General features: G+C 39.9%; 2 protein-coding genes across 2 annotated transcripts; one reads left to right on the forward strand and one right to left on the reverse strand.

The window, feature by feature from the left end:
• Positions 1 to 3,619: 3,619 nt before the first annotated feature.
• Positions 3,620 to 51,448, forward strand: LOC124268991. Its single transcript, XM_046704025.1, is given in 31 exon segments — positions 3,620 to 3,783; positions 18,184 to 18,296; positions 19,588 to 19,653; positions 20,612 to 20,839; positions 21,067 to 21,181; positions 21,654 to 21,801; positions 22,389 to 22,509; positions 23,029 to 23,221; positions 23,389 to 23,533; positions 23,675 to 23,808; positions 23,811 to 23,899; positions 24,520 to 24,681; positions 25,943 to 26,085; positions 28,203 to 28,319; positions 29,290 to 29,359; positions 29,812 to 29,867; positions 30,004 to 30,153; positions 33,968 to 34,076; positions 36,053 to 36,106; positions 37,525 to 38,072; positions 38,624 to 38,801; positions 39,147 to 39,287; positions 39,576 to 40,504; positions 40,857 to 41,075; positions 41,408 to 41,487; positions 43,458 to 43,563; positions 44,155 to 44,308; positions 46,229 to 46,444; positions 47,022 to 47,169; positions 47,915 to 48,115; positions 48,562 to 51,448. Coding segments are annotated over 31 exon segments (7,032 nt in total). The 5' UTR covers positions 3,620 to 3,746; the 3' UTR covers positions 50,424 to 51,448.
• A 1,899-nt stretch (positions 51,449 to 53,347) lies between these two features.
• Positions 53,348 to 54,970, reverse strand: LOC124269005. The gene is made up of 2 exons (XM_046704035.1): positions 54,827 to 54,970; positions 53,348 to 53,736 (listed from the first exon to the last, which is right to left on the reverse strand). Exons 1-2 carry the CDS (start codon positions 54,878 to 54,880, stop codon positions 53,425 to 53,427), a joined length of 366 nt encoding a protein of 121 aa, XP_046559991.1. The 5' UTR covers positions 54,881 to 54,970; the 3' UTR covers positions 53,348 to 53,424.
• Between the last annotated feature and the right edge of the window lie 17,119 nt (positions 54,971 to 72,089).

A 72,089-nucleotide genomic window follows, 5' to 3' on the forward strand; every position in this document is an offset into this window, starting at 1 on the left:
TTAATAATTGCTGTAGCTAGCTATTGGTTTGTATACAAGTGAAAGGAAATCATGTATTTTCTGGAAAATCATTTATGGACCTTTTTTATCACGTTTAACTGAACGACACAATTTGGTAATAATAATTGATTTATAGAGCGCCTATTTCCAAAAGATATTGCTCAATGGCGCTATGAAGATAAAAGATTGTAGACAATGTCTATGGAAAAGAGAGTTTGAACAGATGAGTTTTGAGGGCAGTTTTGAAAGCATCAGCAGATTCTACTTCTTTTAGGGTGAGTGGTAGAATGTTCCAGAGATAGAGGGTTGCAGCAGAGAACGCTCTTGATCCCATGGCTGTTTTGACGTGAGGCAGTGTAAGCAGTAGGGAGTTTGACGAGCGGAGCAATCGGCTTGGAACATGGAGATGAATGAGGCTTTTAAGATATTGAGAAAACATGTTTTCATAGATGCAGCTGTGTGTAAGAAGAAGTTTGTATTGAATTCTGTTTATTACAGGAAGCCAGTGAAGAGTTTGGAGGATAGGTGTCACAGTTTGGTAGCGTGGTGCACGGGCAACAACACGGGCGGCTGAATTCTGAATCCGTTGGAGTTGTGAAAGGAGCTGTTGAGGAATGTTGTAATAGAGGGAGTTGCAGTGCTCCCCATACTACTATGATAGATGTGATGTACAGTCGGACACAAGTGTCTTGGCAGCTAGCTGTCTCTGAGTGAGTTGGGTTTTACGCCGCTTTTAGCAAACTTCCAGGAATATCAAGGCGGGGGAACACCAGAAATGGGCTTTACATATTGTACCAATGTGGGGGATTGAAGAGAAGGATCTGTTTAGTGATCATTAGTAATAAAGATAGAAGTGCGATTGGTAATCGTGTTAGTATTGTCGAAATCATGTAAATGGCGCGGTTTTGAGATTTTACTCTGTCTATTAACCGAGAGGTACCACTACCAACGTAGACCACCAACCACACAACACAAGACCTGAGTAAGTAAAACAGCAAACAAACGAGACTCTCACAATGACGGCATGTACAGTGTAAGTGAGCGACACTTCTTGGACCTCACAAAACGTGTTGATCTGAACCCTGATCATAAAGCCGCTCCAAGCTACTGTGGGGCGGTGGGGTAGCCTAGTGGTTCGCTCGTCACACTGACGACCCGGGTTCGATTCCCCACATGGGGACTATGTGTGAAGCCCATTTCTGGTGTCCCCCGCCGTGATATTGCTGGAATATTGCTAAAAAAAAGCGGCGTAAAACTAAACTCACTCACTCACTCCAAGCTACTGTGGCAACAATGTGTCATTTGCCGTTACACCAATATAATTCTTTGCCAGGAAACTGTGCTGTACGGCGAGTGAATATGGTAATATGGTGTTAGTAATGTTCCAGTAATATCGCGGCGGAGGACTCCAGGTCATTTACACATCGTACTCTGTTGGGAATCGAACTCGGGTCTTCAGCGTGACGAGCAAACGCTTTAACCACTAGGCTACCCTACCACCCCATCAGTACATAGACGTTCAATTAGTATCATATGTGACACTGAGACGTCTACGGACTAACGGGATCAGGTGGTCAGGCTCGCTGACTTGGTTGACACGTCATCGTATCCCAATTGCGTAGATCGATGCTCATGATGTTGATCACTGGACTGTCTGGTCCAGACTCGATTATTTTACAGACCGCCACCATATGGCTGGAATACTGCTAGGCGCGGCGTTAAACAGCAACGAACCATCCAAAACTCGAAGAAGATAAAATGTCAATGTGAGTCTCATAATTATCCGACGTGGCAGACTCCGCGACGTAAACAGCAAAACATAAGTTTAAACTGAAAAGTAATTCAATAGATATTGAAACTCGGGGACGACACCGGGTGTTCGAGGAGAGGGTGAGTTTATCCTGTTGAACCGGTAGCACAGGGCAGAATGCCACTTCTATAACCACATCTACGTTCATAGAGCACGGACACCCAGCCCCATTACATTCATGTAAACTGACGAACAAAAGAAAGTACACGTCTGGTTTGGGCGGATTATTTTCCAGAAAAAAACCGAAATAAATATTTTGAAAAGTGTTAGATACTGACTAACAAATCACAAATATTGTGTATTTGTTGCCCCAAAACAACAGACGTTGTCAGCGTGTCACGTTCCTGTTTACGTTGTTTTTTGGAAAATAATCTGATATCACTGATACATTGTGTGAATTTAGTTTAACGCCGCTTTTAGCAATATTAAAGCAATATCACGGCGGGGCACACCAGAAATGGGCTTCACACATTGTACCAATGTGGGGAATCGAACCTGAGTCTTCGGCGTGGCAAGGCTACTTCACCGTCCCACTGATACAATGACTGTCAGACGTTGAATTTGCTCTATGGGATTAAGATCTGGACTCCTGGTGGGCGGCCAGTGTTGAGTTGCTACTGCCTCTTGACGTAAGGAATCACCAACGACACGTGCACGATGTAGCTTAGCATTACCGTCTTTGTGCCAAGATGATGATCATCTAAATGTACTGCAACACCCTTGTATGGGATGTCAGTCATGTACCGTTGTCCATTCAGATTTTATCTGATCATTAAAAGTTCCTGTTAACAACCATATGACAGGCAGTCCCAACTCAACCAATGAACCCAACGGTACTTGCTCCAAGATATTCATTTGTGCATATGCGGTGTTTCTGCGGGGCAAAACACGAGCTAGGCCATCAGTCATGAACAAAAGAAGCCCTTTCCCATGACCTCAAATTCCAGTGACGTCTAACAACGTACATCTGGCATGTCATCTGGCTCTATACCCGGTCGAAGCGATTTCGGACCGTCCTGTTGGACAAACAACGATGTGAAAGTTACTCTGTTTTTAGTACACCACTTCACATGAACGGATGAAGTTTTGTTATTCTGAGAAGGGCTGTATCCTCCCTAGGAGTTGTCACTCATGGTCCACCTGAAAACTAACGATCCTTAACGTTATCAGTTTGCTGATGATTTCTGATAGTCGATGGCTGAAAACCATCATATCTTGCAATAGCCCCCAATGACATGCCAGCATTCCGAAAAGCATTAACGTGACACCTTTGAACAGTTGTCATTTGATGAGGCCTCAATTTGCTTATCAACAACAAAGTCAATTGATTTTTCAAGTTAACATGCTTTTCTGAAACAGTCTACTGAAATTTGTTATTGCACGTGACGCTCGCCTTTAATCGTAGCACGTACATATCTAAATCCATGTATGGTGCCACCGGAGTGTCAAAACGTCATGCGAAGGAACATAATTATAATATGAATGTAAATGGACATATGAGGGTTAAAACTCAAGGGTGTTGGGGTATTTTCCAATATGTGTTTTGGCCGTCCCAACTCGGACCTATTAGAACTTGTAAGCTGTAAAGTCAATTCCACCAAACTTCAAAAGCGTTTAACACTAAGTAGAATTAACGCTATTTAAAAAACACCCCATCCGTCCCATCTGACCTACATTGTAACTTAGGCGGTGTTAAGGCCTCCTAATTATGATATGTGACATGTCTCGGATTATGTGTGTATCTGTCAAGGGAGTTGGTGACATATCGTGACGTGGTGTGCTCCCAGCTTACCTCTGTCGTAGGTAGGACTGTGAGCAGAGGTGGGGAGAGGTTAGCCAGGCCATCATTTCGAGAAACAATCCTGATCTTCAACAAAGGATTATTTTATTTACTCAGCCTGATGCCACTTTTAAAGGTTACCATGGCAATTCTTTTATGCCATATGGTAGAGAAACGCTTCTGACCACAAAAGGTGAGAGTTTGATTGGCAATCCTTTTACATGTGTCTATCAATTGTTTTTACTGTGCAGTATTTCTTTTTAAAACCTTTTGTTGTGATCTTCCTTGCAGAGTCACATGAAGTTTTTACCCTTGTGAGATGACAATATTTCAAGGGATGACATGTCGAATACATTCATAAGACAATTTGGAACACGAATTACCCACTTTAAAGGAAAGCTTTAGAACAAATATATATACTTAAACAATGCGATTACAGCGTTAATTCCATTGCAAATAAAAAAGATTTTCTGATTTTCAGTGGTGCAGTCATATTCTGTTCGTCGTTACTGTATTTTTTAATATTAATGGAATGTGTTACTGTGGACTACCGAATGAAGTTATTCTTTGGCGCTGACGTATATTTATGAACTCCCAACTCATTTTCATATGAAGGCTACCATCCGCCTTGCTGACGACAGTACAGTGAAATGAGTAAAATATGGGACATGCCACCTACCGTCTCCCCACACCTGTGCTATACAGCACGTTAAAACTCACGAAGAAGCTACATTCTTTTCATAATCGCGCGGAAAATGAACTGTGGCATATTATATATACATACATTGTTATAAAATACAATCATGGGTATCAAAGACATTTCACCTTAGCTTTGAGTTTCGGAGACAGTATTAAAAATTTCATTTTTAGCAATGTCATAGAACATAAATATTTTTAAAGATATTAAGTATATATATTTTGAATCCTTTGATACTTAATAGTATTACCATCTTCTATATCTGTTGAAAGATTTTGTGTATTAAATTTCACTGTTAATTTTCTTTCAAAACGGGTTGATATTGCAAGTATGTACGGTAATGACAGCTCCGTGGCACTGACATGTGCGGCCGACTACGAAAACTAGTCATGATAGGCTGGCATACCCTGGAGGACATTACGTAGCTCACACTCTGGAACCATGTCTGTACTTCAGTATTTGCAACTTAATCTTTACGATAGGCACAATACAGCTACTAATCTTGTGACTAATTGTGACTGTTTTTAAAATCTCAAAAACATTCCTCTTGTTTTTATCGTCGTCATTCAGAAGAATTACAAAACATGACAGTTCTAAAGGAATATGGTGCGCGATGTTATGCTACGCTATGGCGTTATTGTAAGCTTTCCCGCCACATTTTCAGGCTTACTTAATATATAATCTGTTTCGATAGATAATCGAGAGTGAGTTCTTATAACTATAAACCGCTTCTGTTAGAACATAGCGTACCTAGCGTCTAAAAAGCTTTATGCTGTTTATTAGACATTCTGGAACGTTAGTGAGTCAGTAATGAAGATTTGTAACGACTTCTTGTTTATTGCATAAATCGACGTTCGGTGCAGATTCTAAAATCGTTATCAAGCGTTCCGGTGTAGATTCTTACGTCGTTATCAAGCTAAAAACTTAATCTTAATAAAGGGCTTTTCGGCCTAAGAATCTATGTCGAAATGCCTCAGAACGAAGTTGTCCATACACTTGTAATCTTCGTTATTATTCATGCAACTAAATATGCATTGCTCCTGTTAGAATATATCCCTCCTTACGTCTTAGAAGCTCGGTTGACCTACCATTCATTCAACCTGTCATAGATTACGACGGTTATAATATCTTGTACTTCAGGTCTAAAAGCTACTTTGATCTAACGTTATTGTAACTTAACACGCGTTTCCTGTTTTAGAGTATTGCTAATCGGGTTTCCTAAGCAATGTCTTTGTGTCTGAAAACCATTATTTTCACATCCTAATGTTTAAACACAATCTATCCCTCATAAAGGTCTCATCACTGATCCACTGAGCGTTTGTCACGGGGTGACCAAATGTATAGTCACATCTATATCTTCACCGGTTCATCAAAACATATATTAAATGTCACCAGATGTTTACTGATGAAACAATATCCAAATTTAAATTTTCTCCTTTATAAAATATGGGGATTAGACATTTAAGCACAAAGTGAGCATCAGATGTTTCAGATTTTTTCAGATTGGCAATATCAATACAACGGGATTTGGCCAACTTAAGATTCTGGCTAGCTATTCTAGAAACGTTCGTAGCCCTACGAACTTCTTAAGCCCATTCTTAACACATTGGCTACGATCAAAGTTAAGAATTCTAAGGGCAGCGAACGTTTCGAGAATAATTATATATCTTATTATATCTTACAATTAAGTTTATAAAGTTTATTTCGTTCCCCCGATTTACTCAGCAAAACAAGAATTACAAACAGACCACCGAAGCAGACTCTTCTGTTTCATATTTGTAACAAAATGACAAAAAAGGTCCCCCAGGACAGCATGGTGACTTCAGCTTTTCCAATCATCACCTTTCCCTCTGTGTTGCTCAGAGTTCCCTAAGTTCACAACATCTGAGGTTCAGTGGAACATACGAAGCGTCACGGGACTCTTGGTTAAAAGTAAAACTGGTTACAACATTCAAGGCATCGGTAAAGTTTTCACTGACATTTAGGATAGACGTGTCGTGGGCATTTCCATATTTGACGCATCACTGACACAATCATGTCCGATGTATTTCCCTATGTGACTTGAAGATTATGTTCTCGTATTTTGTTTCAAATGAACAACTTGCTTGCCTTTGCATGTATTTGTGATAGGTACTACCGGTGGAACAGGATACGTCCGCCCTTTTCTGAACACTTGATATGATCACTACCTGATATGTATATCATATTAACAAAAGTATACACAGTATCAACTACATCTGATAGAAACTTTACAATTATCAAAAGTTTACCATATTTAATACTGTCTCCGAAACTCAAAGCTAAGGTAAAATGCCTTTGATACCCATGATTGTATTTTATAACAATGTTCTTTCAATATCGTATATAGCTGGGCAAAGTAGTGTGCCTTTTAGCTAACGGTTTAAAAGCTAACCCTTGTTAGAAGAGTCTATATGCGGTTAAATAAACGTATAGCACTGTATTAGAATATCATTATGAACTTTTCATAAGCTGTATTTTAAATTCACCGAACCATAGAAGTTGGGGGAAGAAATCACAAATTAGCGTTGATTGCTTCATCACTGATAACTGATAACAATCAATCACTTCTATTGTGTCCGTGACTGTATCACTAAACCATCTTATCGATTGGAGGTGACACCAGATCAACACCCCGAACTTTACTGCCCCCGTCACTTCCTCCTTAAAACACCCCCTTGAGTAATGAATGCATCACTATTAATGTTTTGACAGATCAACGGCCTTCTCGTTTACACCTTCCCGTTCATCAACGACTGGACACACTTAAGTTTTAGTCGATGCGTGACACAGATCCACAATCACTGCCCCACTATAGCCAACTGCCTTAGTGCCTGGAGGCTTGTCATAAACAAAGATGTGACGTTAGTAGTGCGGTGTTAGCTTTATACTTCTGGACGATAAAATATACACCAACTTTCCACACCTGCTTTGACCTTATATCTGGATAGGTTTACGGTTTTACAACGTTGAACGTAGTTATTTACAAGTGCTATTATCCACCCATGCTCTTCACACGCTCAACTCTATATATTTTAGTAATTACAAAAACAACAACACCTAAATGAAAAATATTAATATATGTTTATGAACGAACGTTTTCTGAATATATTCTTGATCTGGGTTACAACATCCAAGGCATTATATAAACTGTTCAGAGTTATTGAAGTTATCTAGAAGATATGTATGTAGAGACATTAACTATTGACGCAAGTTGTTGGTTTTTTAAGATAATAACGTCATAAAAAGAATCGTAAACGTGTAAAACATTGTCAACTAGATGCACATGTAGATGCACAAATTCAAACTTATACATTTGTAACTTTCGTTGGATGTTTGTCAAATTCCGTCTTACAATGAGATCTTACCTATTCGTAATAATAATCAATGGATTGACAGCGGTCAGACGCCCATAAACCACCTCCGAGGGATTAATTAGAACACAAAATATAACAGATTCACCCGTGCGTGTCGCTCGCATTTGTCTTTACCCGAATTATTAATAGCTGCTCTTCAGGTTCATGTGAGGTAAATTCCGCCAGAGGCATCGTTACATAGTTAAAGTCCTCGCCTGCGTTAAATGACTGACAGACACGGATAGGGCAGCCAGGGTAACGTCCAATAGCTGCACCTATGTACATGATTACATACAAAAGGATACACAAGCGTGAAGGCGGGCAGGATTACTAAGGTATGTTCTGTTTACATTTTCATCTATAAGGAGTCTTGTCAGAGGTGTTTGTTCTTACAGAAAGAGCACCATGTCCTGATTTTCCGCAGCACGTACATGACATGTCCGTAGAGGTTGTTGCGTTGTATATTTATATCAATAATAACCAACACTTTTAGCTTCATTCTGGTGGTGTCCTTATTCTAAATGAGTTGTGAACGTTGGCCGGTTTGTCTGGATTACATTGGCACTAAACTATTCATTATATTATTACTGTACCAGTACCAGTGCTTCTAACGTGTATAATATTTTGACACATTTGGAAGAGGACACCAAAATATTGTAACATTTGAAACACAAACCACATACTATATCCTTTTAGCATGTTTAATTGATCGCTGTCGATTTGGTGCGAAAGTGACAACCACAATTCATGTACCACTACACCATGGTGACCTGAATGACTGAACAATCTGTAATATATTCTGAAAAAATAGGACATGTTCCCATCACCCGTATCTGGTGGTATCAAATATAACGCGTCTTTCTATAACGAAACAAAACGATTACAATAAAACAGTCAAGTGTTCCTATTCATCATACATGCCATTCAATGCGTACTGCACACTGTTCGTCAGTCAGACTCCAGAAAATACAGTAAAAATGTCAAGAACGATTTGGACAAGTCTCAGAGAAATCAAGCATTGTTAAGTCCATTTGGATTTTTGCCTTTTCAACTGTTGAAGATGGCTGAATTGTAATGGAAAGCTATATTTCTTGGACTAAACGTTAGTCTATGAACACAGCATGTATCCAACCTCCACGATAGTGTTTACAGATGTACTGACCGAACACCATCTGAATCATGTCGGCTTGAAATGGACGGGTTAATAAGACTAAATGATGCTTAAAAGTATCGTTAAACCAAATTCGTCTTCTCACTCATTTGTATGCGATTCAAACACGCGATATTAAATAACACGTGTAATAGTTACGCGAGCAATTGAAATAGTTGTTGAGAGAAACAACAGCCCTGGCGAACACCATGTTAAGAAATGCTATAAACTCATCAGATGCTGGCTGATCCGAACCATCCTGCTATTGTTGTGTCATCGCTAATGGTCATTCTGTAACACAGGGCCAACAAGTGCAGGCTGTGTTTATTGCAAATCGGACCAACACAAGGCATCAATAAATGTACAATAAAGTTTAATATTTCTTGCTGACGGGGAAACGATCTGCAATTCACACTAGTTCGTAAACATGCACACCTCTGTGCCTTTTGTGGTGTCATCACAGCATGCAGTGTTTCGGGGATGTATCTATCATATCCCATTTACGAGGGACATAAACATGTAACAAAACACATTGTACCCACGTGGGAAACCAAACTCATTCTGCACAATAAACGGACCACTGGCCACCCCACCGTCGCGTTACAAGATCGCGGTAACATCATGGAGTATGTTATAAGGGATTGACTCCCTTAGTATCGGGCTCTTCGGTTTCAGATGTGATCTCTATCTCGAGCTGAAGCTTACCAAGGCATTACATTTGTACATGTATCTCGATCTTCGCAATTCACATTCACACGATGTGTCGAACCTAGAATGTGGACACTAAAATACTATGGAGTTTGAATTCTTATCTCAAAACTCAATTAAAATATATGAAATGATTGACACACGTATTAATTTTCTCAGTTCTTCAATGAATTGTAGTAACAACAACTGAAATCCCATTTAAAATTATATATGCAATCTTTGCTTAGCAATATGCATGTGTGTTTATGTGTGTTAGTGTGTGTGTGTGTGTGTGTGTGTTGTGTGTGTGTGTGTGTGTGTATGTGCACAATTGCCAATCGTAATAAATAATAATCTGAGAAGAAATCATATATAACTTTCTATGAAGCGCTATTCAGTTCTTCCACAAATAAACAGTAACCATATAAAAACAAAAACAACTTCTCAAGTGAAATTTTACTGACAACTACTGCCCCACTCTCAATATCTTGATACCAATCGATATCAATACAGGGTATTCGTAATTCATTGTTAGGCATGACGTCATATTCAACCCTGACACTAATATATATCAATCGCATGAGCGGTATCTTTCATCTAAGGCTAGGATAATCGATTGCACGATGTTACCTAATATACCGGTACCCATGTGTCATCAGTATCACACTGATTTATTACAAATCAGGATGGCTCTTCGAACATTTGATAGCAGATTTGTTATTCCGTGATGAGTTTCTATTGTACTACACGTATTGCCGATGTGTTAGCTAAGCATTACAGGTTCAACGATGTACAGGTATTATAAAGAATACGACTGTTTTGATAACAACTTCTCTTTCATTGCATAGAGCGACCTTTCGATGTAGATTCTTACACCGTCATCAAGCTAAAAGGACGAATGGGGTTGAGTAAAACAGGAGAAAATTCTTTTAGAATTTTAATTGAACATCAAAGCTTTCGATGTTGTTTAAATGCCATCCAGAATATCTCCATTCTGTGATATGTTTTTAGTTGTGTAAGATCTCTGGTATATTCGCCGTAGGGTAAATACATAATCAGAACAATCGATCAGTTCGCATAGAAAACCGTCGCTAATATATACAGTGATTTGGCTGTTTGTGAAAGCACACAACGAGCAGAGGAAAATGTTCGCAATAACACAATACCCAATGCAATAACATTTCGGATTACATAAACACTAAGTTTTGTCTCCTTTCTAACATCCATGAATTTACCTTTTGACTTAATCGCCCAATCGTATCATTGTAAAAACAGCAATATGATGGTATTATGCACATACTGAAATAAATGAACCTCAGGATGCAATTCGTCTGCAACACAGCTATTGTACACAACGGCCTGAGGCCAAAATCACTGAAATACACACTTGAAACTTTTCGAAAAACCGCAAAAGGTCTGACAGAGTACAATTTGGAATACAACAGAACCGAGAATATGTTGAAATGCCGGATGTCGAGTTGGTGAAGAAGAGAAATTTGGATTTCTGTGATTACTGTGTTTTCTGTGTAGATTACGTTGCTTGGACAGTCAATGGCAAATTGAACCTACAATGTAAATCTTGAACTTAGGATATAGATCGGGGGAAAGCCCAGGATTCCAAGATATGGGTTATACCAGAAATCTGAAATACAGGATTTCTATCATTTTTGCTGTCCAAAATGTATTGTTACAATATCACTAACTTTGTCTTTATAAACTACAATTTAACCACGTCAATATTTCCAATTTGCCAACCTGCAGTGATTGAAAACTATCTTCTTTAAACGCTACTGTCAGAAGTGGTTATTGTTATTTGGAATTCTTATAAGAATCGACGATTTTCAAAATAATTTGAAAAATGTTTCGGACAAACCGTATTTGAATTTGAATTGGGTCCTTCATCATACAACTCAATGTAAACACGTCATAATATTAGTCAAAATGGGTGCAAGAATGCACCAGTGCTTCACCACCAAGACTGCTTCTCTACATTTATGATGCATGACTATTTTTCCTTCATTGACTGTTTAAGAATCACAAAGGATAATAGTATTATGTACAGAACAATAGGGCAAACGTACAAACACCGATTACTTTAAATCAATGCAAAACAGAAAGAGCTTTAGTGAAAATATTCCATGCAAATAATTGCATTGGAATCTGAGCTCATCCCTTGGTTGAACCGGGCATTTGACTTCCTGAAGTTTGTCACGGGGCAAGTTTGTCATTTTCGTGAGAAAATAGATAATTACAGATAAAAAAATTTAAGATCTGCTGTTAAGAAGCATAACACACCATCTTCTACTTGCCCTACGGGACAAACGAAACGTATCAGTGTATAGTGGGTTCAGGAGGAGATCATTAGATAAAGGTACGAATCTTTTCAGTTTCAGGGCGTGTTAGAGACTAGGCCAGATTGGATTTTCTTACATTTTTAAACTGAAGACGGAATGATAAATATATAACCGTAGTATCAAGACAGAAGTTGTTTATGTAAACTTTATTGTTCGCACTGTGCACTTACCTTTCCTATTCTTTATGTCCTTCTTTTCTGTTCATATAAAGTCAAATTATCATAAATGTGAAAATACCTGGCAGAATGTTTTCTAGGTAGGAAAACATGTACCCAATTCACTGACGTGAATAAAATATATTTATAATATCGCTGGATTAATCCCCTGCGTATACATCACATACACAACAACGTACATATCATTTACATTTCGTCATGATAAAGAAACCTTGGATTTCTTTAATTATACACGCGTAGTATGTGAAATAGAAACAGATGTTGAAAAACAACAACATACTATTTGTGTCACCTATAATCACCTACTATTTTGTAAATTATTTTAAAATAAACTTTACGTTTTTATGATATTTGTTCATATGTTATTACATATTAATTTTCTCACATACCATAGCAATGGAATCCCACAAGTTGATATCATTGCAGTCCTCGTCCGTTCTCTTCTGTGATGTGATTGGGTATCTCAGTCTTTCATTAATACACTGTTTACATCTTGTCAACTGTCATTTGTCTCTACAGACAATCATCTATGGACATGGCCTTTGAACCCGTGTACCAAGAAACTATTAGGGATCAACAACACGATGAGTATGTGTTCACATGCATCACTGTCAATTTCAGGTCATCGAGTTTCCCAGCCTGGGAATATGTCGGACCGATGCTGGTCATCTGGTTAATGAGTTTAAACCGGACACAACTTTCCGGTACAAGATCAATGAGTGGGGGGATGTAAATGATAATAATTGGCATTAGTAGAATAGAAAATACAATGAATTAAGTTAAAATACATTTTAAAAAAATGAAGTCTAATTGACCTGATTAATAAATTACAGATCCTAATAAACCCCCATTCAAGGCATCAGTAACGCTTTCAAAAGAATCATGGTAGACTAGTGGAGGACATTTTCAAATTTTACGCGTCAGTGAAAACACTTACTTCCAATGCTATTCCTGAATCTTGTGGAGGTTTATATTCCTACAATAGCTTGTTAGACACACACAACAGTAACTCTCTAATAATGACTACTTAGAGGATAGTTGTATTTGATGTAATCTGTATATATTTATATGTACTTAAAAATATATTTATGCAATAGTCAGTATCGATGACGTCACATCCTCCATTTCATTTTGTGTTTTATGTTGCACGGGAGCGGTGTTCACATAAGCAGTAATGCTTGTTCACCAATCCCAATTCATTTTCATAAATAATAATAAAATATGTTTCAATCAAAATGACTTTCCTCCTGTGGGTACTCTTCAACAACTGGGCTGATCCCACTTTCATTGTAGGGATGTGGAAACACCACCTATGTGCACTGAACCATTAATTAATGTGTCTCACAACTGGGAGTTCTCACAAATGGGAGGACACCCTATTGGTCTGGTCTAACAAATGGGAGGACACCCTATTCCCTACTTGTCTCTGTATGTATTAGTGAGGGTACCACCGTCGGGGCAAGATGCGCTTACCTTTTTGTAAAAACCTGCAGTCATCACTGTTTGATAGTGAATCATAAAAACACGGACATGATATAGTCGCAAACGTCCAACTCTACTTTTAGCAGCGTTTACGTTTTGTATCTAATTAATTCATTGTTTGAATCAATTTCTTTTTTGTATAAACGAAGACGTTTCTCGGATGAAACTGAATGACTGAACTGGCTTTGTCAGGGTTTGTGTTAAAAGCCATCCTCTAAAGCACCCATGAACTGGAATAAGTCACGTAACTCGACCCTTGATAGTTTTAAATGGTGTACATGTAGCCGGAAAATATTTAATTAATTGTGACAGTCACTTCCCTATCTAGCTTGACTGCACACGTGTTTTCATCCATGTCAGCTAAGACAAAGTTCTAATTGTCGGTCCCATTTCTGAGAAAACACACGAAAGAATTCATTTTACCATGGACTGAATCACATAACTCATCATCTTCTAGAAATATAATCATTCAACTTGGAGTGAGTGAGTGAATAAGTTTAGTTTTACGTCGCACTCAGCAATATTCCAGCTATATGGCGGCGGTCTGTAAATAATCGAGTCTGGACCAGACAATCCAGTGATCAACAGCATGAGCATCGATCTGCGCAATTGGGAACCGATGAAATGTGTCAACCAAGTCAGCGAGCCTGACCACCCGACCCCGTTAGTCGCCTCTTACGACAAGCATGGGTTACTGAAGATCAATATTCTAACCCGGACCTTCACGGGTTTCAACTTGGAGATAATTTATTCATGTCAGATATAAAAACATATTTTATCAAATGTTTCGAGTGAATCTTACATCATAAACTGATTACTCTTATTTACAAGAAAGTTGTTGTATTCTCCTTCATAATGAGATCAGAAACACTTTGGCAGTTAGGCGAGTGTCATTGCTATTTTGATACGGAAGCTGCTAAGCACGTTGTCATGGCCCCTCGGGCTAAAAAACACATTTGTGGCTTTCGCATCATCAAATCTGGTTTCGTAACACCAGTATCAACCAGTACGCCAGTATCAACCAGTACACCAGTATCAACAAACAAATAGGATTACGAGTATGTTTGTTCAAATAGCTTAAAGGTGCCATTTCTTCAGAGACATTCTCTGTTGGCAGATTTATGACTCAAGTATGTTAAACAGGGAAGTGGCATTTGGCAAAGAGTTGATATTTTTGTACCTTTGTTTTCTTAATATAGTTTTTGTTTCATGGGTTATTATTTCGCAATTCTCTCAGAACATTGTCAAAGTGGAATGGAATAATAGGAGTTAGTATGGAGGTTTATTTTATTGATTATTTAAGAACTATGTGACGCTACGTCGTACTGACTTTTTAAAGATTGTATATGTCGACAGTTTCAGAAACAGTGACAATACATCAATCATTACTTATTTGACATGTGCCCCTTCTAGTGAAGTAATTTGTCATCAGTTCTTGTCGTAATCATAACAAATATCAGCTAAAATGTCTCTAGGGCTTGTAATAGCCTTCTCAGAAGGACGAAATAGGTTTTTTTGTTTGCAACATGCCAAAAGACAGGTGCTGTAAATCTATTTATCTCATTCATATTATGAACAAGCAGTTATCAAGCAAATGTTTATTATTATATCATAATAACTGACATATTTTAGTATTTCCACTGCAATGGCCTCCCGCGAAGCATATGCACAAGAAATACTGTAAAACGAAATTGGTGTATCTAAAATATACTTTTGCTATGAAATATAGCCTGAAATATTAGCACATAATACACGCTAAAATTAAATTGATTTATTTAAGGTATATCTTCACTCATTCTACCCTGAAAATTTGCACAGACGATGTTGTCAAGAGAAATTGATATTACACAAGAAACAATTTTGGAACTTCAGAATCGAGTACTAAGATATTTTCATGATATTAAACACTATACTAAATGCCCCTTACAGTTATTTATAGTCTCGAAAAGTATTATCTAATGTCAATTTGTAATTGGATCTCGTTTACCACTGTTACACGACACTGACACTGTTACATCGTGAATGTCATTGTTACATTTCACTTAACAACTACCAAATAAAATATTGTCAATCGTCATTCAGGAGTTGACTATCAAACAATTGTCTTCCTTTCTGACAGGACACTGAATGTATTTCGACAAATTGTATGCCAGTTTTAGATGATACTAAAACAATCGCCTCAATTTGACGCTCATATCATTGTTATTGTAAATTACATTGCAATATGTATCATACACTCAACTTTGATATCACTGTTAGATACCACTGGAACACTAATGGCAATCAGACATATAAACGCATATCTTAGATGAAATAATTTTAAAATTTACTCATACACTGCGGTTTATATAACTTTACATGACATTCATAGAGTTACCAAAAGCGTCAAAAGTATTGTTACATTGACCTTGAACCAAAAACAAAAACTGAAATATTCATCATTACACATGGATGCATCGCGGTTTTGTTGATTTGGCGAAGACATTTAATTTCTTAAAAATACTTTGCAACTTCTGCAAAGACTTTCCACAACTCTACTGATTATAAATCAACCATACACGTGTATAAGGAAAAGTGTACTAAACAGTGGAACCTCGTTGTGTCGAACCTGTTGGGATCTTGAAAAATGTTCGAGTTAACCAGGGCTCGAGACGACAAAGTGTTTTTCTGGAAACAAAACATCACTATTTGAATAAACTTGAAGTATAACAGTTTGATATTGGGTCTTAAGATATAATAGAAAGACGTGAATCTTTGATAGCATTGTTTATTATTTCTACTGGACAATTTGACTTGATGACTCATATGTCTACAAATGACAAAGCAGTCGTTTTCGTATTCACTTCATTAATTCCAGACAATCCTATGTATGTTGCTAACGCCATGATACTTTCATTTACCACTGAGTTTCCGCATAACTCGGCATGTATTGGTCTGTCTATAGACGTTTGACGTCACACTCCTGGGCGCCGACAGACAGGGACAGGCGCAATGATGACACGTTGTTTTAGGAGAACCTGGGAAAAAATGAAAACAATTATAAATCATACATAACATTTGTGTATTAGCATATTTCAAACACATTTACAAGGATACCTGTCTCAAGTTTGAAAAGGGATGGATATTTCTTACATATTTACACGGAACATATCTAATTGTATGTACATATGATTGTGAGTGCATACACGTATCAACTTGTTAGTCACCCCTTACATCCTGAAACATTTTTTTGTAAAAACACATCTTTTTCAAATATTTGAATATCACATTTTTTCACACTTGAAATAATCAGTGTTTCATTTTCCACATTTTGCCGAGATTGTTTCATTGTTTGAGTTATATCTATTACATTATATTCTATGTTACACTATATTACATAGACCTCACCCAGACTACAATATTTAATGCAATTCCAGGGCAAAAATAGTACCTGATAGGACATTAGACGTGTGATTCGACAGGTGTATGACATCCCGAAGGGACTTTGACACATGACGTTCGTATACTTTGAGATGTTTTAAGGAAAGTTTGAACTTCTTGACATTTATTTTCACTTTGATGGATCGCCATCAGTGTATTTGTTGATGTTATATAGTGCATACGGTGTAATCTGTCATCAACAGCAACTACCTGAACAACCTAACATACTTGGGGCGGTGGGGTAGCATAGTGGTTAAAGCGTCCGCTTGTCACGCTGAAGACCCGGGTTCGATTCCCCACATGGGTACAATGTGTGAAGCCCATTTCTGGTGTCCCCCGCCGTGATATTGCTGAAATATTGCTAAAAGCGGCGTAAAAAACCATACTCACTCACTCCTAACACACTTAGCGGATAACACTACCTGATACGTGCACGTATTAAATATGATGGACAGAGAACAGGCCTACAGCGTCAGTGTCAGTCACAACTGTCATAGGTATCGCGATAATTACACAAACAATGCCCATACCTACATGTGTAAATATATTGACCTATTCGTGTCTGTCTGACCATTACTAACCTCGATCAATTCTTTGTATTCATTCATGGTTTTAATTTGCTTTTACTTTTGTAAATAATCAATGTTATTGATATATGTGAACGCCAAATGGGTAGTTTCAAAGAATATCTTCTGTTACAAATGCAAACAAAAACACTTGGTTGTTGTTTTGTGTCAAACTCACCACCATTATTAAGTTAGCTGTAGAAATGTTGACAACTTCACAAAGATTTTGTTTGTCAAGCGAATTTTACATCACAATAATAAACAAAGATGGTGCTGCGACAGACCTTTCGAGGATGACTGATGCTGAGTTGCTATTCCACCCAATCAGAAAGAGAAGATCACTCATAAGAGTTGTTTTGCACTGAAGTGAACTGTAAATTTACCTAAAGTATATTGGATGTTGAAAGTATTGCTTTTAAATTTAATCCGCCGACCATAACATAAACTTGAGAAAATAAGTTTTGCACTCCATCTTCAACTTCTAAACACGTAATTATCATACATTGTTCCTGAAAACACTTTTCTTAATTGAACGTCACAGACAAAGAATGGCATAGAATTTCAAGCTGACAGGGATACTTAAAGGCTTATGTTATTCACGAATGTCCTTTAAATATTCAAGCGTGGGCTGGGCGGTGTGAGAACCTACATCAACAGTTTTCAACAATAACATGTCTGCTATTTCAGCCCGACGACCTTCCAATATGCCCTACACGGACGACCTCTGCTCCTTGGAGGTGCTAGATGAAGAAACCATCCTCGAAACCCTCAGACACAGATACGAAAAGGACAGATACTATGTAAGTAAAATGTACTTTGCAATTCCTTCATAAAACTTTATTGATACCCACCATCTTACCATTGAGGAGAATGAGCAATAATTGGTATCAATTATTATAAAGAACACATTTGAGTAATGTTAAGCTTTCTACGAATATAATTAATATTAAAGTCCAGCATTAAATTCCAGGACTGAGAGGCGAGGGATTAATCCCCCATTAGTTTTCTCCCACACCTGATATGATAGCATCGAATCGATGCCCATGTGGAACATCTGCTCTCCGTGGCGTATGAATACATAACACAAGCAGTGACGTCATCGAGCTTTCCTGCTCACTACTCATATCCAGATCTAGTGTGATCCTACACAGAAAAGAAGTTTCAACTATTTCTGATGATTACCAAGGCGAGGAAACAATGAACATTGATTTAACATTGTAAGACAATAACGCTTAGACACAGGCGAAGGTGGATTCGACACAAGCACGTGAAACGTATCAATAAATTACAGTTAACAAGGGACAATAATCACCACGGAGTAGCCAATCACTCACCTGGAATCTGGTCACATCATTTGTTTGATACCCCTTATCTCAAGATGTTTTATCACTGCGTGTCAGCGTAAAATAGACGTTAAGTCCATACAGGCACAAGGTTAACTATTTTGGTAATTCCCACACCAGCGTTCGAAATAATCGCCGGCCTGGAGGTCCAGCGCCGGTTGTTATTGTATCGGGTCGGCAGTTGAAGATATTTGCAGGATCTTGTGGCCTTCAGTAAATTATCTGTCAATATCTTTTTTCAACTGGAATCTTTCCCATAATTTTTTTCTTTCTTTATTAACGTTCGGGAATCATCATGTTACGAATACCAGACAGTTTCACTTCCTGGTATTTCAGAACTTTGCGCACAGGAATGTCAACACCAGTCTTTAACAAGTAAATTAAAACCTCCTCTCTCCGCCATAGGCTTCGTTAATTGATTTTGTAGAAACCGTGTGAAACTGTGTACAGTGTAGTTTATTTTGATTTTACTGGTTTGATTTTAACAAAAGGGCCTGCTGATTTCATTTTCCAGCAGGCCATTAGGCAGGCTTTAAAATCTGCAGGCCCTAATGGCCTGCTGGCAAATTAAAGTGTAGCAAACACTGTCCCACACCAAGCATGGATCGTAACCGCGACATGTGTGAATCTTTCCTTGACTATCTGTAACATGCAAATAACGACTTAAAACCACACATACGTGTTTATGTTTTCTTTCAGTACAAACATGTTCTCACTCTGAAGCTTCTTGTTTCTTGTTCCTTTCCAGACATACATCGGTGATATTCTCATTGCTTTCAACCCGTGCAAGCCTCTGAATGTATACAGCGAAAGGGTAATTATTCTCCAGAGTGTAACAAGTACGCCCTTGACATGAAAACATACGACATTCCTGAATGTTTTTTTGTTGATATTTTATGTCCATGGTTTATGAATAAAGTTGACAAATATAAATGTTGTCGCGGAGACATTTTATATTTTGAAGCCCTTCGAGATGAAATGACATCCGTCTCTGTGATGTCTTAAAGAGGCATGCGAGAGAAAAATTCAAAGAATGGTTTAGGATGATATATTGAATCTTATTTTCCTGTCCTTAAATATAGAATTTATCAAACACTCGTCGATAAAAGTTTAAAACTCCCAAGTAAGCCTGTTAATCGTAAACTGTTATGGACTCATGATGATATATAGTGAAACACCTTTGTGTCGATCTTTGATGAGTCGAAATTGTTGTTGTCTCGAAGTAAAGTCTTGGTCCCTGCATATTCTTTGTTTAGTCATCATTTTGCGTTGGTGTCGAACCTCAGATATCTCGAAGTATTTACTAAAGTCCCTTAATCTTCGAGAAAACGGTTTGACTGTATTTGATAGCAAACCACTTCGTAAGATTGTCTATTATCTTTATGTAATATGAGTATGAATGAGTGAGTATGGTTTTACGTCGCTTTTAGTAATATTCCAGCAATATCACGACGGCGAACACCAGAAATGGGCTTCACACATTGTACCCATGTGGAATCGAACCCGGGCTTTCGGCGTGACGAGGGAACGGTTTAACCACTAGGCTACCCCACCGCCCTCTTATTTAATATGAATACCATGACGTCCTTTTTCTCCGTGTGTTGATTAGGAAAAAGAAATTATATAATTAACAAATTAATCCTTTTCGACAGGAAGGCCGCATATTGGCACTCGGTATCTTTTCGAACAATGGACATCTCGTTGGTCGCGCGAACTGCAGCTATTTGTTTTACTATTATGTCCACACTAACATTGTGTTTCTTACTCAACAGCACCACAATAACTACAAACATGTTCTGTCACGCATGTCCAAACCTCCTCACCTGTTCTGGGTGGCTGACAGGGCCTACAGAAACATGGTGGATTCTGGTCAAAACCAGTGCATCCTGGTTAGTGGCGAGTCCGGTGCTGGAAAGACGGAGTCCACAAAATACATCATCCGGCACCTGATGCACATCAGTCCGAGCTCAGACAGGCAACTCCTGGACAAGATTGTCAAGGTTTGTACAACACAGTCATTACATATGAATAGGTAAAAAGTAGCTTTGTGCATAACATCTAGAAGACCACATTGATAGGGTCTGTTTATGGAACTAAAGTACAGGAACGTATTGACTATGAACATATGAATGTAGAAGTAGAGGAGTGTTTCAACATAAATCGGAATAAAGTTCCCTTTTGTCATTGTTATACCCTAGCATATAATAACCTGACCTCTTTTTGTCAGGTGAATCCACTTCTGGAAGCTTTTGGGAACGCCGCCACCAACATGAACAACAACTCGAGTCGTTTCGGAAAGTTTATCGAGCTGCATTACAACGATCATGGAACTCTACTGGGAGGTAAACTGCACAATCTCTGGATCATACGGGCGGCCTTTTGTCTGTCGGGTGTTATCATTCCTCGCTAGCAAATTCTTGTAAACGTCTACAATCTTCCAACTCTCCTTATCACTCGAGTTTCAACATGGTAACTAACCTGTTTTCTCACAATTAAAACATTTCTGACATCGCTATTGCCTTTCATCTTTCAGCTAAGACCCGTGAAAATTCCGGGGTAGAATAGGTCTTCAGCAACCCATGCTTGCCACAAAAGGCGACTATGCTTGTCGTAAGAGGCAACTAACGGGATCGGGTGGTCAGGCTCGCTGACTTGGTTGACACATGTCATCGGTTCCCAATTGCGCAGATCGATGCTCATGCTGTTGACCACTGGATTGTCTGGTCCAGACTCGATTATTTACAGACTGCATCCATATAACTGGAATATTGCTGAGTGCGGCGTAAAACTAAAGTCACTCTCTCATTCTTTCAGCTAAAATCGATGACTACATTCTGGAGAAGTCTCGAGTTGTTCACCGCTCTGCTGGGGAGAAGAACTTTCACATCTTCTACGCTCTGTTCGCTGGGATGTCTCGAGATCGACTCTTGTACTACTTCCTGGAGGACCCAGACTCGCACAGGTGACTGCACTACTTTATAACCAGCACAGATGTATCTCATGTCAGTCATTGCAGACTGTTCGCCAAACGTTGGTATATTCCAAGAAACAGTTTTGAGTATGAGTACCTCAAGCCATGTTCTTCATTGCACAAACTCAGTTCACAATATATTTACTTTCCTTGAAATCCCAGGAAGAATCCTGATGTTACATCTTGTCATTGCCTCTACACATGTGACCCTAAATGTACACGAACCTAAAATACTACATTATGCACAATACAGTAATTTTACATTTACCCTGAAAGAAGTGTTATAATAGTTCTCACCATTGTTTCTATCATGCATAATTCATTAACGTTGGACTTTAATTAGCCTCTCATCGACCATAATGATACTTGATTCAAATGATTTCATATATGCCATCGTGTCTTAAAGCACTACTGAATTGTATCTGAAACACACACCATCGTCAGCATCTACACAAATGACCCAAAAGAATAGGTGAAAGGACACGATTTCAAATAACTCCATCCCACTTGTGCTTTAATTGATTGCTTTAATTGACTTGATGTGTGGTCATGGAGCTAAACACTTCCTTGTCGTCCAGAATCATGAGAGACACTGACCCCACCAAGAGTGTATACGAAACCCCCGAGGAGTTCCAATACTACCAGCGGATGTTTGGGGATCTCACCTGCCTCATTTTCCAGATCGGATTCACAGAAGAGGTAGATATATTCAGTTTTTGTAGCATACACTATATTTTTTAAACTAACAAACTGATCACTGCGGAGGCCGTTGTAATACTTTTCAAGTTCGGATCCTTCAACGTCTTATGTCGACTTCTTTTTTTCTGCGGGTTGGACGGATAGTCCAGTAGGTAGAGCATTCGTTTTAAGACCAAAACGCCAGCATTGATTGTCTAGATGGAATTACAATGTACTTGTTTGTAGGCCGTTGTGATACTGCTAGCATGTTGCTACAAATTAAATCAGAGTACCTCTTACGTATTTTCCTCAAAACAACGTTACAGATTGAACAGACAGATATGAGTGATTGTATGTGATACCGATCCATAGGGAAAGAACAAAAACATACATTTCAATGTGTGCACAGTAGACTTTGATGCTTCGATGCATAACATTATGCTGTTTCACTCACTTGACTTACTTCACACGATTACCCCCAAGGTGTCTGTTGAAAAAATGATTAATATTCAATTAAATTAAACGTTTTGAAATTGACAGCATTTGACTGTGATCTACATCATCCTGGCATCCATCCTGCACCTGGCCAACATCGTCTTCTTGCCCTGCGAAGACACAGATGGAGTAACAGTAGCGGATGAGTACCCACTTGCGGCAGTTGTGAAACTACTCGGCATTGAAAACGAAATGTCCCTCACAGAGGCTCTAATCTCTAACGTCAACACCATCAAAGGTAACTGCAACTTTCATGCTCCAATATAGTTTATATGGGAAGAGACAGTGTCACTTAATCAAAAGGACCTAGCAAATATATTTATCCATCAACATATATCGTTTTCATAAATGCTTGTCTTTTATCGTCTTTTTTATCCATACCGTTTTTTACATTGCTATGTCTAGGCGAGAGAATCCAAAGCTGGAAAACTCTGAGGGAGGCAAATGACGGAAGGGATGCACTTTCTAAGGAATTGTATGCGAGACTCTTTGGCTGGATCGTTGGTCAAGTCAACAGGAATCTGTGGCCAGAAAACTCGGAAGAACTAAAGTAAGTTGATTAATTAAAACAATCTTTAAAATTACAACTTGACATTAAATATGTATGTCAAACAACTCATGGAAACTGAAATATATATCCTTATGATTTTTTTCCTTTGCACGTTTTACAGATATCTTTGTCTTTTTACAGACTTGTCCGCGGGCCTTCCATCGGACTGCTAGACATGTCAGGGTTCGAGAACTTCCATAGCAACTGCTTCGACCAATTCCTCATCAACATCTCCAACGAGCGTCTCCAGCAGTACTTCATGGACTACATCTTCCCCGTGAGCGGAAAGAGTACGAACTGGAAGGTGTGGAATGGTCGGACATCAATTACAGGTCTAACGATGAGGTGTTGGACCTGGTCTTCTCGGTAAGCACAATCGGTGATCTCAGGAATTCTCTGATGATGTTTTAACCTGGCTGAGTACTGAACTATACCGACACAACGAGTACATGTGAGGCCGGTGTTCAGACGTTCTGCAAGTTATGGAGGCCAGCCATATTGCTACAAGCGACCATACATGGAGGCTCAGCCATTCTCTTTAAGTGTGTTGAGTGCCATACGGCCACGGGTATCATCACTATTTAGTAGTGATTCCTAAACACATGCTCTGTCGTCGCATCTCATGTTGTCTGGTCCAGGGGCGATTGTTTACAGACCGCGTCGTACAGCTGTAATACTGCTGAATGCGGCGTCAGACAAACACCTACATATGATATAGTCAGAATTGTACAATCGACTCTGCTTTCAGCAGAGATTTATCATAGATGTGGAAACTGTTCTGTCGCTTTCATTTAATTAAACGCTGTAGTACCGATGAAGACTATTAACCCTTTATCGAACACGCATTTGCATTTGCTGTTGTTCAGGTGAGAAACAGAAACATAAAAGAACATCACTGACTTCCGCCAATGGTCTCTGGTCATACCGAATTTGAATTACAAACAGCTTTTAGTTTTATGTTTTTATATTCTACTCTTCTCTCACAGCGTCCTCATGGCATCCTGTCTCTACTGGACGAGGAATCCCATTTCCCTCAGTCAACAGACTCAACGTTTGTTCATAAACTCAACAAGTACTGTTCCAAGAGTGATCGCTACCTTCCCCTGAGGTCTCAAGTTGGATTCGGTATACAACATTATGCTGAGAAGGTACATTGATGTGACAAAATATAGTATTTTCTATTAGAATAATGCGTTGTTCAGAGATTTCAGATATTATTTGTGGTATTTATACTCTATAGTCATATTCATATAAAAATCATACATTCCGCAATATAAAATGTACAGAAATTATTCATTGCACGAGGTCTTCGTTTCATAATTTACAAAACACAAAACAAAAACAAACAAAGCGTCAATCAGAAAGTTTAACATAAGTTTAAATGATATCTCTCACAGCAAAAATAAATATAATCTAAACTACATTGGTAGCTGACAGAAAAATACAGTTCACGAACGATGGTAAACGTACAAGACGCCATAAGATGTTCCTTAAATGGGTAATGACGTCTTGTTCCACCTTTAGCGTCGTGAGCAAAAGTGAAGGTCACACGACAGTCTTAGAAATATTTCTGGCGTAGATTTTGATGTATTATATGCGACCTCCTGAATACCACATGTTTTCCTTTGCCAAATATTTCATTCACGTATATTGCTCACATGTAAGATGCAAGTCAAGTATTCAGGACATGACATTGGTTTTAAACGTACGTTAACGGTTGACGCCCTCATACAAACATTTATCCACCCCTACAGCAGTCACTGCTCTATATGCCTTGAGGACATATGTTGTTGTTGTTGTTGTTGTTGTTTCTGTTGTTGCGGGGCGGTGGGGGTAGACTAGTGATTAAAGCGTTCGCTCATCATGACGAAAACCCGGGTTCGATTCTCCACTTGGGTACAATATGTGAAGCCCATTTTGGGGCTCCGATGTATGCTGGAATATTGATAAAAGTGGCGTAAAACTTCACTCCCTCACTGTCGTTGTTGCTTCATAAGACAGCCTCGTTCCAACCTCATACAGTGAGAGTATCTTTGCTTTACAAAATTCATTAACTGATTTATATAATTCAGACTGCATTGTTTATGTTTCCAAAAGAACATAAACATCGATGTGCGTTGGTGTTGTACTATTTCAATAAGATTGTAGCGATTGAGTAGCGTTCATGATTAAAGTGGCATTGACATTTGAATATGACGATAAAAATGACAGCGTTTCTACTGACGATCGTTCGTATTGTGGAAAGTATTTAGTCAAGCGGCAATGTTAACATTTAAAAAATTTATCCAGTTCACAAAAGCACCATGTCGTTGGAATGTTATAAACTGTCATAGAAAATTAGCCACGTGGACATTTTGTCAAAATTGGATGAAGCAGTAATAACCGCTTTCATCTATGTTCTATTTGCAGGTGATGTACGACGCCAAAGGTTTTCTGGAACGAAACCGTGACAACCTGAGCCAGGACTTAACGCTGTGTCTTCAACAGAGCAACAACGACTTTGTGAAGGACCTTTTCACGGCGTCTCTCTCAGCCACAGGGACCATATCAGAGTAAGTTGCATTATACCTTATGTCATTATACTCAGGGACCATCTCAGAGAAAGTAACATTCAACATTACGTCTTTATTGTGATAGATCATCCTAGAGTCAGTAACATTATTCATCATTACTTTCTCAGAGTAAGTTACATTATGTATCATGACTTACTCAGAGTAAGTTCCATTATATAACATGACCCTCTAAAAGTAAGCTACATTATTTATCATAACATGACCATCTCAGAGTAAGTAACATATACATCATGACATGACTATCTCGGAGTAAGTAACATATATATCATGACACGACCATCTCGGCGTAAGTAACATACATATCATGGTTTGACCCTCTCAGAGTAAGTAACATATGAATAATGGCTTGACCCTCTCAGAGTAAGTAACATATGTATCATGACACGACCATCTCGGAGAAAGTAACATACATATCATGGTTTGACTCTCTCAGAGTAAGTAACATATATATCATGGCTTGACCCTCTCAGAGTAAGTAACATATATATCATGACACGACTATCTCGGAGAAAGTCACATACATATCATGGCTTGACCCTCTCAGAGTAAGTGATATATATATATATCATGGCTTGACCCCTCAGAGTAAGTAACATATATATCATGACACGACCATCTCGGAATAAGTAACATTATAAATCATGACTTGACCATCTCGGAGTAAGTAACATAGGTATCATGACATGACCGTCTCGGAGTAAGTAACATATGTATCATGACATGACTGTCTCGGGTAAGTAACATATGTATCATGACACGACCGTCTCGGAGTAAGTAACATATGTATCATGTCATGACCGTCTCGGGGTAAGTAACATATATATCATGGCTTGACCGTCTCGGAGTAAGTAACATTATAAATCATGACTTGACCATCTCGGAGTAAGTAACATATATATCATGGCTTGACCCTCTCGGAGTAAGTAACATTATAAACCATGACACGACCATCTCGGAGTAAGTAACATATATATCATGACATGACCGTCATTGAGTAAGCAACATATGTATCATGACCGTCTCGGAGTAAGTAACATTATAAACCATGACACGATCATCTCTGAGTAAGTAACATATATATCATGACATGACCGTCATTGAGTAAGCAACATATGTATCATGACCGTCTCGGAGTAAGTAACATATGTATCATGACATGGTCGTCACAGAGTCCACCCCGGAGTAAGAATTGTATGTCTCTCCTGCCAGGGACCACCTCCTAGCTATTTTTATGATAATACATTAGTAATATTATTTCAGTAGGCGTCATTCCAAAGAAAAGATATATGCGTTATGGAACTAACATGTTGTGTGTTATTTGTGGTTTGCATACCTCTCACATTTTTTCTACAACCTCTGCTGTAACGACAGGCAAGTGGGATAGGTACCCGTTGATTTGATTCGTACCTAGGTATCCTCTCACAGAACAAAGAGAAGATCAGGAAGCTGCATTTATAACATTACAATACATCTTCCAGACGGACTCAGCTCCTACTGACACATTTCCCCACTCGTCCGTTGTTCTGGGCTATAAACCTGTCAGGCCAGGGCGGGGAGACAGTGGCAGCCCCGAGCATGCTCGCCTCACTGTCGGACTACCACATCGCCTACGGGGATATAATTATAGAGAAATATCAAAATGAATTTAATATATTCATGCATATCACGTATACGGATCTAGTTACTTATACCAAGCCGTGGGTTTAATATTCACTGATGTTTTTTTTTAGAATATATACATTACAGGACTTTCTCGAGGAGACGTTACATTCGATTCCGGATACAACGAAGAAGGATATTAACAATCCTGTTATAGTCGTTAACGTGATAGCGAACGCTAGGAATTTATAAAAGTGGGTACGGACGGACATATTCGTCCGTCGCTGTGCAGGATACTGTCCCTTTGACCTGCTAGAAACTTATGATCGTGGGTTCGGGTCCCGGTTGTCACACCAGTGACATAGGTCACACTCACTCACTCACTAACTCACTCACAGACAGATAAAGGAGATCGAACGTGGCATTGTGTCAAGCTCATGAAGTCTTTTTCATTATCGAAAAAGTTTCAAGTTATTATATAATTATCTCTTTTTTAGTTTCGCAAGCAAGTATTCTGGTCGTCCGAAACTGCCTTCAGCATGGCCTGTGATGATCGAGGCAGATCGACTCAAAGTGAAACTATCAAGAGAGGCTTCTCTAAAAATAAAGAGAAGGTATGAACTTATTTTATACTATAGCTTCATTGTTCAATGTGTACCACACATGTATAGACATATTAATGTCCTATAGGCGAGATGGCAGTGAGGTCATCTTCTCGCCGCACGAGATGTCCCATATCCTGGAACTACATTTGCATGAAGGGGCTAGTTCACTCTGAAGCTGCCAGTTACTGTACCATCTTGTGTCAATATTGTCAGGTGTCTCTGTTAGATCCCGTCATTATTATTTAACCATTTCTAAGTACGTCCATGATAAGAATATTTACACGATGGTATGTGGGGAATAAACATCCATTGCTTCCCTTATAGGGTACGTGATTCTTATAATGATTTCTCAATGAATATATTTCTTTCAAGAACAAACGGACCATTTCCTAAGACAACTCTGGGACTGGGTTATTACAAATATTTCCATTGTTGTACCTAGACACAGTGATACTTACTTGAATCATTATGCTTACCACGTGTTTTACTGTGACATGTACACGCCAAGATGGACAGAAGATGACATTTATTGAATCTACTTCATAACGTATTCTGGACAAGGATGTCCAGTGGTTCTAGGTAGCTGGTAGGATCTTGTCCAGGTTGGGATGGGGGTCCGGGAGACAGGATAGGCAGCATCAAGTATGATGGATGCTGAAATCATGTCTCTGTGGAGTGTGAAGTATCCCGATATATACCCTGACATTCAGAAACACCTACCCTGATTTTTCAAACCGAGGTTTCATTTTTTTTAATTTGACCACGGATATTTATCATATTTATTTATCTTCACTCCTGATAATATAGTTTCGACAGGAGGTTAATCACTTTATTCCACAATTACGGTCGATCTCGTCCCAGTGACTTGTGAATTGTCTGTATGAGTTGTATTTATAGTATCTTTAGAATTTCATGAATAGAATTTATGCTTTGAGTTGCTGTTTTTTATCCCAACTGTGTTTGCATCTGTTTCATTCAGAGGTCTCTCCGGTGACAGTATCCCAAGTACATCGGGCCGGGCGTCCCCAACTGTTAACAAGCATCTCAAGGTCGGTGATCCAAGATGTATCTTAACAAGTGTCTGTTGTTTTAATGGTTTGTGTAAGGGAGGTGGGATGGCCGTTCGCTGGTTACGCTTAAGACCAGGTCGATTCTCTACATGGGTATAGTTTAAAGATTAGTTATTATGACTCATGCCATTATGATGTTGGTATATGGCTAGAAGCGTCGTAAAACTACACTCATTCGCAAATGGTTGTATAATCTGCATTCATTTCAACTCGAAGTAAAATAGACCTATCTGAATTCGAGATAACTGGATATTCGAGATGGAAGGTAATTTGAATGCAGGGGAATCCGAACAACCAAACCAAGATTTTTTTTCATTATGCTCTGACAACTGATTTGATGGTTAACGGATTGAGCATGTATAATTTAAGCAGTTAACATAAAATCAAATGAAATACTTTACGCTATGCCTTTCTATTACTCCTATTTACAGAGGTCCTTGTCAGATTTGATGTCTAAACTGTCACAAGCTCAGCCGCTGTTTGTCAGGTAAAACATAATTTGTTGCATTTTTTCTTAAAATATTATTTATAATCAACTTCAACAAACTTATGCGTCGTTGCATGACAAGCATTGTGTGACTTCACATGCATACATAACATTTAATTAAATGTTAAATCTTCAGATGCCTCAAGCCCAACAAAAACCTCTCCCCAGCCAAGTTTGACATAACGCTGGTCCGTAGACAGTTGCTTTGCAACGGTTTGATGGAAATTGCACAGCTCCGTAGGGACGGTTATCCAATCAGAATTCGATATGAGGATTTCGCTGAAAGGTAGGTCTAATGTGCTGTAATTTACATGGGTGTAATAAAACGCCATTTCCCTCAGAACTATACATCTCACACACATACATGTATCAAGACACCGTGTAAAGATCCAGGTTAGAAATGGTCTTCAGCAACCCATACTTGTCCTAAGAGGCGACCAACGAGATCGGGTGTTCACATTCGCTCACGTGGTTTACACATGCTATCGTCAATTGCGTAGATCGATACTTATGCTGTTGATCACTGGAGTTTCTGGTCCAGACTCGTTTATTTACAGACCGCCGCCATATAGCTGGAATATTGCTGAGTGCGGCGTTAAACAAAAACAACAACAACAACAACATGTATCAAGACATCCGTGAATATCCGGGTACTAAGAGGTCTTCAGCTTGTCATGAGAGGCGGATATCGGGTTCGGGTGATCAGACAAGCTGGCTTTGTTAGCGCATGTAATATTGTCCAAATTTCGTGGAGTTCTGCTCATAATGTCAATTAAGGGATTAAGACTCGATTACATACATACCGCCGTCAATTTCCCCTGTGTACCTACCTCTGCCGTTTTCAGTCCCTTCTTTCAATGCAGTATATACAGTGAATATGAATGTGGATATGTGAATGGAGAACAGAACTGTTTATCTATATGAAAAGAAATAGTCATATCAAAGCAATATTAAATCCTTCTTTTTGTAATACATCATAAGGTATCCATATTTTGTATTCGAAATTTTACGAAACTCAATTTGGGGCCAATGGTTGACAAACTGTACGAAACGTTCATCCATTTCTATTCTATATATGTTTTGGTGGAATAATTGCATTGAGACTGCGAAAGTGAAGAGTGGATTCATGCACTGATGTATTTTGGATATATGTTATGCTCAAATATACATGAAGATCTTTTCCTGGATAAGTGTTCTGAGAAAGTTCCCCTGTATAGTTTTGTCTTGACCCCGATTGCCCGGTTTCGATCTAGTTTTATCATGGTCCTATTAATCTCCAGAAGGAGATTATCACCTATTTTAGATGGGTTGTTCTAGTTTAACTATGCATTACAGTCATAACTATCATGATTTAATCGTAAATACCCTATTGATTTGGACGCAACTGAAAAACACACCGTGATGCAATCAGTGTGCGAATTTGTTTCCAAATTTTGCAAGCCAGCCGGGCCAACTATGCTGGAACTTTACTAGCCCAAACAATATTTCACTAGCCCGAAACTTGAATGCAGACACGGGTTTCAGCATTAAGCTGCCAATATGATAACTATTTTCATCAACCCATAATCTTGCATGATTTAAACGTGTATTATAACATAACAAGTCGGAGAGAGTGATATATTTGCAAAATGACCCCATGAAAACTCACTAACCAGTCGAGCCAGTGACTGTAGAGATTTACTGGCCCGACTGGATTTTTACTAGACCCGGGGCCAGTGGCTATTTCGCACACTGGATGCAATTAATATTCGCATACTTATACCCGCTCCTATGCATCAGATAAAAATTAAAGTTCTAAATAGGGAAACAGCATTGTTTGTTGATTTGTGTGACACTCTACAATTGTGTGGGTTGAAACATCTCAGATGTCCCGTGCTGTATGTAAGGTACAGCTGGACAATATGTAGGTGGCCGGTACATCCTTGTAGGATACGGTGAGAGTATATATAGAACCCTGGGGGCAGGGCTAGACGTGTGGGGACTGTCACATACACGGACATAGGGACATGATTCATGGAGACAGTCCGCCGAAACACAAGTAACGAAACATTATATCAGATTAGGTATTCATATGTGCTTGAATCGTGTTGAATACCTTGCTATTTCGTTATATTTAGACAGTCAGTGTAGTTTCACTTTTCAAATTGCATATTTTTTTAAAACTGGTTTTAATTGCTAACTCAATTTCACTTAATGATGTAAGCTCAAGTTGCGCATATCATACCACTAAAAACTGATAACGGTGACCTGTGTAAACATCTCTTGAGAAAGATCAGAGCTCAGTTTGGCCGGTTTACCGCTATATTACCTAATGTTAAATATAATAGCAGTTATTGATATATGTATGAACGTGTGTGTGTGTGTGTGTGTGCCGCGCGTGCGTATATATGGATGTGTGTGTGCGCGCGCGCGTGTGTGTGTGTTTTCTGAACATAAAACATCAGTGCAAAAGAGTATCCAGTCTTGAATATCCTTAGGAAGACATTCAGTTTGGTTTACATTATATAAATGGATGACATCACGCCATGACATATGTCAGTTTTCCTCAGGTAGACAAATGTTCAGTAGTTGTATTCTTGAATAACATAGGATAGCTGCAAAAATGTATACTCTAAAACATTTTCATTGATTACTGCCAAGTAAAGTATTGTCCGCAGGTTATTTGCAATTGTCTGATGACATTCGAGATCTGTATCAAATACTGTACGTTATGACGTCCAAACAGGCCCCTTGTTAATGTTTGGCTAACATGCATTAAAATGTATATTATTGCGTAAAATGTCATCACTTCGCGTAGCACTATGTATTATACACCCACAATATATAAAACAATGACGTGTAACAAGATAATCGTGGGTAAACTACGTCATAATGGTCTTTCTGGACGCTGACCCTCCAAAAACTTCACGTGACGCTCCTGACCATAAATGCAGATGCGAAATATGTACGTCTTTCAAGATTTTTGTCGTACTTCGTTTATCAACAAAAAACGTGACTCTCCCTTCGCGGAACCCACAGTATCAGGGCTTAAGGTCGCTCCCACGTGTTAAAGGAGAATGAATAACTTTATTGTCTTGACTGACGATGTCGCGTTGTTCTATGTAGCTATGAGTTTATTGGCCAATGTTTAGGAACGTGGAAATACTTGAAAATGAGTCAGAGAGAAAAAACCCGAAAGATTCACCGTTTTTGCTCATGTACTAGGTTATAAATATATATGTCAGTGCATATATATAGTATTAGAGAGGATGTTCTGTTAATCCATATAACCTCACCTTAGAATACCTTTGGTTAAATGTTTTTGGGTGCATCGAGTGGGCGATGAACAATGATCGCCACGTCTGATATAATGCATTGAAACGTAAGGCAGCTATCACATCAAGAACAGCTCGCCGCAAGCAGTTAACAACTGTAAGAGGGAAACTCAATGATCTAATCATGTCTTGAAAGTGCAGTGCAGAAAACATTACTGTTGAAACCCTTCGAACCGGATCCTGCACGTCCTGTCACCAGGCCATGATTGTTTTATATTTACATAATTTTAAAGAAGTACTGCTCCCTTTGCCCGTGATCGGTTAGTACGGACAGCTCCAGTTTAACGATCCGGTCCGGGCATAAGAGGTCCACAGTAAATAGCAAAGAGATAATATTATAGATATATGCCAGCATGATTTACAGCAAAGATATAATAAGACTTGATAATCATGTTTCCAACATTTTTTCCAACTTTCATGATATCAACGGTCAGCGTAGGTGTGGCCCTCCCGTGTTATATATTTATTTTAATTTCTACAAGTTGGCGATATAATACATGTTCAATATACCAAGTCTTCATGTGGAACTCCTTGTTGCACTCACTGGATCACGGACCGCGAACTACACAATTAGGTATTGGTGTTAACAGATGTCCGACTCGAACAGTCAATGTTCTCCATGACAGGATCTGACCACTTGACTAATTGTAATTTAAGGGAGTAGCCATGCCCTGAGACAGATGACCAGCATGTACATTTCAGTATAAGTAGACCACCCAACTGCCTGTACGGGTATTGGCTGTATGCAGGTCTCTGATGGAAGGTGTACATTTCTCTGTATGACAGGTACTCTGGTATATGTGATGAAGTGAACTACGATGCTGATTCCCTATCTCGCTGTAAGGAAATACTGAGGGCCGTGCATGTGCGTGACTACAGACAGGGAAGGTCCAAGGTACGTGGAAACCAATTTGTCGTTCTATCATATATTCTTTTCATGTGACAGAGAAATGACGTTAAGCATATGTTTTCATTATTTCATTTATTATTATTTTTTTGCGTTTAACAAATTTTGATCCAGTATTATTTAAATATGTTCCGAGAGAGTAAACGTTAACGTCACGTCACAATGGCAGTATAGCCTTTACGTTGAAATTTCCAATCGGTTCACTCGTAAAATTCGTAATTATCATTACGAAGTCGACTATAAATACATTTGGCATGAATATGATACATATTAAATTGTATTTTACATGTTATTAATGCATGTAGTTAATATGACTCCTTTTATAAACATTCACAGATGTTTTCGGAGTGGTAGTTAAAATCTTACTCACAACATTCTATTTTACATGCAATTAATTTCAGTACAGCGAATATGAAGATAAATACTCTTTGTAAACTGAAAGTTTCGTCTGAAATAATTGTAGAATTAAAATGTGAATATTTGATTAAAACTATATGATACATAATAATCTAGTTCATAATTAATACGCTGTTGAAGCCTGTGAAATATTAAATATATTTGAACCTAATTCATGAAATATGTTTCAACAAATATTCACTTTAATAATTCCGTGATTTTTGCAAATACATTCCCCTTTCTCTCTAATGCATCATTTTCTCTGAGCATGAAAGAAATATATGTTCATTGTTTAATGTAACAAATCTGTGATTATGTTCACAGTTTGTCAGCACCATATTGGTGTTTATGGGTTTCACCAAAGTGGTCACCGTCTAAGATCTGCCTCACTTCGGTCTTACACACTCAGACATAATGTTCTGGCACACTGTAGACTGCATGGTATCATGTATATCAAAGTATTTGATTCTTTAAATACGACGGTTTGGGGGTAACTAAAAGAACCTTTGCCATCACTTTCTGATACAGTGAGACTGTTCCTGATACAGTGGGAATTGTACAATCAACACTGTTTTAGCAGATATTTCGCAAGTACGTGGAAAGAGTTTCGTTTCCATACCGAAACGTTCGTTCAGTATTCAGTCAACATTGATACAAGATCGTTCACATTTACATGTATGTTCCGAGACAATCGCCATCTCTTTGAGCCACTGCCATTATCAATTAGTAGGTCACTGAGGCGGAACGGACATATTAATGACTCGTACGTATGACTGATCATCCTGCATACCACCACTGGACATTAACATGCCCTGACCTGACAGTCCGGTCAAGCTGACTGGCCCTCTCTTTGATGACGTCATACAATCTGAACATTACATATTGTATAATGTAACCACAAGCCTTAGAAACCCCTCGTTATGCCTTCATGATGAAATGTCAGTTGTTATTGGGTTAATAGATTTGTCGGTAGATGAAATAATAATACGTAACTCATTTACAAGACACATTCCACTAGTCTGTTAATATTCATTGTTAATCATTATTATGATCGCTGAAAGTCTATGATAATCTTAGGCATAGTTCTAAGAACGATATATATGAATGTTATAACTGTAGTGTCTTCAACAGTTTTATACCAAATGTGTTACCATGCTTACCATGAACATAAACCGCCAACGCCCCAAAATATCCAGTCTCGATTATGTGATGAGACGGATCCCATTAGTCCTAAAACGGTAAAATATATGAATTGTACACTCACTACACATGTTGTTTGCAAAAGTAACCAATGGTGTGTCTTATAGCAAATTGACTGACTGAGTATGGTTTTAAGCCGTTTTTAGCAATATTCCAGCAATATCACGGCGGGGGACACCAGAAATGGTACAAGTTGTACCCATGTGGGGAATCGAACCCGGGCCTTCGGCCCGACGAGCGAACGCTTTAACCGCTAGGCTACCCTACCGCCCTCTAGCAAATTGAACCAATCACAGCCGAGACATGATGGGTAAATATTTTTTGTATGGAAGGATGGTTTTACACAAGCTTACTTGTATTTGTTGCAGCTTTTCCTAAAAATGTGGCATAAGGAACAGCTTGAGACTGCACTGAAGGAAAAGGTACGTCACTTGTGGTAATTCATTACTGTCAGTTGCCCACAACGCTTACAACCTGTCGCGGTGTTTTGTCATGAAACGTTCAACCCTCTTAAGAATTAAGAAGGATTGATCGTGTTGACGGACTTCCTTATCAAACCGATAAATATTTCAGAATATGTCTTGAAATACATTTATCTATATCCTTAATTAAGATTAATTAACCATTCCTTTAGCTTCATTTAGCTCACTGACGATTTTAACACTGCACAACATATTTCTTCTAAAGTTCTCTTTAGGAATATGAAATGAAAACCATTCGTTGCTTTCCGGGCCTAACAGGTTCTTGTTACAAGATACAGAATACTTATTATTTCCAATATTGTTAAAACTCAAAATTATTATGATTAATTATTTTTGTAAAGCAAAAAACTACTTACCCTACTGCCATCATATTCAATACAAACGTTGAAATTTAATTCTGAATCCAAATTGGTACAAGATATATTGTTTGACCAATAGACAGCAATACAATGGGGTAATATATAGTTGTGGCGACAGTCATACTCGAACAGCCCACATATATAGGGAAATATATGCTTCAGCTGCATGAAGTCATTTGATTTATAGTCGCTTCGTGTCACAATAACCCATACACCTGAAAGATACCTGATATCCAGAACACCTAATTCTTGATTTCAAATACAGAAATAAAATTGACATTTTGGGATTGAAATAATCAGAGTGAACCCAACATCTGTTAACGTGAGTATTTGTAATACTGCAATATTGTCATAGCATTGCATGACATATATAGGTGTGCCCCTTGCTCTGATATACGGTTTATTCGTGTAGCGCTTATGGCTAAATACATCTAACTACGACAGAATTCATGGGTTCTTTCCATCGCCTGGAGGACATATCAGTCAGAACGTACCTCTGTCCATAAAATCCACATCGGCACATACTTATTCTCTGAATGTATTGCCGAGAGGAGTGAAATGCGCCATGAAGTTCACATCACAATTTAGGTCTTGTGTTTCGTTGAATCCCCCGTAAAGGATTATTTCATTCGGCTTATATTCAGCAGTGTGATACGGATTGTTTGTGCTCATATCTTACAATGGGAGTGATCGCACTGATGACCCCTACCAATTCAACTGTGTATATGTAATGCGTGATGTATAAACGTCAGGATTACAGTTGAGTTTGATGTTCTTTCATTTATAATCCTTTTCCGTGTGTACCTGCTGTATGGTTGTTTGACAAGAAGGAATAATACAAGTTCATAATGTATTGCCATTTGAAGGTGTAAATGCGATGTGAGTTTGCAGGTGAATAATCAAACCTTGTGTGACGGGAAAATTTGAAGCGGAAATACTGGAGTTCATTTTATTTCATTGTTCAAATGAATGCAGTATAATTTTGTTCTGATTCAACAGATCAAAGAGCGAGAGTTTCGCCGCCAGTCCCAAGCCTCCTTACTGACTGTGATGAGTGACGGGACTACTGAGCCCGAGTACTACCACTCCACCCTCGGCTCTCTGGACAGCGGTAATGCCTCCTCGGACACAATTCACACCATCATGGATGCCAACCGAGGGAAGAGGATGTCCGTTCCAAATCTTCTCCACGTTCATTCAACTACGGATTTCTCCAAACGGAGGATGTCAATGGCCAACATCTCGGGAGATCTCGTTGGGGGTTCCTTAGACCGGAAACTGTTCCCAACCAATTTGTCTGCATGTGACACAGACAGCAGACAACTTTCTGTGGCCGAGACTCTGGAACAGGACTTGAGTGAAAGTGTGTCCATGGTGGGTACAGATACACAGAGTCTGTACAACACTATCGGAGATACGAAGTGTGCCATTGGTGGGGACCCAAGGACTAGAGACGATGGGAACATCAAGGAACCTCTTCCTGATCCAGAAGTTACATGTGAAGACGAGTCAGCAGAATCAGATAAGGAGGACGAGGATGATCTCTGGTAAGATCTAGCTGTTCTCAGCGAGTGTCCAGTTGTATTATATGTTTTGGTCAGCAATGTTCCAACGATTAGTGACACGAACCTTGAAGACCCTTAACGTCGGGAAGCCCATAGAGCAATGCGTTATTTGAAGTCAGACTTTCTTCTCTTTCCCGAGGATATTTGGGGGGAATCTACCAATTCATGCTACAGAAACTTACCAAAATAGAACTGGGTAATCACTATGTGTGTCCTGGCTCCACAAAGCAATCGAAGCGCTACGACAGTCGTTAGTCAACATTAAACCATGGGAGTTACGATCACCTTATCTGTATGGTTTCTGGAACGGAGGGCCGTACGTGTGTCCAAGTGCATCGTCGGCCACTATCTTTACGCCTTCTGTTGTTCGGATTACCTGTGACCGTCGCCATGTGCTTGGAATGAAACATCTACTCACTCCATCCATTTTAAACCATTGAAACCATAGAAATACGGAATAATGATTCTTAAGCGTAGACAGATAGGATACGCACTTCTATTATATTTATTGTTATCCCATGTTTCCACTCCAGGCGACCGTACGACGTCTTCCAGGTATCAGAACGAGATTTCGAGGACAATGATTCCATATTCAACAACATCCTGAAGGTGATCCGGTTATTCCTGTACCTCCTTCTGGTGACGTGTATCCTGGGAGGGACGGTGTCCAGTAGACTGTCCCTACTCCTCATCACGTCCGGCATCAGAGACGTACGTTACCCTGTCCACTAGAACCCTGCAAACTATTACTAACTGTTACAAATGAAACTGTATAATCTGCCCGAAGTGGTGCATTTGTTGATGTTTTAACTCAACAATAAAATACCTATTTTACTCGGTGTCTTTTTATAACTGTTAAATGGTTATGTAGTCGTTACAAAGGTGTGTCCTAGTCCGCCCCATCAGAATAATGACCATTTGAGAAATGTTTCAAGTTATTTAATCAATTTTTATAATAAGTTTTGATAGCATATAACACCTATTATGATACATAAAGACGTAAATACCTTCACCTAGCTGCATTGATGTATATGGATATACGACATGTGTTCCCAGAAAGACATGGACCGGCGTGGAGAGAGCATGGTCATCCTTCTGTTTTGCATGTGTGTTCCCATAGCCTGGAACTGGTTTATGGCGTTCATGAAGATTCTTTTCGGAGGAAAGGACTGGCCCTCGATAAAAACTGTCTTCATTGTAAGTCACCATCTACGTTACAGAGAGCAGTTTTGGGCAACCGTAGTGCAACTGCAGTTAGTGATTTAAAGATATTGAAAAAACCGCTTTGCAGTTTAATTTGAATATTACGATCGGTGGAAATCGGTTTACTTTGAATCTAGTCATTTTCGAGGTTCGCAGTATGTTTGTATCCCTTGAATCTGACAGACATTATTTGTTCTATTGTTTGACACTATATAATGTAACTGTAGGACTTTAAGTGTTCTGTGATTGATGCTTTTTCATATCTTATTTTGTCTATTTCAGGTCACGATACTAGAACTTCTACAGACCTGTGGCTACAGCTTGTTTGTGTTCAAAGTACTTCCAAACACCAACTTCTTCTGGGGCATTATTCTGACGTTTTCCATGTTCCAGATTCCTAGTCTCCTTAATGTCATAATAACAGAGAAGAAGTTGAAGGCTGAAGTGTGGGACTGTCTGAAGGTATTCTGTGCAGTACTAGCCTTCGTGACACAGTTTGGCGCAGTGTGTTTCTTCATGATGACCAATTTTATAACAGAAGGGAAACATATTGAAATAAACGGCGATAACGACGAGGACAGCAAACAAACTGAGGTCATATTCAAGCAATTTGACTGGCAACTTCCTGTGAGCCTTGTGTTGGTGTCTATTGGATGGTGGGAAAATTTCCTCTGTGGTGATTGGTCAATATTTGGAAAGGTCAAGGTCTCCTTCAAACAATGGCGATCTGTGCTACATGAAGTTCGTGAAACAACTTATTTCCTGGTCGGCCCTCTGAAGATCGGTCTGGCCATTCTTCTGGCTAGATTTCTCACGAAAGGCAACTTTGTTCTTCCAATAACGGATGAGGATGTAGAGGACAAATCTATCCACCATCTGACATCCTACAGCTTGATGTATCTTCAGATTGGTTCTGGCATCGTCGTCACGTACCTAGCTGGGATGGCGTGCAAGTTGCACATGCAGAAGACGGCTTTCGCTCTTCCTCTTCTTCTATCGACGCCAATATGCCTGATGCTGGTATATCTCCAGTACCGGTTCAACTTCCTCCCAAGTAACTGGCACGTTGGCGCGTGGTGTTTCCCAGAAGAGTTTAAGGACATGACACTTTACATTCCTTTAGGCTGTGCAGGAGTGTTATGGATATCCTACTGTTTCATCGTCTCTCATGTCTGGTTCCCTGAATGCGAAAGAATGGCTAAGATTGAAAAGTAAGTACGAGGAGTTGTATTTAACGCCACTGTGTACACATTTTCAGGCTGAAGCGATGTAGGCCTTAAACATTTACCATTTTGGCGAAAACCCAGAGCACGGCTGTGGAGTGAAAAACCAACAATAATAATCAGGACGAACAACAATCACTGCCACGCCTTATGCAGACACTGCAATGGCAATTGCTGCACGTGTGTCTCAGCGTAAGCACAGTTGTTATTGGTCAACATTTGCGTTTTCACGTGCTGTTTTTTAAGAACTTCGGACAGTAGCGAAAATACATATGGGTACTGATGTACATGTATGTAATTGTTAAACAAATAAGCTGATTTTGATTTTTTTTTTCGACAGACTCTTCGTTACACCCCACTACGACGGAATTTTCCCCGACTTCAACCTCACGATGCGACGACGCTGCAACGACAAAGAGGTTCGCAGCAGTCAACGTCTTGCAGGAGAGGGAGGCAAAGTAGACGTGGACGACTACGTTACTCCAATGGTGTATGTGTGTGCAACGATGTGGCATGAAACGCGACAGGAGATGACACAGCTACTAAAATCCTTATTTCGGTAGGTGAAGTATTAAGCTCAAGTATGTCTTGAATGAGTGAATATGGTTTTACGCCGCTTTTAGCACTGTCACTGCGGGGGACACCAGAAACTGAGTTCACACATTGTATTCATATGGGGTATCGAATCCGGGTCCGTAATGTATAATGTGAGGCTTTGATCATAAATCTACTTCACCCCCTTGCATTTCTGACACAAACCAAATTCCACATCGTATTGCACAAGTTACCTGTCTAGATGATCAAATAATGCCAATATCAGTTTAAACATCGTCCTGTCATAAGTGGGTATTTATGTTAAAGCTGACACTTATGTTCCTGTATGGGTTCCAGACTTGACTACATGCACTGTGCCAGCAGGCTCGCCCAGCAACAGTTCCACATCAGAGACCCGGACTACTTCGACCTTGAGAGTGAGTAGAATGTCACTCGGTGTCACTCGGTCCCACTCAGCTAGTTCCGCTAACCCGAACAGCACCGAGTAGTGATGTCATATAATTACACATAGTTCCGTGTGCATAACCAGATCATGCCACACGTAGTTACCTGGCGTCAGCTTAGAAAATGTATAACCTGTTCTGTTTGGGGAAACATCTTTTTGCACGTCTCTCACGATTTGTCACTCACGAAGTTGTCTTAGTGGTGACTGCTCTCTGGGATGTTCATCTACAGCGTCAAGTAAACAACCACTGAGCAAGAACTGGTCTGCTATGTTCAATGATTGATCGAACCCGTACCTACGTCTGGACGAGCAAACCCTACAGGCTTGATAGTAGAATAATTGCCGCAACAGAATTTATGCATTAACCTGCGTTTCAACACTCTGTCTTAGTCTAGGTTATCTGATCAGTTTGAAAACAGCTTTGATGATTTTACATATAGCTTTAATCGTTCACAAAGTTGTTTACCAAGTCGAATTGGCCCGGTTTCAGGCTAATGTTAATGATCACCACAGAGCTTGTGTTGTTTCGTGTTGGGTGATTACTACACTCATTCATATTTAATATGGATGCAAACAGTTATATTTGATGACCTATCATGTTTTTAAGAGCCTCATAGCGTGCAGAGTCTAGGTATACTCTATTGAACTGCCGTATAACCATACCCTTATTGTTTTACACATGGAAGAGACAACGTTAAACATCATTAACTATTTTGAATAATTGTGTTCCAAAGCAAATTATATAAATAAGGGTATTTTATCTAAAGCAAAAAAAACCACAAACTCATTGTCCTCTGGAAAGAATACAATATCAAATAATTTTGTATGACAGATAGTGTTTCTTGTTCTCATTAAGTGTACGGTTTTATAAGAAAAGACAAAAAACCTTTGTTATGACTGTCCAACACATCTGGTATTTATGTCTGTGTGCTCGCACATTGATGCATATAGCTGTCAGTTGAGCATTTGTTTCCTGTGATTGATTGAAAGGTTTCCCGAACATGACTCAGAAGGTGCCCTTGTCCAAGGTTTCGTGTCTGTCAACCATAATGTCACCACGAAGGAAGGTGTCATTTCGCAGATCACACGATGTCAAACTAAATGTAAAAGCTGTTTTGTGCGCATCACATTGTCATGGCGAGATGATATATTTTCAACACATTCTTGTCCAATTACCTCTCATTTGCACAAATATAATAATATTCAAAGAATACATTTCTTTTACACGACTTTATTTTGCAGAGCTGATCAATAAGGCACCGCGTCACCACTTTTTTCGGTCCCTTTATGTAATGTTTCATCAATGCTGTGTATATACCATGAAAGACGTGACTTGTGGCAAACCTTGACATCAGATGAAGACACAAAAATACAACTTGATAAAAATGTTTAATGACCGCGCTTTAAATGCACTAAACGTAAGGATGGTTTGTAAGTGTATTAGTTAAACCATGGACTGCAATGGTACTTCCCTTTTTTACACATATTTAAAAATGCGGTATACCACAATATTTTAAAAACGTTTTTTGGTAGACATACGGAGAGGAAATTCCCCAATTTAAATTCTACCATACGTTCCCGTTTATTATAAGCCTTTGTATATGTTTATGACGAGTGCCACCCGTGGGGCAGGATACGCTCACTATTTCGCAAACACCTGGTGTCATCACTATTTGATAATGATTCATAAACACGCCCTCTTTGGTTGGAATTGTATTGTCGAGTCTACTCCTAGCAGATATGTCTTATAGATGTGGAGGGCTATTCAGCAGACTCCTTAAAGCAGGTTTGCCTGTAAAATATTACTACTGAGGGGTAGGGGCTTGAATTTAGAATACACAATAAATATTACACTGTATGATCTACCAACGTCGCCAGGTCCAGATTGATGAGTGGTAGCACATTGTGCTCGGAAAGATGAACGTATGTTGTGTGTTGCAGTTCACGTCATCTTTGATGATTCCTTCGAGCTGGACGAGGAGAAGGACAGATTTGTGCCCAACAGTTTCGTACGTCAGCTCATGGAGGTCATGGAAGATGCTGCGAGGTGAGTAGGAGACTGAGTTGGCATATTGCTGGGGCAGAGGCAGGAGCAGCTGGACGGGGGAGGTTGGGCAGGAGCTTGTGGACGTTGGGTAGGGGCAGACGGATAGGGGAAGATGGGCAGGAGCAAGTGGACTGGGAGGTGGACAGGAGCAGGTGGATAGGGGAAGATGGACAGGAGCAGGTGGACGTTGGGCAGGAGCAGGTGGATAGGGGAAGATGGGCAGGAGCAAGTGGACGGGAAGATGGGCAGGAGCAGGTGGATAGGGGAAGATGGGCAGGAGCAGGTGGACGTTGGGCAGGAACAGGATGACGTTGACGTTGGGCAGGAACAGGATGACGTTGGGCAGGAACAGGATGACGTTGGGCAGTAGCAGGTGGATAGGGCGAAATGGGCAGGAGCAGGTGGAAGATGGGCAGGAGCAGGTGGACGTTGGGCAACAGCAGGTGGACGTTGGGCAGGAGCAGGTGGACGGGAAGGTGGGCAGGAGCAGGTGGTCGGAGGAACAGCGTGCCTGTTGTGTGTTTGTAGCACTAATTACCTATGCAATCTGACAGTGGCAATGCACATCACCTATATTTCCTTTTGTTCCAGGTCTGTAGTGAAGGGTCCTATCATCATTCCGTCCCCAGAGAAGGTCAGCACTCCCTATGGCGGGCGTCTTGTCTGGACAATGCCTGGACAGACCAAGCTGATTGTCCACTGCAAGGACAAGAACAAGATCAGGCACAGGAAGAGATGGTCACAGGTAGGACATACTGGTCACATTGTGTGTCTTGAAATGCACATGCACAAAACACTATATGTATGTCACTCATTTCTATACCAGAGTTATCACCCAGCAGATTCTCCTGTTCTTTTATTATTAATGCCGGCACAGGATTTGGTGCCATTCAGATCTACTGCCAGGCATACTTTCTCTAGTCACGACTACTGCCAGGCATACATTCTCTTGTCACGACTACAACCAGGCATACTTTCTCTAGTCACGACTACTGCCAGGCATACTTTCTCTAGTCACGTCTACAACCAGGCATACTTTCTCAAGTCACGACTACTGCCTGGCATACTTTCTCTAGTCACGACTACAACCAGGCATACTTTCTCTAGTCACAACTACTACCAGGCATACATTCTCTAGTCACGACTACTGCCAGGCATACTTTCTCTAGTCACGACTACAACCAGGCATACTTTCTCTAGTCACGACTACTGCCAGGCATACTTTCTCTAGTCACGACTACTGCCAGGCATACTTTCTCTAGTCACGACTACAACCAGGCATACTTTCTCTAGTCACGACTACTGCCAGGCATACTTTCACAAGTCACGACTACTGCCAGAGATACTTTCTCTAGTCACGACTACTGCCAGGCATACTTTCTCTAGTCACGTCTACAACCAGGCATACTTCTCAAGTCAAGTCACGACTACTGCCAGGCATACTTTCTCTAGTCACGACTACTGCCAGGCATACTTTCTCTAGTCACGACTACAACCAGGCATACTTTCTCAGTCACGACTACTTTCAGGCTAGTCACGACTACAACCAGGCATACTTTCTCTAGTCACGACTACTGCCAGGCATACTTTCTCTAGTCACGACTACAACCAGGCATACTTTCTCTAGTCACGACTACTGCCAGGCATACTTTCTCTAGTCACGACTACAACCAGGCATACTTTCTCTAGTCACGACTACTGCCAGGCATACTTTCTCTAGTCACGACATACTGCCAGGCATACTTTCTCTAGTCACGACTACATATACCAGGCATACTTTCTCTAGTCACGACTACTGCCAGGCATACTTTTCTCTAGTCACGACAACTGCCAGGCATACTTTCTCTAGTCACGACTACTGCCAGGCATCACGACTACAGCCAGGCATTTCTCTAGTCACGACTACTGCCAGGCATACTTTCTCTAGTCACGACTACTGCCAGGCATACATTCTCTTGTCAGTCACGACTACTGCCAGGCATACTTTCTCTAGTCACGACAACTGCCAGGCATACTTTCTCTAGTCTGCCAGGCATTCTTTCTCTAGTCACGACTACTGCCAGGCATACTTTCTCTAGTCACGACTACTGCCAGGCATACTTTCTCTAGTCACGACTACTGCCAGGCATACTTTCTCTAATCACGACTACTGCCAGGCATACTTTCACAAGTCACGACTACTGCCAGAGATACTTTCTCTAGTCACGACTACTGCCAGGCATACTTTCTCTAGTCACGATTTCAACCAGGCATACTTTCTCTAGTCACGACTACTGCCAGGCATACTTTCTCTAGTCACTCGTCAATTTGGGAATTTTCCGTTGGTAGAGTGAAATATTACTTAAAGATGTCTTTCTAAATCTTTGTTATTATTATTAGCACTTTTGAATGTGTATACTTTGCTTACTTAAATCTATTTATGTTTTTCTAAGAGGTTTAGAACTGGTCGAGTTAACAAGGCCTCAACCAATATTTATTCATCTGTCAAAATGACAAATTAGACGTGGTCAAACGACTCATCTAACTGATTGACCTTTACTATTTTTTCAAAATGTTTAAAGCTCTTTAAATCTTCTGATATTAGGAAACATTTTAGTTCAAATTAGTTTTTGCCAGTTATATATGATCGTTATCTGCTTTCACCTGCAACTCCTCGTTGTTCCAGTGCATGTATCTCTACTACCTGCTGGGCTTTCGCCTCCTCGGGGGGAAGGGAGCCAACAACCAGATGGAGGAAGAACACATGGAGGAAGAGAGAAAGCGAGAGGAAGATCACGTGAGGAACAGGAAGAAGAACAACAAGAAGAAGTCGAAGAAGAAGCCAAAGGGAGTCCCACTTAAGACCTTGCTGATGCGTATGCCTCCAGATAAATACGAGAAGGTCAGTAACACAGCTAGAAAACCATTCTCGATTTTCTGCCTGTTGCAACAATTTCCAGTAGGCGGAACTGACTGGAACATAAGACCAATATGGAATCGTTGTTAATGGGTGAATGCAAACATCATTTCTTTCCTTATTACATCTTTGGATTCTCGCAGAGACACTATCGACAGCATTTATGACCGTCCCCTGTCAATATATACTAAGATATATTCCAAGATACTGGAGTTGACACGTCCTTCCTTTGTCCCATGGATTACATGTCCAGTTATGACTCATTGATTACTGTTTTTACTCACAGTAACACTTTATATTCCTGGTATTATTCTGTTTTTACTGACGCTGCACACGTGAACTTATAACAGACAGATTGATACTCGTCATCATACAGTAAACATTCGTGAATCCGGATACCCCTTTACTACGAGGGTTGGTTGTCTAATTATCTGATATATTAAAGAACATGGGTCTATAGCCACGATTAATTTAAAACAAAACTGTCACTTTTAAATTTCACTGTGGACGGTGTGTCCGGTTTAACGGGGTTTGACTGTACAGGGAACCACGTCTATTTCAGATTCTGCAGAAGGCGGAGAGCACATACATCCTTACCCTTGATGGGGATGTCGATTTCAGACCCGGAGCTGTCAAACTTTTGATTGATCGGATGAAGAAAAACAGGAAAGTGGGTGCAGTGTGCGGACGAATTCACCCCATCGGATCAGGTAGTTAATCTCTTGTCACATGTTTCTTATTTACTAAATGTTTCAATTAAATAAAATTTAAATTGAACAAACTGTTATTTGATTTTATATATTGATGAGTTTTGTAACTGAACTCTTGACAACTGCTCTTGCATAGAGGCAGTGCAGCATGATCATATGGTCACTTATGGACACTAATTACCGTAATGTAATTCCGGCATATAGTGGAAAGGGAAGCGAACGGTCGATGGTTCGACCTAATGGTCGCATCATACCAAAAGTGAAAGGATGTTACTTGTTATACCCTTCTTGGTGCTATAGTTCCGGGACATGAAACAGACAGATAGGTACTGTGACCAGGATACTGTGTGAGGTATCCAAGTTATACAAGATACTCACGTAGACTGGATTGTATAACAGTATAAGTATTAACGTTAGTATGCGCGCGCACACACACACGCACATGCACGTCAACATATAAGTATAATAATAGACATCGCGAGGTTTCATCCATTCTCACCTAACCTCGAATGTACGAATGTTGTTAGCACAACCGCGTTCAGAACAGTATTACAGTTAATGAGCACATGAGCTTAAGGTAGGAGGTTAGCGCAGCGTCCCTCAGGTAGTGAACTTTCCCCACAATAGTGAGACCCAACACCAATCGGGGGAATATGAGATTCGAATTAGCTTGTCTGTGTCAACTGTAAGTCTCATACAATGTTATATGTCGTATACTAACCCAGATGCGTTTTCTACACCCTAGGTCCCATGGTATGGTATCAACAATTCGAGTACGCTATTGGTCACTGGCTCCAGAAGGCAGCTGAACATGTGTTTGGGTGCGTTTTGTGTTGTCCCGGGTGCTTCAGTCTCTTCCGTGGATCTGCACTCATGGATGACAACGTGATGAAGATGTACACAACTAAACCCACTGAGGCTCGACACTACATACAGTTTGAACAAGGTATTACCAGACATATTGACATTATAGATTCTACAGACTAGGTCAATGTTATTATTGCTCAGTTGTATTATTTCGGAACTGATGGAAACAGATAACAACTTTGAAATTTCAAGAGGCTGAGAAACGCAATCCCTACGACGCAAGCCCTAATGTTCTTTACTTTGCTTATTATTTACATCTGGTAGGAATAGATGTTCAAGTAAAGAAAGGATTATAACAATATATACACACGTACAGTTTGGCATTGTCCACTCGGAAATATAGATAGTGCCCTATTAGAATATTTTTTATGTCATAATAGCTTCTTTAGTGACACTTGAAACTAGGCATGAAGATGATATTTATATAATAAAGAACAATAATAAAGCGGCTATTCGTTCACTTCAAAAGCTGTTAAGGAAGATTTAAAGTTCAAGATAAACTAATACAACATATTATCATCACAGGTGAAGACCGATGGCTCTGTACCCTCCTTCTCCAACAAGGTCACCGTATCGATTACTGCGCAGGCGCGGACGCCTTGACCTTTGCCCCGGAAACGTTCAACGAGTTTTTCAACCAGCGCAGACGATGGTCTCCTTCCACTTTGGCCAACATGATGGACCTGCTCTCTTCCTGGAAGGACACAGTGAGACTCAATGACAACATCAGCCGACCTTACATCCTGTACCAGTTCATCCTGATGGCCTCGACCATCCTGGCCCCCTCCACTGTCATCCTGATGATCACTGGGTCCTACCACTCAGTGCTTGGTATCGGGGTCTGGTGGTCCTATCTTCTGTCCATGGCTCCTGTAGCAATTTACATCTTCATCTGTATGACACAAAAGAGTAATGTTCAGATTGGTTCTGCTGCAGTCCTCACAGCTATATACACAGTCGTCATGATGATAGCAACAGTTGGAACTATCATCAGTATTGCTACGGAGAACTTTAACAGTCCTAATGTTGTGTTTCTCAGTGGATTAACTGCCATCTTTATCGTTGCCGGTTTGCTTCATCCGCAAGAGTTCTTCTGTCTGGTGTACGGCGCTCTGTACTTCATGGTGGTTCCCTCAACCTTCATTCTTCTGACAGTGTACTACCTGTGCAACCTGAACAACGTCTCATGGGGAACTCGGGAAGTTCCGAAGAAGCTGACTCCGGAGGAGGCTGAAATTGCAGCCAAGGCAGAAGAAGAGAAACAGAAGAAAAAGAGTAGGAGCTTCTTCAGCATCCTCGGACTCATGACCTTGGTTCAGGAGCTGAGAGACGTCATCAAAGGTTTAATGGGTCTTAAGAACGAAATGGAAAATGCCAACAAAGATGAAGAAAAACAAGAGGACAAGAACCCGGATAAACAGCCATCTGACAGACAAAATAGTGCAAGGGCTACAAACATTCCAAAACGTCCTTCCGGCTGGGAACCCGATCCGGACAACCCGTATTGGCTGGAATGTGAGCAGCTTGGTAATGGTGGTGTTGATCATATAAACGACGATGAAACTGAATTTTGGAGATACATCATAAAGAAATATCTCCAACCCTTAGACGAGGACAAATCCCACAAACAGAAGATCAAAGATGACTTGTTGTCCTTGAGGAACAATGTTGTCTTCATCTACCTGATGCTGAACTTTCTCTGGACCATCATCACCCTGCAGCTGCAGACCATGGAGGCACAGTTGAAGACGTTCTACATCATCAGCAAATATGAACCTCTGTCCCTAATCTTCCTGTCAGTGTTTGCCATCGCCCTCGCCCTCCAGTTCTCTAGTATGTTCATACACAGGTGGGGCACGTTTCTCCATCTCATGTCAAGTACGAGAATTGATTGGCTGAAGAAGACTCACACGGAAGAAGACTTCGCAAGGTTTGTGATCAACGAAACACGACGGCTGCAGACCCTGGAGCCGGATCTTGAACCTGACCCTGACTACGGCGACGACGACGACAACGAAGATGCGTTTACGTCGACGTTTAGCGAAACGAACATTACTGGAGATGAGCTTTCTCTTCCTGATCAAGATTATTATGAGACTTTGCATCATATGCGTGATCAGACAATACGCAGACTGCGTAACCCCTCCCACACCAGTGTACCGCTGTTACAGACAATCTTTGAGCAGAATTTGAAGACTATGCAAAACCTACATAAATATAGACATGGGACACTCGCAGTCAGGCACAGTGGCAACAGGTTGAACAGGAGCGAGAGTCACAACCGCCGGGTTTGGCCAAGAGCACAAGAATTCAGAGACAGGCTTTATAGCAGAAACAACAAACATGACTTTGCTGATGATAGATTTATGGGGGTTCGCATTGTGTGATGCTGCCAGAACTACGCCATCCGTTTATGTCTTTCTGCTACCCCCTTATAATTACGTGTCACTGACGTCAGAAGTAAGTTAATACAGTTGAAGATGTGTGTGGACGGGATCGGCAATGCAAATATCACCCTTCGTTAGCGTTCTTGTAACATTTCTAACAACCACTCATGAAAACTGGTAGTTATAATTATAAAGAAATGAAATAATTGTTCTAACGTGTTTTCGGTGAAGTTGGGTGGAGTTTCGATTTAATTTTGATTGTCTTTCAGGACAAATTTAATACGACGCATCTGCATGGAAAATATATGAATAGAATTGGGTGCTAGATTAGAGTCCAGAAATCTGTACTAGGAACAGACCTTCAAAACATTTGGGACCAAATGCTGTTTTATATGGCTCATCAATTACCGAACATCTTTTAAACCAAGCATTAAGTAATCGGGATTATACATACGTTATCAGTTCTGACCGCCACATTGTGTAATTGCCATATGTTGCTAAAAAGGACATCCAATTCTTTTATATCACTGTGATAACACATGTGGCATGACAGGTTAACTCTTGTAATAAACAGGAATATATCATTGATTTATTCATGACAGAAAAGAAAGGGGCACAAATTTATACCAATTGCAAACCATTCCAGCATGTATTGTTTACTGGGGATTGTATCAAGAAGGATTCGATCGCCCAAACTAATAATAATATTCTTGTATCTTAATAATGAGATGTCTATTAATTTATCTGATGTTGATTATTTATTGTATTACAAATTATCAAATTAATATATTTCACACATTCTTATGTCTATATTTAACTAGTTAACTGTGCCCATAGTCCTACAACATCGTATTTAGTACATGTGTATGCTTTACACAGTCCATGACTAAGAACCTTCAACGAATAGAAGATTATTCATTTCTGACATCATACGACATGGAATGGTCCACACTAGTATAAAATGTCAGCCAAACCATTTACGATGCATTCTAGTGCTAAACTGTGAAATAAACGTCTGTATATAATCTGCCGACATTGTTATGTGTTTCACTGCAAAACGCTGCTCTTTTATTCGTGTCAGTAGCAGAAATGATTTAAGGGATTTGCCCATGTATTTTGCCCATTTGTCTTTGAAGTCATTTAGTCATATATTTCAGGGCGTGAAAGTGGGTTTAACGCTACGTAAGTCATGGACATCTTTAAAGTCAACAGCTGGCTCCACAGAGTGTAGAAATCCACCAGCATGGTTTGCTGCATGGCCAGCGAACGAATGAACTGGTTGGTTACCCAACGGCCATATTGTTACCATCTCCATTATCAAGCCGTGTCGCTTATATTTGTCAACACAAACACGTACACTATAAATAGTACACGTGAAGGTCCTGGTTAGCATTGGTCTTCGGTAACCCATGCTTGTCGTAAGAGGAGACTAACGGGATCCGGTCGACTAACGGGATCAGGCTCACTGGCGTGGTTGAGTCAAGTGATCGTATCCCGATTGCGTAGATCGATGCTCATGATATATTAAGCACTGCATTGTCTGGTCCAAACTCGACAGACCGCCGCCACACAGCTGGAATATTGCGGAGTGTGTCGTTAAACAACAAACCATTGAACTTTATAAAAGTAGTATTCAAAGTTAGGTGATGTGAAATTGGGTTTAACGTCATGCTGGAGAATATTTCGCTCATATTACGACGTGCATGCGTGTGTATGTGTATGTGCGGCTGCTTGTACTAGCCCAGACCTAGCCCACTGAGATACCATGCCGCAGTGAAGCATGAATACCCCACTCAGACACATTATACTGACTCCGAGCCGACCAGTCCTTGTTGTACCCATGAATGCCGAGCGCCAGGCAGGGGACCAACAAGTACCATATTTTAACGTCTTTTGGTATGACGCGGTCGGTCAACACAGACAGGGTGCAGTGAACGAATGGACGGTAAGACAACTCGAGTCAATAATAAGGGTAATGTATGCCCAGACACAATTCCGACTCATGCTGTTAATCACTGGATTGTCTGGTCCAGATTCGATTATTTACAAACCGCCGCCATATAGTTGGAATATTGCTTAGTGTGGCGTTTAACAACAAACCAACCAACCATCCACAATTCGACTGTTCTTTGAAGCGGGCGTATAATATCATCATAATGGCGAAAAGAAGTATTTTCAGACAGGATGTCAAGAGCTAGTGTCGGAAGAGCCTCCTTAGCTAAAGAGACACGATTCCATTTGAAGGGAAACGCAACACAGAAGAGACTTTCATGTTAACGTTACAGGACAGACAGTAAGGCATGACAACGACCAATCCTAGATGACACTTGAAAAGAACGAGTCCTGCTCATCGAACGAGGATTTTACTGGTCAGCGAAAGTCCCTGAAAAATATTGATTTGGGTTTACCTCACTGTCGTTCATATGCGTCCATTCGCCGTTTTGCGAAATCTACCCTGTAACTCAGGCAGCCATTGAGTAGGGGACAAGGCATTATTGAACAGTAAACCAATCGTTATTACAACATGGCAGACGATTTTGAGAACTAAATTTCTTAAGGCTCATCAAAATTATGCTTTCATCTGCGTAATGGTTACGGCTGCCGCCACATTATGATGTCTACGGTGACAGGCACCTGAACTAGTGAAACTAGTAAATCCAGTTTCAGTATGGATTCCTTCCAATGCGTTTGTTTTCGGTTTACATAGTTTGAAAGTTTAATAGTTGGTTGGTAGCTCGAACTGAGAAGAACTGTTAATGATTTTGAAAATCATTAGATATGTAAGTATTAAAACAATATTGGCCCGATTTGGAAACAATTGTACTAAACTGTGCCATAAATGTGTGACCTCGCTCGTATTTGTGTGATTATGGTCCGAAGTAGCTTTCTTCAACCTGACCCTGCTAATATAAAACTTACAACTGTTCCCCAACAGGATTGTATTTCTCTCCAGTGGCATTACAAATGGTTCCGGAATGTTTCAGATAAATCTGTTCGTAGATTATACTGACACACATTTGCCGTAACGGTCCCTTGGGTAATATTTGGGGTCAAGGTCATCAGAAGGAGAACACTTTAGTCCTGGTCCACAAGGACACAAGCCATGATAGTTTAGGGCAGCATCAGAGTACTGAAGTCTCAGCGAACACCAGGGGGCGTCGATGGCTTTATACGGCAAACAGTAGTTGACCTCAAGAGGGAACAGTTGGCGACGTCGTCCCAGTGCTGGAGTGATGGAGCAGCACAGGGCGGTGTTGTTACAGTCAGCGTTTGTCCGGCAATGTTCCCATGACGTTGGTTTCCAGTCGTCTGTCTGTTAGAAGAGAAAGTGAATATGATGATGCTAGAAAACCATTAAGTCGTTTGGATTCTGATAAATGAGCCAAGCTTAACGTCATTTCATTTACGTCGCGGCGGGTTATCATGATGGGGAGGAAGGAAGATGTTTTGCAAAACTCGTTTGCCTCTAAAGGAAACATGTTGCTATATGTCTGAAGTATGGATGATGCGACATTAACGTCAACTTTTAAATCATTCACTCATGAGAAGGGATATGGCACCGAAACGAGAACGTGGGATTCGAACGTTCTATCGTACCACATGAAGGGAGGCGCTGCATCTCGAGTTGCACCTCTGTGTGTTCGAGGATCCGCTTGCGTGAGTTCGAATCCCAGATCGGCCCGATAATGATCTTTGATTTGTCATCACCTCACATTCAGGTTATTATCACTGAAATATCTTCCACGTGAATATTACTTGCTCTCATATTACTGAACTTCCGTTTCGTAAAGTTCATTCACTCAGGCAAAGCATATCGACCTATCACGGCAAGAATTTATCTGTAGTGCTTTCGGCAAATGGATGTAGCACACTTATTTCTGAAACATCATAAGATAAAATAAGATTTTTAGCTTCTACAGTAATTAGTAGACTTACTGGAAGGTATCATGTCCATTTTAGGATGTTTTTGTTCTAACTAACGGGATCGGGTGGTCAGGCTCGCTGACTTGGTTGACACATGTCATCGTATCCAAATTGCGTACAACGATGCTCATGTTGTTGATCACTGGATGCTCTGGTCCAGACTGGAGTATTTTTCAGAATGCCGCCATATAGCTGGAATATTGCTGAGTGCGGCGTTAAACAACAAATCATCAATCAATCAATCCTTTGTACGCAATTGCGCTAGTATCCTGCCAAGAAAAAAAACGAGATACAATTTCTCAAACCCATAAAGTAGAGATAGTGGATCAAACACTGACAATGATTCTCGGGTTTCACGTCTCTAAATCTTCTGACAATAACGTGAAATATGTATTCCTGGTCCTAACACTAACATACATGGGAAAACAAACACTCTTTTAAAAAGCATGTAAAAAAGCTTGTAACTGAAGTGATGTTACCTTGGCAACAGACAATAGTGTCAGAACTCCAAGCACAACTGTTATGTTGAGCATTGCGAGGTATATATGTATTCTGAAGTACACGAATATACAACCCTTATCGGAGCTGGTACACAACCTTTGACATCACAGGTCTGTGTTCACAACCACACCTGGTGTGTGACAGACGGAGTGGCTTATCTGCTCTGTTATCTTGGAAAATAAGTCACATTGTGTATGGTTGTTTGATGTTTAACGTCACACTCAGCAATATACCAGCTATATGACTGCTGTCTGTAAATAATCGAATTTGGACCAGACAATCCAGTGATTGACATCATGCGCATGATCTACATGTACGCAAAGGAATACGATGTCATGTGTCAACCAAGTCAGCGAGCCTGACCACCTGGTCCCTAGTCGCCTCTTACGACAAGCATGTGTCGCTGAACAAAAACTGGAACAGTAATAATAATAACATAAACAACAACGCCAGCGACGATGACGACGGTGGCGAAGATGTTTGTTTGATATGACTTGTTTTAAAATTTTAAAATCAGCCATTTCCTCTGAACTCCGCCTTGAGCAGTATGTCATTTATAGCACAGCGTGATGGTGTATTGTTAGATGAAAGCGGTTTTTGAATGGTTAGGACACAAATGACGTCAACGTTGCTAGACTACTTTCACACTTTTCGACCCTTGGGAATACCGTGGAAAGAGTAATCACAGTGTCGTGACTGTTGTAGTGATGTTTTACACTCTTTTATCTTGAAATAAGTTATTTACAAACAGTGAGCATGATGAATGTTCATTGCTAAATATCTTTCCAATGAACACATCAAACATATGCTAAACTTTCCACTGCAATTTGATCCTTCTGTTTTGGGTGTTATATTTCTGTTTAGCAAGTATTCAATACTCCTATATAATTGGGGCGGTGGGGTAGCCTAATGGTTAAAGCGTTAACTCGTCACGCCGAAGACCCGGGTTCGAATCCCCACATTGGTACAATGTGTGAAGCCCATTTCTGGTGTCCCCCGCCGTGATGTTGCTGGAATATTGCTAAAAGCGGCGTAAAACCAAACTCAGTCAGTCAGTCAGTCCTATATAATCACCTTGAAATGTTAGTCCTAAGTGATTAACGCTTATATGGCACGCGTAAGGAGACGAGAATTTAGAAATTTGCCCTTCTGGTTTATCGTGTCAGCTATTTGGACTTGGTTTCCAAACAGCCAATTGATACGTGAATGCCCTCCACTGATAATTTGTCTAGTTTCCAGACAAATCTACATATGATGTTTTGCAAGTCCGGCATTACAAAGATATTCAGAAAATGTCAATGTTAACTGTACGTGCCTTTGTATATTGGTCGTGCGATTAATTTGCATGGTGTCAGCAAAAGGTTGTGCAAATGTATATTCATTTGTATGCATATTTGCCCCAGACGTAATATTTAGTTTTATAAAGAACACTTGTTTAGACTCTCCACCACTTCCACCCTACATAAACACTAATAATATGTAGTAAGCTTAGTAAAATAGAATCATGAAGCTCAAATTACATCGAGTATGTGTATCTTAATGGGGAGCATGGTCCAGTCGTCTATGACATAGCATTTCCCTGTCCAGAACTTCGTCCCTTCGGTGCCCCTTGAGCCAGAGATCCTGGGCTCGAATCCGACTTCGCACTTACGTTTCTACTTTTTGAAGATACCCATTCTAGTAAGGTCCATCAAAATAGCTAACTCCTGGCATCACTTCAATTGAAACGTGAATGCTGTCCTGAAGAATGCTTTTTAGCAATAACACTTGTTTAGTCTCTCCGCCACTTCCACCCAACATTAACACCAATAATACCTAATACGCCTATAAAAATCAAATCGTAAAGCTCCAGTTACACAAAGTATGTGTATATTAATAGGGGCATGGTCCAGTCATTTACCGAGTGCACTATCCAGAACCTCGTCTCTCCGGCGTCCCTGGAGCCAGAGATCGTGCGTTCGAATCCGAGTTCGCACTTACGTTTCAACTTTTTGCAGCACCATATCCATTCTAGTAGGGTTCATCAAAAATGGCTAACGCCTGACATCACTTCATGTTTCCTCCCACATCAAACTGACAGCCGTGACATGACTGATCTGCTATTCAATCCAGCGTTAAAATCAACTGACACGCTCACAACGTTAACAATGTGAAAACACAACGGTCACAGCAGTACAACGCGGTCTTCTAAGTATACATTACACAACTGTGGGTTTTTTACACACTGCATGCCACAAAATGATATCCAGCGTAAAGGCAAGTGTCAAAGAACAGACGATTTAGCACTTTCCTAGGCCCGAAATGTCACTAATCTGAGGAAATTAGAGTCATCATTTATATTTATTGTGATTAAATGTCCGCGTAGCTCGAACACGTCATTAACGTAAACCGGAATGGGCACACACAAAATAGCTGCAGCCAAAGGAAGATCTAATGCCTGATCTCACGCATGGCCTCCTCTCAGTAGCAGGCTTTGATCGTAGTAGCACGTAAACTCCCTAATCAACTGATATTTTGCCTGACATCAAGGCAGGTAGTTTGCGAAATGTCTTCTTCATGAGGATGCTGTTGCCATGGTTACGAAATGAACAATGCGTTTGATAATGTAACGTGGGAACATTAATGAACTAGTTTCATCCAGGTGAATGCATATACTTGGATAATCAGTTGGTGATTACCTGATTATCATTCTTTGGGAACGGTGATGTAGAACGGGTTCAAACAGACGTTTTTTTGTGGCGCTGATATCGAAAACAATATTGTAATACAGCTACACTCTGGCTACCCTAAGCTCTATCAAAAGCATGCTCGTGTTTATCACACCGTGTAAACAGTTTCTGATTTGTTTAGGTAGAGAATTTGGCGAGGTGAGAATATAGACACGTTTAAGCGTTCATAGAGGGCAACTGAGTGCAGGGTAACGCTGTTTGCTCTTCCCCTGCGTGGACCCGGGTAGAATTTGTGACCTCGGCACCCATTTATTGGTCGAACGATCGACCAAGCTGGGCAACCAATTTGGGTAGCTCCTCCTGTGTTGGTGAAGGACAGGAGTGCACTGGTTCCAGGATTAGCATTCCTTTGCCCAATACACCTCTTCGACCCTTACATCAATAAGAAGGGTGACAGGGTGGACACTATCAGTCAGTTGGCCATGTCAAGCACTATGCATATATATTGCACTGCACAACTGCACACTGCACAACAGAAACATATTCCATCAGGCGTCTTGTCTAAACAATATATTCAAACAAGTAAGTAATCTTCCTAGAGTCGTATGCCAAGAAACTTGTGGCACAAGGGGCATGTCTATATGAGATTCTGTGGTGGGTTCGCAGCTGCGATGCTGAATCATAAACACAATAGCCATGGCACAACAACACAAAGAAGACTATAAGCAATGTCAGATGATTCCTCAGATGACGTGAATGTTGTCCTGAAGAATGCTTTAAACATTTGGGTCTCGATTTGTACAGATACTGATGGTTCTCTATTAAAGCTAAACCCATTTGAGGCATTTTACTCAGGAGATGTTAAGGAAGTTACTCAATTCGATCAGAGTAATTGATGATAGAATGTACAAAAATGCAGTGAAAAAGAATTAAATATAAATAGTTGTCAAACAGTTGCTTCCTACTCCCGTTCTAATTTTACCACTCAAATATTCAAGCTAAGGCACCGTCAGAGTCAGGGAACCTTGTGTCTCGGATATGACAGGGGCGGTAAAGGGTTAAAGCAAAATCTCGTCAGTGGGAATATGACTAAATGCGGTGTAAAACCATACTCATTCAACCTGATATGACAGAAACTGAAAAGGGCGATCGATTACAAGATCAGGGAATCACAAACGTCAAATGTTTCACATTCAAATACATATCTAATAACGTTTGCACAATCAAATCTTCAAAACAAGAATATTAAGCAGATACTGTAACAATGAAGTGGAAATATACATATGTATGATGTAAATAATCGACTCTGGACCAGACAGACAATCCAGTGAGTGATTGATATCATTACCATCAAAACTAGCTGCAGAACCCTCTTGAAAGCAAAAAGATTCTTAAAAAACTGGGGTAAGACACGGTGACCCTGCACCTATACAGATGCATTATCAGTTTCAAATGCTAGGAGATACCTCTCCTCAGCTGAAAGGCCGCGACAGAAGTAAGTCGCCCCCAAATGGGAGAACAGATCTTCACATGCACAATGAACGTTTCCAACGTTGCAGAGGTCTCAGGACTAATTGTAACGAATTACACTTATTCATACACGATTATATGATGTTAGCAATTTGTCTCCAGGAGACATCTGAAAGGAACCGACAACTTCAAATTCCAAAGTTCAAATTTCTATTAGTCATAAGGAGGGTGTGATCCACAACCCTGTTTCACTTCATACTGTCTTTAAACTGTTGCAGTTCTGCCGATCCGTTCTAAATCGAACTATGGTTCCATTGTGTGTGCTGGAGCCTGCAAGAGTGATTAAAAACAACGAAATACAGTTCACCACTAAGGACAGAAACAATATATTTGTGCCTTTCGAGCATGTCATGTGGAAAGCCTCTATGTGAGGCTAATGAGCCTTCTTTAGAACAATGCCATTTAGACTTGTCTTTCAGCAACATTCAACATTCCATTCCAGAACAGATTTATAAGTAGCCGATTCCTCCACAAGAGATTCAGATCAAATACGACAATAATACTGCAAATCTAGATCTGGATCTTATCTGTCCACGCCTGGTTCTGTCTACTCCCCTTGGCAGTTAATAAGGCCATTCAACGACAGTCTGCATGTGCACAGTTGATCATCTCGTTCGTATTCTATTTCTCGTCTTCCTGCACTGAATATACAACCCATCCAGATATTTCTGACATTTTTCAAATCATGCAATGCTCTTTCAACTAGCCAATGCGACACCGTCTTTTGTTGGTTGGCCAGTCATGCAGCATAATTGGTAACACTATGACAAGTGCTGGGACTGAAGCAGCACTCAAAACATGATATGTGGCAACACTTCGCATCTCTTGCAGTAATGACAAACCTGTTATAGCATGTTACATCAGAATAATAACAATTGGAACACTCAAGTAGGTATTTATAAACTTCAGGTAGGTTAAACCTACTTCACTTACCAATCTGGACTAGAAACTAAACGACACTGACTAGTAAAAATATTCTAGCTGTGATATTCAACGTCGTTTAAGCTCCTCTCATCCTGACATGTATATGCTATAGGAGGCAGCCTGAATCTTAACGGTTATATTTTTAAACGATGCTGTAATGTGTAGCTGGTATTTTCTACAAATGACATTTATAGTGATTAAAGTGACACAGGAAGCTGATGTACTGGAAGTCCCCATGATCCACAGTAAGGTGAGGTGAGGTGAGGTGAAATTGGGTTTTACGTCATGCTGGAGAATATTTCGCTCATATTACGACGTGCATGCGTGTCTATGTGTATGTGCGGCTGCTTGTACTAGCCCAGACTTTGGCTGGTTTTATAGTGCTAGCCCACTGAGATACCATGCCGCAGTGAAACATGAATACCCCACTCAGACACATTATACTGACTCCGAGCCGACCAGTCCTTGTTGTACCCATTAATGCCGAGCGCCAGGCAGGGACCAACAAGTACCATATTTTAACGTCTTTTGGTATGGCGCGGTCGGGGATTCCACACTTAGGAGATCTAGCGTTGGTTGCAGGTGGTCTGTAAATTTGTAAATGTATTTAACGTAACATTGATGCATCTGATGATTATAACATGATTCCAAATGGTTAGTTTGTAAGATTGATATGTGCGACATCATGCCAATGTTTCACAGCCCTTAATAACTTTATCGACATAACTGTTGTCCTGGTTGTGGTATTGCATAAAAACATTATTCCCATTCAGTCTCTCATTGAACCCTTAATCAATAATGTATTATTGTAGAGCAAAAGAATTTTCTGGTACAGTTTCTAGTACCCTCAATAATTGCCGAAGTATAGAGACGCACTAAACTGAATTATATTTTTCTTTGCACCAATGTTCTCGTTATATTTTCAAAGAAGAACAAACAAGTGTGACATCTTTTTATCAGCACATGTAAATATTTTAGGGGTAATGCTGACTGGCCAACTACAAGTGTGATGTTTGTTTTACATATTTTATGCTTCTTTCACATGGGCAGGACGTCAGTGCACTTCTGGATCAGTGCCCGAAGGATGTTGTTACTTTAGTCAGCTAGAACATTGTCCTTTCTTTGGTAATGAAAACCAGGTGAATTGTGCACGTCTGTTAAACGCATGAAACTTGGTGCGGAGGTCGTCCGATATGCTTGCTGATAGAGCTCCCAGATCCGTGGGAGGACGAACTTGTCTTCAAGTTTTGTTTGTTATTTGACGCTGAATCAGCAACATTCCGGCGACGGTTCCAACATGGACCAGACAATCCAGTGATCAACAGCATGTTATCGACCTGTACAATTAGGATGCTATGACATGTGTCAACCAACTCAGCGAGTTTGACTACCCGATCCCAATAGAAAAACCAAAGCTGCGATATATATCTATATACGAAAATAAGCACGATAATAACACGAATACTTGCTTTTCTCCGGAACAGACTCCCGATCCACTTTTAAGAAAACCAGTCTCAACAGGAGGCTGTAGCACCGAAAGAGAAGGTGTTATATTAGCAGTTTTATCTAGTGAAAAGCAGAATCAGTTCAGATAATTGTGTATTCGTAATCCATAAACATATATGATGTATTCATAAAACTATTTTGTTTGGATCGACAGTCGTCTATGATATCACTGTATTGCTGAAGTGGTTTAGTCAGCAACAACTGTGTGCTAACAGTCCACACCATTGAGTATTTCCATATAGTTTCTGGATATTATTTATCAATCAATATGTTCAATAAGAGTTACAAAAGTAGCAGATCAGGGCTTGCTTCTCACATCAGTAACTGTCTGGAAGCTGCAGATGATTCTGTGCTGTCCTCCCACACCAAGCAGACACGCTGAAATGTAACCGACATTCTGATGTGTTCAAAGTGGCCTTTTCTCAAAGGTTAAAATTAACCCCGCGGTTACGCTCTGTCATATCAACGAAACTTACATTTTGTTCCATTAATTGTAAAAAGTACATATTTAATATAAAAAGAAGATAAAAACTGTTCAGAGACATTTTTTCCATTGTCAAACAGCATTTAATCTTCAAATTACCAGTTTTTAATCTTTATAAAGATTCCCTCAGCAGATGGCACAGTTTCTCGTGAAACAGAAAAAACACCTTCTTTTTAATTACATGCTCAAGTTGCCATTTTGTAAAAAAGTTTAAATCAAATTAAATTTGATCCACGTGGAATGTCAATCGATTTTGCCACATTTATGAACAAACCAGGCAGACGTGCCCCTGAGGGAAGCAGCAGAGAATCAAAGAAGCTCTCCAGCTGCCGGTGTTTACCCATCTAACCTTCACCTTCAGCAAGAAAGTGACGTTTTAACTCTTAAATTCCATAATTTAATTTTAGCTTAATTAAAGCATATCGTGTGGAAGTGGTAAGAACATATCTGTGTAATTGTGAGACTACGTACATGCGTGTGGTATTCTAACACTGATCATATTACAAGCAATTTGTATTTCATATCTAACATTTTGGAATGGAGAAACGGTATCGAGGAACGTGAAACAAGGTGTTCTTTCAAAAGGAACCTCACCGCTGTTCAGATGAATTTACCAAATACCACATGTCGCTTGTTAAAATTATACGCGATGCTATCCCATGCTGTGACCTTCACATGGAGAATCCTTTACCTCCTTACTCTGACGCAGGACGGTTGTTGCTGCGTATTGTTTTAGCGGCAGACAACCATAGTCACTCACTCACTCGTTTCTTTTTGACACGTGGCTGGTGCTACCGGTAGAGCAGGACATACGTACCCACAAACACTTTGGTGTCGTCAGTGATTTTTATTTATATTACTAGCGTCACTATTTTTCTCTTTTATTATCCATACAATCTGTTTCGGTGGTTATTCGAGACTGCGCTGACAGTTTGAATATACTTAGAATCAACTGATCTATTGATAGCAGCAACACAGAGAACCAGGATGAAGATATCAGTCGCTTTGGCGAATGCCCCTGACTTACAAGGAACACGTCATCCTCATGTGACAAGAACCAACTTTCATCATTTCTGACCTGAAAGTATTCATTGGTTTTATTTTAAAACCTTTAATTGTGAGGGGGCGGTGAAGGGGCATATCACGTTAAGTTTGTTGTTTAACGCCGCACTAAGCTACATTCCAGCTATATACAGACACCCTGTCAATAGTAAGTATTGACTAGACAATCCAGTGACTGACATGAGCATCGATTAAAACATTTGGGCACCGATGACATGCATCAACCGATGACAAGTCAGCGAACCTGACCACCCGATCCCTTTGTCCCATGGGTTGCTAAAGACCAATTATAACTTGGATCTTCAGGGGTATACATATTAGTCGTGTGGTTAAAGTATTGGCTCTTCACGAGACGCCACAGGTTCTGTTCCATAATGTGTGAGGTGTGGTGTAATATTCTTCAAAACGATGCAGTCAGCTTTCTCTGGGATCTTCATGGTTATTGTAGACTAGTTGTTCAAGTGTTGGTTCGTTCCTCAGAGACCCGTGAAGACCCGAGTTAGGATATGGTCTTCAGCAACCTATGATTGTCGTAAGAGGCGACTAACGGGATCGGATGGTCTGGCTCGCTGACTTGGTTGACACATGTCATCGTATCCCAATTGCGAAGATCGATGCTCATGCTGTTGATCACTGGATTGCATGGTCGATTATTTATAGTCCGCCGTCATATAGCCCTCCCGAGTTCTATTCCCGAAATATATTTGAGGTGACCTCCGCCGGAATGTTTGGCGGAAGATGCTTATTCATTCACTCATGCACCAAACAACTCATTACACACATGTTCGTAACATACAGATATAAACATGTCATCATCCATGTTTCACTCATGTAAATTGAGGCCTAGTAGCTACTTTAGGACCGTTATGTCCTTCACGTCATCGACCGAAAACGCATCACACATCACACATCGCCGATAACCCTTGTATGCTTTCCACTCCAGAGAACGGACAGCCAAAAAGTGGTTCAAACTGGAGAGATATAATTGCTTGACGTCATGAGTGCGTTCATGATTACGATGTGTGGTACAAATGTTGCCTTATCGGGCGCATTACTCCCGTGATGTCGCTCCTTACACTACGACGTGGTAGCTGTCTAACAGGGGAGTGACACCTCTCATCAACGGATGATATAACTTGGACATCTATACAACAGTTATAACTGTAACGTAATTATCCATTAATAGCACTTAGACCAAGGAGTGTAGACTCCTGATTATGCATGCTGCTGTATTTCCGCTATTCGGATAACATTAGCTTGATGTTACCATGGTGACGAGCATTTCTCGCGATGTATTCTACCGGTGTAGATCACATAATCTATATCAATGTGGGTGTTTTAAGCCGCGCAGTCAAATGTCAACGTATTTTATTTCCTTTGCTTATGTTTAACACTTGGCATTTCCGAACATGTCATTTGAGATGTGAAGAATTGTGCATAGACAAGATAGCATGTATTCTACAATCATGTATATGTGCTTCAAATGTAGAGGTTTTTACATTCCCAGTTGACATTCTTGTAAGGGAGGGTTCCACGGCATGTGCAGGGATACAACAGATCGACCTTTGTCTTTAGCTGACCATATCAGTTGTTCCATCACGATGTCTGTTGAGGAAGTCTACACATTATTCTGTTCATCAAGGATCCTTACCCTAATGGTGTCGATTTAAGCATAGTTGTGTGGGGATCCAGTGCATGATGTTATTCCATTATTAAACTTAAAGGGTACTTCAGCTGCTGCTCACCAACCAAAGCTATCCGTGAACACATAAACTGTTGTTTGTACAACCTATTGACCGATTGGCATAAAACTGTATTTAAGATTGTTCTTAAAGTTATCAGTAAAGAAAATGTAAACATTTCAGGGTTTACATCGACAGTACCAAATTGTGGAACTCGGGTTGAAACCTGGAAACTTCACTGGAGCTTATGTTAAACAATACATCAGACATATCATCGGGCAGCCCAAATGAAGATGCAGATGTCTGTCACTTTGGCCAAACCTAAGAGAGCAGAGCAAGCTATCGACACTTCATGGAGTGAGTGAGTGCATGAGTGAGTGGATGAGTGAGTGAGTGAGTCCCCATTAAAATGCACTGTTGCTAACGTAACCAATCGTTCGGTATTTAAGTGAGTGAGTGTTGTACATAAGATGCGGCATGAACCAAATCACCATCACGTTATTCCAACCACAGCCCGTACCGACCTACCATCCCGCACGACTATTACCTTCAAGTCAGATTGGATACATACGGCCATATACTGTGGGATTACATAGAGACAGTGATAGAATTCTATATTCCCTGGTCAAACATTACAGTCATATTTTTCTCAGGCGAACGGCTTTGATTTCTGAAAATCTCATATCCCTCGAGAACTATCCAACTGATTAAACCCAGCTCACATTCCTCAAACCATTACATTTGCAATTTCATAACCAGATATCAAAACATCTTTCTTCGCCTTCAGCTATAACATTGTTGGCGTGTACATTCATGATTTATTCAATATCGCCATTGGAGACCATCTAATTCACCAGCTGCGTGTTTCACTTGGAGGCATGAGATTCACAAAACAATCCTTTGATAAGAGCCAGCACAGAAGGTATACGTCATAGAACGATAAGAGATTAGAACTTAAAATAAAAAACAAACCGAAAACTTTCCGATTTCTAGAGATGTTGACGACTTCTTTGGTATGTCAGGACATTTAATATTGGTTAAATCCTGACATTTGTCCATTGAGCGGAATAGAGTTGGTATAATTTGATTTCAGTTCTCTTTGAAAATTGGACTTGATCAAGGTGACTGTTAATACAGTTAATATTTGGAAAGGATCGTGGTAAAAGGTGAAAAAGGAAGGATGTAGTAATTAAGTTGTTTATCTGTTAAGTTTGGAGTTGATCCTTTTAATGTTCAAAAGCTTCAGGCAAAATTAGAAAGATGGATTCAAAGCGCCTTAGCGGGTAAGGCGGCTTTACATAATTTACAAGATTTACAGATTAAAGATTATGAATACTTGAGATGTTTTACATCGATATGTAAATGACTGCCTTGGGGCGATGATAGTTGTTTTTAAAAACTTGAACATCCTTGAACTGCCTTGAGCTTCAGTGAGGCAAATGTTTAGGAAACGGTTGTCAACTACGATGCAGTCGGTGTGTTTAGAACCTCTCTAATAAAGCTTAGGCGACGCAATTCACTTTACACCATGTGGTGGGCTGAATTCAAGAGTTCCCCGGCTGTAATCTTTCGACTGTAACCATTACCCAAGTGATCATCGCGTTTAAACAGGTTATAAACGTCTAGCGGCAGAGCAATCCGTCCATATTTAGGTGACGCACCTTAATATATCTGAACTATTAAAAAAATGAACTCATCCATATACGCATATATTAGAAACGTCTTAATGCAGCAATGGTGTGGCATTCAAAGTGACTGAATTTCACTAAATCCGATGCTCACAAGACAGTTTGTACAAGTAGATGATTTTAAACGCCATATCCTGCATTTTTGGAATGTTTAAGTTTGAGTTTGTTGGTAACAGTATATAAACGTCATGAGTATGGAATTTCAGATTAATCAGTGCAAGAGAGTACGGTGTGCAAATTAAAGAGACAACTGGTATTGTACTGACAAGCCTACGACCATATTCAGGGCACCACGGGTCCACTGTCCTAGATTCCTGGCATACCTAAGGGAGGCAACTATTACAGAGATTACCTATTCTTTGGGTGACTGAGCCGCTCGTGGAGAAAACAAGTTGACTGAATGTATTCCTTGTCATTATTGGTGATAATATCGTTCGATTATATGTGTAATGACGATTACACATGTAACCAAACCAGAATGGACACATACTTTCCATCTATCCTCGTCCACATCGCTGTTTAACATCAAGCGTATTGCATGTAACTGCAATAGCTCATATATAACAAATAATAATTATGAGAGCGAAATAGGGTATGGTCATGAGATGTCACCAAGCATCTTTGAGTGATCTAATTAAGGATCGAAGTAAATGTCTATCTCCAGGTACAATATATATGAAGCTACGTCGTATTATGGTGGGTGTTGAATTTAAAATTGACGTCATGGCAAAATGTCTGTAAAATGTTCTCACACCGTCTTATATCTGGATCATAAATGTTATATATGAATATACTAGTGTCACGCTTTGATTGTGTTTTCATGGTGTATAAACATTTTGATTACTCCTATATCATTTATAACTGGAAAAACATTAATACAGCTTCTACAAATAATAATAATAATAGCATGCTTGTAATGCGCTATTTTCCATGTATAATTCAAAGCGCAAGACATAGAAGTATATGCAAAACAGACACTAAGAGAGAATAAAAGATTAGAGATACATGGAACACACTTATTGTTTGCACTCATCGGCTAATCTGAAGAAGTGAACCAGTAAAACTTTAGATATTGTAGGTATTGTAGCAAAAATGCAGGACATTTTCCTTTGAAGATTTCTTTTTTACCGATCACGAAAACTAAATTAGAAGAATCCAAGTAATAGAACCTAATCCAACAATGATTAAATGTGTTACCATAGGAGGGGCAAGCTCCAACATCCGGTGGACGTTCTTGAATTATGTTGTGCTCTTGATTCAGTCTGTTTCAGCCATATGTTCCAACAATATCACGTGCGTCAACAGAACTGGGAAAGTTACTAGAGCACGTGGACACTGGACGCTTAAACAACCTGAAATGTCAGGAACTGTGTTGGTTGTGCAAATTGTCAACACTCCCAACTTGGGAATAAATGGAAACTGACAAGGCGAAAGAGAAGTAACCGAACATAACAAAAAGTTACAGCGAAATAATTGGGCAAAAAAACCCTGGAACTTGTATGGATTGCCCTGTGTTTATCTTTATCAGCACATTCTTGAAGGAATCTTCCGATGGATCTGGTCTACTAAATCTTCTCTTTGACACTGATAGACACAGTGGTCAACTTCCGACAAGGGCTGTCATCTCCCTTCAACTTAATTCAATTTCTCACTTCAACTCTTAATCCACCTGCGGACGTTGATGATAAGTCTCGTGGTCAGCTGGTCAACAGTGTTACATTGACCAATACTATCTTGTTTACACACTATTTTAAAATATATTTAGAAGCATATGTCACCCACCTATTCGGGACATTACATACCATGAAGTGCTGTGCTTAAGATCTTTGATAAATCGGGTTTGTCTGTGATATGATGGCAAGGAATTGTAAATAAATATAATTTTCTTTTATTCGCGTACATAGTCAACACTTCAGGCTCGGGGCTGCATATGCAGCACAGTGTCTCACGAAACGAAATCGAGCATAGAAAGAACCAAACTAAGAAAAGAATCAACATTCAAAAGACATGTGGACGTTATCCGACACAAAAACTATTTTGGATTCTTCATGGAAGTATTTAAAGAGTTTTCGGTAGTCTTACTCTGAGAATGGTCGAGTGTTCGCGTCTTGTGTTTTGACTTGGGCCATGTGAGGTTTGTGGTGTAGTTTGGTCTGTGACCCTTACGCATGCCCCAGCACGTTCTACTTTTTACCCCTACCGTCGTAATGACGCCGTTGGGACCTAATGTCGTCGATGTAGGCACCTTGGGTTGATAGTGGCATATTTTCAGATTGAATATTGACTAAATCCAAGAATTACCATTCAGCACAAGTTTCTACTGCGGTCATTGAGCAGCGCACGCGGTCAGGAATGGTCAACCTCAGGTGCTCTAACGTGTACCCAGACTGTCTGATCTTTCATACTAACACAAATCACATAATCAAATTAACCCTGAACTTACACCACCTACTACTGTGCACTGGATCGCAACCACTCGCTGGAGCAAACCAGGAGAAATGTTAGCATCATTTATAGTTATAACGGACACAAAATGACCCTTAGGTTTAGCTGTACAAATCACGGTTCGTTACATCGGTCAGTTCGTTATAAGCGTGTTTATTGTATTTCTAAGTGTATTTTACAATGAAGATGTGGCATTAAAGTACATCATGGTGTCATTTAGGTTGATCATCGTGTAGACCTTTTCCAACTACAGACTACAGACTGATGCCACTGGAATAAGGAAGATGAGGAAGAGAGCTGACATCCGAACCTCCAACCTTGATCGGGATTATTGTAGATGTATGAAAGTTTATTGATAATCCGGTTACTTGAAACCATCAAGGTACTGATAATGATATTCTTATATAACACAGTTATACATATGCGTTTGTTGTTATTTCTGTTGAAATTACCAAGATTACATGTAACTCCAGGCGACCAATAAAACTGGACAGTTGACTATCAATTTTCAGATAACCTACTTACCCCCTACTATCATCTTGGTTCATTAATGACTTTAAGACAAAGCGGGCTGACAATGCTAATTCATGACTGAGCGAGTGTAAGATTCCTGTACAGGTTACAGATGAACGTTTGCCCATCTGTTTCATATTTAGATCTGTTCATGGAGAGTGACAAATACACAAGTCTAAACGACAAAAGGAATGCCTTTGGCTTTCCTTCTATGTTGAAAAGTATCGGGGCTAAACCATTTAAAGCCTTAGTAAAACTTTCAAATCGTTTAATGGTGGACATTTGAACATGATGCGTGATGTAACTTGGAAAAACAGGAATGATACGACTGTTTATTCATTATATTTTCAGTATTTTTTAATTACAACATGATTGACGTAATCATGAGAAATAGGTACTAGGTATATCACATGGTCGTGTTCCTGTACATTATTACATGTATCTTTCAAGCTAGCTCTTTCTCCATCGCTGTGGCATACATCTCTTTGATGCCGAACTTGGAACCTGTGTAATTCTTCGCCAGATGAATATATGTCACTTTGGGTCGCTTCCTGTCATAGACAGATGTTGTCCTATGCATCACTCAGTTCCTCCTTGTATCCACAGTTAATGTTACAGACATACTCCATATCTAGTTTTCTCGAAGATGTGTCAAGGTGATCTACCATCACGTTAACTTTCACATATAGCTTCTACAAATACCTCTTCAAAGGCTCCATGAGTTGATAAGGCTTAATGCCCAACTTCTCACTGATTTAGAAATTGACACATATACTTTATTGCTATTGATACCACAGTTTTAACCAGATTCACCATCATATTTTATTACGAAACAAGAACCAAAATTGTTTTAATGCGAATGGATCCTCATACAAGAAAGAACACTGACTGACTGAGTTTGGTTTTACGCCGCTTTTAGCAATATTCCAGCAATATCACGGCGGGGGACACCAGAAATGGGCTTCACTCATTGTACCCATGTGGGGATTCGAACCCGGGTCTTCGGCGTGACGAGCCAACGCTTTAACCACTAGACAACCCCACCGCCCCACAAGAAAGAACAATAAACATACATGCACTTTGCTACCTCGTTCATGACTCAGATCATATTATGAATGTCTTCTCATACACGGACAGAGGTACCACATCACGAATTGTTATTGATCGTCTAACCACGTCGACAAGTATACAAGAAGAATTTGTCCTGATGACCATATTTCTTATCCCCCAGACATATGACTGCCTGGTACTATTGTGAAACCTGTGGATGTGGCTATTTTCATCTGGCATATTTCAAAACAGAAGAAACGTCAAAGTGATGTATGCAAATACAATAAAATTTGATCGTGCAGATCAAATTGCAACCTGAATAACATCTATGACAAATTCAACGTTGTCAGTGACGTCTAGGTGTCTATTTTGAGGCGGATTCTATCATTAATCGAACCCAGATTTAAGCCCTATAAGTCTCCGGTATATCACAGGATAGCTGTAGTTTACAACAGTTAAGTGACTTGTTCATTGAAGAGTAAGTATATTTACATATAGAATATACATTGTGTTTGAAATGTCATTCACGACATTTTAACGGAATTAACATGGGGTTTTTCACGTTAGCATCTCTATCGCCTAAGTATATGGAAGACTCAAGATAACTTACCTCGAGCAAGACCGCTTCCTCGGTGACATAGAGAGAGGGACTGCCTGGAGAGTGGAAGAGTGGTGGTTCGATTATCTGACCGAGTCATGCAAAAATATATTACAAGATATTGCTTGGAATTAGCTTGCATGGTCGTTTGAGAGTATGTGAGTTGTGGATCAGTGAGAATACATTATCTAAAAAAGAACTTCCAAAGTCATTGTATTGAAGCCCAAAGACGTTGATACAACCATAGTCTAACGAATGGACAAAGGCCACATGATGCCAATAATTTGGACGATTTATTGACTCTGAGTACTGCACTGGGCAAGAGCAAGATATATGCTCATTGAAAGAAGTCAAACAGGAACAACACTGGTCAGAGCCTGTGGTATCGACTAAAGAGTACAGTTCTTTATATTGCTTTTAAATTCCAAAGCTCTTAAAAGAGAGAAGTGTGGATGGGTACATATTTACGACTAAATCCTTGTCTCAAATTTTAACCACAATCCTTGATATAGTCAGTGAAATACTTGCTTTATTATTCTAGACAAATGGATTAATAAAACTATATATGAATTCTTATTAAGCTTAATTCTATCACAGCTTCATTTCTTGATCCTTTTGTTTTGTCTTAATTACAAAACGTACTTACTATATATAGCGTTAAATCTCAGTTTTCGAAAGTTCAAGGGAAATCCGCGTTCTATTTCCAATGTACAATTGAGAAGCCTTTTCATGTTTATGACAGATGCCACCTGTGGGGCAGGATACGCTCACCTGGTATCATAGTGATTCATTAACACATGCTCATGATATAGTCGGAATCGTACGATGGACTCTTCTAGCAAAGATTTCTGATGGAGGTGCAAAAGCTTTTGTTGCTATAGTTATAAATACAGCGCATCTAACCATTATCTATTCTCTCATTTAGTATGTGATCCTAATCGTAAAGACGGTTATTATTCTCATTAACCCCTCTTACAGTGAACAATAAAGGAGGAACCCACAAGACCTCAGACAGTGGAGAATGCAAGTAGGTAGAGTGTCTCATTACAACCTCCGGGATTTGTGTCTATGTAATGGTGAGAAGTAAGAT

This window comes from Haliotis rubra, unplaced genomic scaffold (genome assembly GCF_003918875.1).
Source record: "Haliotis rubra isolate DU_JTF1 unplaced genomic scaffold, ASM391887v1 Scf141, whole genome shotgun sequence".
NCBI classification, from domain to species: Eukaryota; Metazoa; Mollusca; class Gastropoda; order Lepetellida; family Haliotidae; genus Haliotis; species Haliotis rubra.

Coding starts and splice junctions, on each gene's coding strand:
- LOC124269005 (XM_046704035.1), bottom strand. CDS start 54,880: ATGCTCAACATAACAGTTGTGCTTGGAGTTCTGACACTATTGTCTGTT. Junction 53,737..54,826: donor CACTATTGTCTGTTGCCAAG/GTAACATCACTT, acceptor CTCTTCTAACAG/ACAGACGACTGGAAACCAAC.